Below are 72,089 nucleotides of genomic sequence, written 5' to 3' on the forward strand. Positions count from 1 at the left end.
CCCATTGTCCAAACATAGTTCATTAACAGCAATGTAAGCAGATTACACACTGATATCTCTGTGAGTTCATCTTCACAAACAAGTCAAGCTTTATTTTTCTGCAAGATAATATTTGGACATTTGGGTATATAACTATGCTCAAATTTACCATTACCTCATCTCCACCCGTCTCTAACTTCACAAGTTCAGACAGTCTGTAGATTTCACCATCCTTCCAGCATGCATTCTCTTCGAACTTTGTTTGGTAGATCTGTAAATCATTGATTGGTCTGTAAATCATTTACCTCTCTGATGTGCTTTGTGGAGGACATTCTTTCTAAACCCAATAGTCAATCCATTTCATTTCCTGGAAGACTCTTAATCTCATGAATTTCCTTTGCAGAAAAATACAATTTTGCTTACTCAGATAGTTTCTTCAGAACAGCATCTGGAGGACCTTTAACCTTATGAATGTCCACCAAGAAGGAAGAAACAGTAAAACTTGTGAATGATGTGTACTGGTCAGACTTGTTTCAGATATTTCAGAACAGTGCTCCAGTATAACCAGCACACTGATTTCCAAGTGGTTATGAAAAGACTGCATTAATTCATTCAAATAAGTTTCTAAAATCTGCTAAATAACATCGCTGTATCTCTGTATTACTTGCAGGTGTTCTGCCTTTGTGTAGTAAAAATTGTGGTTTCTCATCTTCTGAGGATAAAATCAAGGTTTTCCACCTTTTGCAGGCAAACTGATTTTTTTTTTGCATTTCTGTCATCAAAATGGACACTAACCAACTTTTCATGGCTTAACAATGCATTTCCCTTTCCGCATTCTCCACAAAGCCATATGGCAGTGGCCTTAATAAATCTTCCAGCCAAAATTGCAGTTTAAGTTATTGATCTCCAATTTTTACCACAGTCTTAGAAGGAAAATTATTGATCGCCCATTTCTATCACTGTCTTACAAATCTTCTATTTGCCTGTTAGTTACTCTGTTCTTTATCTTCAAACTGCCATTTTACCTAATTAAATCTGCCCCACAATGTTCAAGATGCTGTGACCATTTTATAAAGTAAAGCCACAGTCCATTACCGTAACAATAGCTCATGGTAGTAATGCTTGTTGTGAACGTGAACTAGCAGGGATTTTTCACCTTACTCTGAATTTGAGACCACTCCTAAAGGGCCGCCTTCTTTAAGGACTCTGTAGGTGCCAAATGTGACCAGTTCTTTACAGCTCTTGCCAGCTCACACTGTTTTCCTTCTTCTTACCACCCCCAACCCCACCCTGATCTGAAACATTGTTTTTGCTTTTTTGTTTCTTCCACGTGTTTTGCTGACAGCTTGTTTGGTTACAGGGTCTTGTAGTTGCTGACTGACGTGTTTTTTTCTGGCTCAGCCAGCATTTATTGCCCATTCCTAATTGCCCAAAAGGCAGTTAAGTGCCGAGCACATTGCTATGGGTCTGGAGTCACATGTAGACCAGATAAGGTAATGATAGCATACTTCCTTCCCTGAAGACCATTTATTTTTAGTACAATTGACTGGGGTTACACGGTCGCCATTAGACTGGCCTTCTAATGCAGAATTTTATTCAAATTTAGCCAACTGCCGTGGTGGGATTCAAACTTACGTCCCCAAAACATTAGTCTTGTAATTCTGGATTACTAGACCAGTGACTCATATCCAGAAGGGATCTTACACACAACTGAACCTTTATTTTTCAAACCATCACCCAAGACCACCAGTGAGTCTTACCCCTCTGCCATCACCTGCTGCAGCTGAGCACTCTTCAAGATGGAATTTAAAAAAAAAATAATTAATTCACTTGTCTCCTGAATTTTTTTTCCTCGGTCCACTCGATTTTTTCCACCATTGTTAGCTTTGGTGTTTAATGTATATGTTGCAGAACCCACCAGCTAATGATGGTAGTGCTGCACTATACTGAATATAGCGTCTGTTTGATTAACAGTGCTAAAGGGTGAACCACTCATGAATCTTAACGACAGGACAAACAAATCATATTTTATTGCATGATAAAAAGAAGTACAAGTTACATTGGCTGGTTAGATAAGATAAGTGAGATTATCACGAGGCACTGATGATACATCTATCTCCATGGAGAACTCAAGCTGGATTAATTATTTTCCCCCACTTAATACTGTATGATATCATCACATTGGGTGGAACTTAATGTAGTCTCCATTATTAATCCTTTCATAACTATTAGTTTATATAGTACCCACTGTGAACATATTATAATGGAGTAAAGTGAAAATTAGTTGGATCCAAAGTCTCAAGACCTTTGTTGATTGAATTGATATTCACCAACTGAAATATTCCAGCTGGTCACAAGCCCTGGGCTGGTGATAAAATTCAAACAATGTTATTGTGATGAATCAGTAGCCTGCAATCTTTCTAGTTCTGCATCACTTTTAATGTTCCTTCCATTAAAGGCACCACATTAATTGAGTCTGTTTTTTGCACAATATCTGCCTTCATTGTTGATATGCTTTCGCCAAGTACATTCTTCCTTTTTAAGGTTCCACTATTTGAAGCACACTATGACAATTAAGAATTGTATTAATTTGTCATATGAAACAAAAATAAATTGTATAGCTATTGTTGATGTCTAAAGAATGCAGCAATGTTTGGCAAGGTGCATCAGATGAGAAGGTTGCGGCTCTAAGAAGCAGGATTGCTCATCTATAGATGTGACAGATGCCTAACAGAGACATGGTGCAGATATTGGTGGAGCTGATAGCCTAATTGGATTAACAGCACAGCGATAATACCGAGAGCAGGGTAAGGTTCCAGGGGCCTGGATTCAAATCTCAATGCAGCAGATAGTAGAATTTGAATTCAATAGGGGAAAAAAAAACCTAGATTTAAGAGTTGAATGATGAATCCATCATCAATTGTTGGAAAAATCCATCTGGTTCACTACTGCCCTTTAGGGAAGGAAGCTGCCATCTCTACCTGGTCTGGCCTACATGTGACTGCAGACCCACAGCAATGTGGTTGACTCTTAACTGCCCTTTGGGCAATAAATGCTAGCCTAGTCAGCGATGCCCTCATCCTGTGAATGAAGATAAAAAAAGTCTGCAATAGACTGAAGCAATAGGTTCAGGTAGACAGTTGTTGGTAGAAATGGGACAAACAGTATTGATTAGGTGAATAAGATAGCATTTTTTGCTATCCACATGAAAACAGCTAACTTAATGGGTATTGCATTGACTTCCTTAAACATTTACTCCAACCAGGAGTGCCAACATGGTACACTGCAGTACCTTGCCCAAGCTTCTTTAGTAGCACCTGGCAAATCTACAACCTCCACAAAATCAGGGGCAACAGGCACATAGGAATACTACTAGCTGCAAGTACTCATCAAATTTACACATCATCCTTCCTTCATCATGGCTGGATCAAACTCTTGCAACTCCTTATCTGAGGGTTCTAGGTGTTTCTTTGCCAAATAGACTGCAATGGTTCAAGAAGGCAACTCATGATCACCTTTTCTAGAAAAACTGGTACTGGGTAATAATTGCTGACCTTGCCAGCAATGCCACATCCCAGGAACAAATAAAAGGATTGATTGACACCATTGTATAGAGCAAATATCTGGATTGAATGTTAGTAGCTTTTGCAATGCTTTGTGTTAATGAAGTTTGTTGTGACTTGATGGCTAATCAAAGTCAGGCATACAGAGCCAAATCTCACCCTGGGTGTATACGTCAACATCTTGTCATGGAAACCTGGCTCCACGCCACAGTTTTACTTGTTTACTTCCTCGAGTTCGTTATTGTCTTAGAGTTTGAATAAAGCAACTTATGAGCAGTGTACATGCCAAATTTATAAATGCGCATTTACGATATATGTGGGTTTTCAATCATACTGTGTAAGACTAAGAGTCACTGGTATGGTGTCTTTTTATGTGTAAATGTTCAATTTTTTCTTCCTACACCAGAGCTTCACAAACTTTTTCCTCACTGTGAACTCATGTCAAGGTTTGAGCATTGTTGCAAGTGCGTTGTGAGAGTGGAGCAAAGGGGCTGTGATAGGAAAGGCCTGGCAGAGTGAAAGCACAGCTGTTCTTTCTTGGTCACAGCTCAGGCCCCAAAGATTCAGCTTGCAAGCCCAGTTAGGATCCAGACCCCTATTATGAAAAGCCTGATTTAATACCAGGAATTATTACAGTGCAATGACTGTTTTTCCATTATAAAACATGCACAAGGAAGTTGAACAGTTCATCAACTTCAACTTCATCTACACCTTCCACCCTGACCTCAAGTTCACCTGGACTAAGTCAGATTCCTCCCTAGACCTCTCCATTTCCAGCGACCGACTCAACACGGAAATCCACTACAAATCCACCTACTCCCACAGCTATCCAGATTACACCTCCTCCCACCCTACCTGCTGTAAAAATGCTATCTCTTATTCCCAATTCCTCTGCCGCATCTGCTCCCAGGAGGACCTGTTCCACCATAGAATATCCCAGATGGCCTCCTTCTTCAAAGACCTCAATTTCCCCTCCCACATAGTCAACGATGCCCTTCAGCACATCTCCTCCACTTCCCACACCTCTGCTCTTAAACCCCACCCCTCCAATTGCAACAAGGACAGAACCCTCCGGGTCCTCACCTTCAACTCTTAGTCTGCCATTGCAAGGAGTGCAAAACCTGTGCCCATACCTCCCCCCTCACCTCTGTCCAAGGCCGCAAAAGGATCCTTCCACATCAGACAGAGATTTACCTGTACTTCCACAAATGTCATCTACTTGCATCTGTTGCACCCAATGTGGTCTCCTCCCCATCAGGGAGACAGGACGCCAACTTACAGATCGTTTTCAGAGAACATTTCAGACACCCGCATTGTCTAACCCCACCACCCAGTGGCTGAACAACTCCCCCTCCCACTCTGCCAAGAACATGTAGGTCCTGGGCCGCCTCCGTCGCCAAACCCTTACCACCTGGAGGAAGAATGCCTCACTTTTCGCCTTGGGACCCTCCAACTACACGGGATCAATGTGGATTTCACCAGTTGCCCATTTCCCCTCCTCCCACCTTTTCCAGGTTCCCAACCTTTCAACTCAGCACCGCCCTCTTTAACCTGTCCATCATCCTTCCCCCCCAATCTGCTCCACCCTATCACTTTCACTCCACCTTCCTCTACCTATCCCATTCTCAGCTACCTTCCCCCTTATCTCTCAGCCCCCTTGGCCCACAAGCTTCATTCCTGATGAAGGACTTATGCCTGAAACTTCAATGCTCCGTGTGTGGGTGTGTGGGTGTGTACACATACATATATATGGCCATTATTGTTAGTGGATATATATATACACATACCAGAAACAATTATATTTATGTTTTTTCCCTACAATTTAAGAACTCAACAATCACATACTCTTGTGAAGTAATAAATAATATTTATTCAACAATGGCTGGATGATGCCACAAAAACTTGGAGGACCTATGGAATAACTATAAGCTATTTTTTTATATATAGATTTTACACTTTAAATAAAAAGAAACAAAAAACTTTGTATACTGGAAATTAAAAAAAAATACAGAAAAGGCTAAAAAAACACTGTTACCTGTAAAAAGCCAGACAGATTAGTCTTTTGGATACCAACTTTCCAGCATGACATTTAGGATTCTGATAAAGACCCAAAAATCTGAACCAATCTTTTCCATTTACAGATACTAATGGAACTTCTGTCCATTGGCAGTTTGTATTCTATTACTTTACAAATTTATTCTTTTAAAGAAACCTTCATTAATCACCAGTTATGGAAAAAAGCATTGACCACCTTGAGCTCCATGCAGCCTGTCATGAAGCTGGTAGATTTAGTATTACACTGTGTAAAATAAACGATTTTATATCTGTTCATGTCTTGACAACCCATTCACCTCCTCTTGATTTTTTTGTTTGTCTGCAGAATCTTGCAACATTGACATCTCGTCCTTTGCCTTTCTATGTTTTAATTGATTTTTAAAAAATCAACTTTTTTCAAACTAATTCCGCATCCAGTAGTCTACGTCTCTGGCTTCAGGCTTTTTCTTGATCAATACATGAAATTCAGTGGCATTTTCAATAGAAGACTTTTGGAGATTGTCTGTGTCCCTGGAGGTTTGATACACTCTGTAGAATAATTTCCCGGCCTATCAGCCACACGGTTTGTAAGCGTTTAGAAAAGGCTGATGAATATTGTAGAGAGGAAAGGAGTTGGAGGCAACCACTGCTCACCTCTTAAACAATGAGAGGAAGCCTTTTCCTTCGGGAATCTGATTTCTATGGAGAAAGGAGTAGCGACGTTTGGAATCCCTGTACTGGCTGTCATTTTGGGAGGAAGCATTCAAGGCCTGTTCGGACTTCTGCTGGGTTTTGAGTTGTTGACTTATCACAAATTGCATGTCATCCTTTCAATAATACAACAGAAATTGAAACAGTAAATTATTTTGCTGATTAACTATTCGAACATAAGAACTAGGAGCAGGAGTAGGCCATCTGGTCCTTCGAGCCCACTCCACCATTCAATAAGATCATGCCTGATCTCTTCATGGCCTCAGCTCCACTTACACACCCTCTTACCATAATCCTTAGTTACTTCATTGCTTGTTATCATAGCTTTAAAAATATTGACTGAACTAAAGGCAACTACTTCACTGGGCAGGGAATTCCATAGGTTTACAACCCTCTGGGTGAAGAAGTCCCTTCAATTCAGTCCAAAATCTACCCCCCTAATTTTGAGGCTATGCCCTCTTGTCCTAGTTTCACCTGCCAGTAGAAACATCCTCTCTACATCTATCTCATCTATTCCCTTCATCATTTTATATGTTTCTATAAGTTCTCCCGTTATTTTTCCAAATTCCAACGAATATAACCCTAGTCTACTCAGTGTCTCCTCATAAGCCAACCCCCTCAACTCTGGAATCAACTGAGTGAACCTCCTCTGCACCCCCTCTAGTGTCAGTACATCCTTTCTCAAGTAAAGAGACCAAAACTGCACACAGTACTCCAGGTGTGGCCTCACCAGCACCCTGTACAGCTGCAGCATAACCTCTCCGCATTTAAACTCAATCCCTTTAGCAATGAAGGACAAAATTCTATTTGACGTCCTAATTACCTGTTGCACCTGCAGACCAACCTTCTGTGATTCATGCACAAGGACACCCAGGTCCCTCTGCATAGCAGCATGCTGCAACCTTTTTAACCATTCAAGTAATACTCCTTTTTACTGTTACTCCTATCAAAATGGATGACGTCACATTTATTAACATTGTATTCCATCTGCCAGACCTTTGCCTAAAGTATCCCTGTTCCTCTGCAAAGTTTCACAGTCCTCTACACACTTTGCTCTGCCATTCATCTTAGTGATATCTACAAACTTTGACATACTACACCTGGTCCCTAACTCCAAATATTTATATAAATTGTGAATAATTGTGGTCCCACTGATCCCTGAGGCATACCACTGGCACTCATTTATCTCCACTCATTGCTTCCTGTTAGTCAACCAATCCTCTATCCATGATAATAATTTACCCATAGCATCATGCATCTTTATCTTATGCAGCACCCTTTCGTGCTGTCAGTTCAAAAGATCAGTGAAGCTATATTTAATCACCCCATCTACCTACTTATTTCTCAATTCATCTGTCAACTGTTGCTTGATCAACTCATTCAGTTAATCACCAAATTATTTATTCAATCTATTAAAGCGATCTTCCCATCAAGTTCCAATTCCCATTTATCATTACACATTACATTCTGCTGTTCATATATTTAATCGCATTCCACTCAGCTCTTTAGTCATCTCCCCATTTAAGTAACACAATCAAATATAGTCATCCATATACAACCACTGAAAACCTTCCTAACAATAATTAGAGCTACACTTACAGTCAACATATCTTTCCTTTTGAGGAGTAGTTCTGGAACAGGCATGACAAGAACTACATCTGTACATTGAGGCAGAGGTTGTAGCCTGATGATTTATGGAGCTATGTAGTACAATTGGTACTAGTTACATCAAAATAGTGCCAGTTATATAACCAGTCACGTTGTTTATGTAACATGTGACTAGAACCACATATTCTGTTTCTCCATGATCTGAATAGCTATAATTAATGGTAAACCACAAATTCTTGGTGCATTCTCTGCGAACACAATATATATTACAGATAATTGGCAGTTTATTAATTATTTAGTTATACTTTCCTTTTTTTATTTGTTCTTAATGCCGAGTGATCTAGACAAAGTCAAGTGGTGTTCTTTCTTCAAGGTCTGGATTGTTTGAAACTAAACCTTGGAGACTGAAGTTATAGTGCAGTTACAAAGGAAATAAAGATACCTGCATTTTACTAGCATTTAGTAGGGATTTGTCCTTGGTTGAACTTTCACTGTTGAAACCTGCTTTCCCTCTCGTCTCATTTTGTTTCATTGTCACTGTCCTAAAAGGTGCTGCCTTTGTTCTCTGTGACTGTCTTGCACTGTGTTGCTTTGCTTAGTTTACATGCCTCTCATAACACTGCCTGCAATCCTCTCCCAACATCATATGTGTCTAAGTTTTGTTCTTCCCACTCCCATTTTCCTTGTTGCTGGCCTTAATTTACCCATCCTCTCCAACTCCGTGCACTGAAATACAGTCTCCCTCTCTTATTTTCAACTCAACTCATCAGTTGCCAAAATATATCTCAGTTGTTATTCATACAATGTACTGCTCGATATGATTTGTATAATGTCCCCATGACATATTAAATATTTAAGATGGAATCATAACACGTTACAGCAAGAAACAGGCTATTCAGTCTACCAGTCTGAGTTGACATTTCTCTCCATGAGACATTGACGTCAATCGGTTGTGGGAATGTTCGCTGAGCTGGGAAGTTGATTTGTTGACATTTCACCCCCTGTCTAGGTGACATCTTCAGTGGTTTGGAGCCTCCTGTGAAGCGCTGCTGTATTGTCTCTTCTGGAAATTATTTGGTTCCATTCCTGCTGGTTCCAGTTGTTCATTGTAGTGGCCAGTATATTGGGTCGTGGTCAATGCGCTTGCTGATGGAGCCTCTGGCTGAGTGTCATGCTTTTAGAAATTCTCTGGCTGTCCTCTGTTTAGCTTGTCCAACGATCGTTATGTTGTCCCAGTCCTATTAGTGGTCCTTGTCATCTGTGTGTGGGGCTACTAAGGATTCCAGTATCCGCAGTAATTTGCTTTTATGGGTATTGGGACGTTTGTTCTGGTGAGTTGCTGTGTAAGCGTGGATGCAGGTTTATGGGCTGTCATGATTCAGAGTGGTTGGAGAAGTCTGGCTGTCAGTTGAAACATTTTTATGTAAGGTAGCACGGCCAATGAGTTAGGTCATCGCGAGTCCTCATTGTGATATTTGTCTAAAGGTTTTCTTCTTCTTTCAGTCATAGGTCAGGGGTGCTGCAGTGTGTTGTAGCCCTTTTCAACAGGGTCCCAATGTCAGCTTCTCATGTGTGTGTTTGTGTGGTTGATGTTGTAATTCAGGACCTGGTTGGCTTTCCTGAACACTTTTGTGGTGCACTTACCATTCTGTGTTCTTTGTTACATCACATCCAGGAATGGGAGTTGTTGAGTACCATGCTTCTAGAAACTCTTTGGCTGTCCTATATTTAGCTTGTCACATGATTATTGTGTTGTCCCAGCCAAATTTGTGGTCCTTGAAATCTGTGTGTATGGCTACGAGGAATAGCTGATCGTGGCATTTAGGGGCTTGTTGGCGTTTGTGGATGCGGATTGCTTGTTGTCTGTCTGTTTGCCCTATATTGTGTTTTGTGCAGTCTTTGCATGAAATCCTGTATATTACTTTAATCTTGCATATGATGGGTATAGGGTTTTTGTCCTGGTGAGTTGTTGTCTGCACAAACACATTTAGAACAAACAGGCAGACAACTAGCAATCCACATCCATGAACACCAATTAGCCACTAAAAGCCACAACCAGCTGTCCCTAGTAGCCATACACAGATTTCAAGGATCATAGATTCGACTGGGACAACACAATCATCATAGCACAAGCTAAACATAGGGCAGCCAGAGATAGCCTGGCACTCAGCCATCAACTCCATCAACAAGACCCAATATACCGGCCACTACAACAAACATCTGGAACTGGGAACTGGAAGCAGCAGGAACAGAACCAAATAAATTCCAGAAGAGACAGTACAGCAGCGCTTCACAGGAGGTTCCAATGCACTGAAGATATCACCTAGACAGGGGTCGAAACATTTGCAAATCAACTTCCCAGCTCAGCGAACATACCCACAACCACAACAAACGGCACCCAAGATACAAATCTTTACACAAACCTTGAACTTAGATTGCTCTCCTGCTGACTTATCACAACTTTTAATGTTCTTTCTTTTTAAGCAATTATTTTTAAAAGCATTCATAAACAGTCTTACATCAAAGTTTGTGGCATAGAATACCACATCAAAACTGTCTTCTGTGTGGGAGAAAAAAAGAATTTTCTAAACGCCCCTTTGAATTCCCTAATTATCTGACCTTGAATCTACTCCACTAACTCCTGGAAATTAACAATCAGTAGTTGCTTCATCACAATCCTATATGTCCTTGAAGATTTCATTTAAGTCATCCATTCCATTAGCTGCAGACGTACCTGCCAAGCTTCTAATTCCTGTGACAGACCCACTTTCTGTTGAATGGTCTCCAGAAGCTGGGAGTTCAATGATTTCATATCCAGTTGACAGTTGAGGAGCTCTGCTTCCACTGCATTTTTTCTGTAAAAACATCAACTATTATTTACCACTTTTTCCAGATTAACTGTTACACGTGCATTCATTTGGTGTTCAATTAAACAGGCTTTTCCGTCTTTTCCCTTCCTATGTCAGGTGTGGTCAAAAATCACACAACACCAGGTTATAGTGCAACAGGTTGCACTCCAACCTGGTGTCGTGAGATTTTTTTTAATCTTGCCCAACCCAGTCCAACACTGACAACTCCACGTTATGTCAGATGTGGCTCAGTTGGTAACAGTCTTAACTGACAGCAATAAGGTTTACATATTCAAGTCCCATTGGACTTGAGCACTTAGAACAAGGTTGACATTTGAATGCATTACTGGATCAGTGCTCCTCTTTTTTTTGAAGCGAAAGATGTTAAACCAAGATTTCAAACACATAGTACTATTCCAGACAGGCGCAGGTGAGTTAGTCCTGATTTCATTGGCTGATATTTATCACTCCATCAAAATGACTAGAACAGATTGAACCATTATCATGGTACTGTTTCTCATTGCTTGCTGTGTGTAAATTATCTGTTGTGTTTCCTCTGATGTAACAATGAATACACTTCACATTTAGGTAATTAGTGTCACGTGATCGTGAGAAGGGATATATAGATACAGTAAAAGCCTTTCTTTTCATGTAGGACTTGGTGCCACACCCAAACTCATTGGGTCAATATCAGCACAATGACTTAAAAATAGCACTAACAGACAAGGAAAACCAAATAAATGTTAGTGCCAGAGCAGGGAAGGGCAAAGGCTGAATTAATCTCAGTTAACAACAGTAACATTTTAGGTTTATATAGTGCTGGCTGAGCTCACTGAGCTGGAAGATTCAAGCAAATCTACATCCAGAACCTCAACCTGAGCTATATATCTTCTCAAAACTCACTGATTTATATAGTCCCTTTCAAATAGTAAAATATTCAGAGTTATTTTACTTGAGCATTACTAAATACAATTTGACACCAAGCCATATGATGTCAGGTCTCCAAAAGCTTAACTGAAGAAGTTGTAAGTAGTATCCTAGAGGAAGAAAGAGGGGAAGCAAAGTGGAGAGATTTAGGGAGGGGTTGCCAGACCTTGGCCTCTTGGTAACTAAAGACATGGGGATAAACAGTAAAGTGACCAAATCAGGATTTCGCAGCAGGCACAGATAATTCGGGCAGTGCTGGACTGGAGAATTTTACAGAGACATGGAAGTATTTTTTAAAAAAAACAAGAATTTTAAAATTGAGGCATTGCTTGAATATCAGCCAGTAAGTATAGAAGTGATAAGTGAATGGGAGTTGATGCACTTTAGGACACAAGCAGTCAAGATTTCAATGATCTCAAGTTCACAGAGGGTGGAAGGCCAGCCAGGAGTGTTTGGAATAGTCAAGTCCAGAGGTTAAAAAAAAAGCATGAAAGAAGCTTTCAGCAACTAATGAGTTGAGATGAGAAGTGTTGTGCATTGGGAAGTAAGCAGTGTTAGTGGTGACACAGGTGTGGTCAAAAGCACATCTGTGTCAAATGCAACATATGTTTAAGAACCATTCCCACTAATACCAAAGGTCATATAACAGCTAGAGACTAAACTAGTGGGGATAAGCAAATCAAAACAGGCCAATCACTTACTTCGTTATCGCAATGTCTCTCTCATGGATTGCTTGCAGAAAATGCCGATGACCAGAGTCATTCTCCAGGCTGCACCGCATACTATCATTTTCCTTCTGGAGATTCACCAGATCTGTGTTTAGCACCTCCAGCTAGAGGATTCAATCATACACACTGAGTGAATGCACAACCTGTAGTCTATCTGCATCAAGTCTCACCACATCCACCCCAAACCAAATCAAATAAGCTATGACCTGAAGTGTACACTGTGCCATCGATTAATGCAATGTCAATGCCACTCAGCTCAGCAGAAATGGAGATTGCTATTGAATACCAAAAAGGAACAAGCAGTTAGCTGGATGGATACGTTAAATGGCTTTGTGGATAGGTAGTTCGCCTATTACATGTTCTAATGAAATCTTGCTTAATAGAACAGCACTTAATAGAAGTAATGGGGCCTATGGGAAAAGTGAGGTTGGGGCAGACTAGCAAAAAAAAAAAAAAAATCACTCATGGTCACTCAAAAATCACCCAAGAGTCTAACACAAAGTATAACACTTGCCTGAATGAAGATTGAAATCATATTTATTCGTGAAACAAAAGTAAAAATAGAAGGATGTTAGGAGATTACAGGGTGACCTGCACAGGCAATGTGAATGGACAGATGTATGGCAGATAAATGTGTGGTTATCCACATTGGTGGCAAGAACAGGAAGGCAGATTACTATCTAAATGGAGTCAAGTTAGGTAAAGGGACAGTACAACGAAATCTAGGTGTCCTTGTACACCAGTCAATGAAAGCAAGCATGCAGGTACAGCAGGCAGTGAAAAAAGCTAATAGCATGCTGGCCTTCATAACAAGAGGAATTGAGTATAGAAACAAAGAGGTTCTTCTGCAGCTGTACAGGGCCCTGGTGAGACCGCACCTGGAATATTGTGTGCAGTTTTTGTCTCCAAATTTGAGGAAAGACATTCTGGCTATTGAGGGAGTGCAGCGTAGGTTCACGAGGTCAATTCCTGGAATGGCGGGACTATCTTATGTTGAAAGATTGGAACGACTGGGCTTGTATACCCTTGAGTTTAGAAGGCTGAGAGGGGATCTGATTGAGATGTATAAGATTATTAAAGGATTGGTCCCTCTGGAGGTAGGAAGCATGTTTCCGTTGATGGGTGAGTCCCGAACCAGAGGGCCCAGTTTAAAACTAAGGGGTAGGCCATTTAGAACGGAGTTGAGGAGAAACTTCTTCACCCAGAGAATGGTAGGTATGTGGAATGCTCTGCCCCAGAAGGCTGTGGAGGCCAGGTCTCTGGATACTTTCAAGAAAGAGTTGGATAGAGCTCTTAAGGATAGTGGAATCAAGGGTTATGGTGATAAGGCAGGAACAGGATACTGATTGAGGATGATCAGCCATGATCATAATGAATGGTGATGCTGGGTCGAAAGGCAGAATGGCCTACTCCTGCACCTATTGCCTATAAATTTAACTCAGTGCGCTTAACAATGTAAGAAAGCTGCTGTCAGTACAGCACCACTCACTGAAAGCTGCTGTGTTGGCAGCTGACATCGCACATGCGCAGAACGGCACAAAGTCCACTGCGGGCACCATGCATGCGCAGGACAGGGTAGAGATTTCCGTGCAGATATTGGCACATGTGCAGAATGAAGTGTGCGAACCGATCCCAACTGGAATCAGGCTATTGTGAACAGAGGTAAGCGTTCTCAAAAATACCCTTCCCGAATGCTTCAGCGAAGTTATAGCCAAACCATACTACCAAAACATGGGTTATCCCAAAACTCCCCTGTACTCTCAATCCAGTCCATGTCCAAGGCACAAAACTAACACAATGACAAAATTAGCAATCGAATGTGGATAGATTGGTGTGGATGATGATAACTAGTGACAACAATACAAAAGTCCTTTTGTTTACCCACACTCTGGATGTGGGCCTCTGGCTGGGCCAGCATTTATTGCCCATCCCAAATTGCTCAGAGGGTAATTAACAATCAATCACATTGCTGTGGATCTGATCACATGTAGGCCAAACCAGTTAAACTGACAGATTCCCTTCCCTAAAAGACATTAGTGAAGTTTTCCCAACAATCGACAATGGTTTTATGGTCAGCATTAGACACCTAATTCCAGATTCTTTATTGGAATTCAAATTCCACCATCTACCATGGCGGGATTTGAACCCAGGTCCCCAGAACATTATTGGGGTTACTGGATTAATAGTCCAGCGATAATAGTCTTCTGATGTTAAACCATACTAATGAGCAATGTAATTGGAGGATGCATCTTTGTGCAATTTAGTGAAAAATTTGGGGTTTCAGGTAAAAAAAAATCAATTCTTTTACTGCAGAGTTCCAATTTCTTCAGAAGCAACCAGAGATATCCCAAGCAGTATCATTGGAGTTCAGATTTTCAACAGAGTAGTGAAATGAGATCAGAAAGCCTGGATGAGTTTCCCTTTCCCATCTATAAGTAGCTATAAATTCTGTGAGCATGATCCTAACCCCCACAATCACCTGATGAAGAAGTGGTGCTCTGAAAGCTAGTCCTTCCAAATAAACCTGTCGGACTATAACATGGTGTTGTGTGATTTTCAACTTCATTCACCCCAGTCCAACACCAGCTCCTCCAAGTCATGGCTTTCCCTTCTAAACTGTCCAGGCATTGACCCTTGGACTTTGCCAATTTTCGAACTACGTGAGCTGGTTCAGTTACACATTGAACAAGCAGCGAGCGTGTCTGTGATGCATGATGACCTCATGAAGCATTACCTGTCTCTGAAGGTCCTCAATCATCTGCTGCTTCTCTTCATTCATTGCCTGTTCCTGCCGGTTTAGCTGCCGTTCCCTCCTTAGCTCCTCCTCCAATTCTTTCTGATTGCTTTCTGTGAGAACCTTATGCAAAAGATTGAAAATGGTGAAAGATGCATCTATCAGAAATAGCCCAAGGGTATCTGAGAATATTAGCCAACATGTACCCTGACATTAATTTCATATTTGCTACATTTATGCAAGCATTAGGTTTATAATCTCTGATATGAAAACTGTTGGATTGTCAACTACAATGGAGGCTGGTAAGCAAATCATCTGTACACTGACCAATCCTATTAGATTCATTTCAGCTACTCAACTGAATGACCAGCATTTTGTTTTCTGACTCGCTGTTCTCCACACACTTAATCTTGACCTCAAGGATGCTGCTGGATGTGTGTAATTTTTAATGGTTATTTGACCTCCTTTAGCAAGTTTAGCTGTTGTTGGTTGAGCATATTCTCTGCTATTTTTGTTGCCCACGTGTCCCTAAAAAGGAAGCATGCATGGTCCACCAACATCCTTCAGGCAGAGAGAGAGAGTTGGGCACCAAAGGCCTGCAGGGTGTTATTATCCCCTCCAACTCCAGTTCAATTTAGTCTCCTCCCTCTTTCCCTAACTTGTTTTATTTTTAAAAACAAAGGTAAGAATTGCTGAACTTGTCAAACGGGTGATTTGGTGATGGATGTCAATAAAAAGAAGCTTTTCCTGGATAGTGGGGGTGGAACTAGGAATAATTCTGTCTTGAAGAAAGCATAATGTGAGAGAAAGGGGGCAGAGGGCACTTATATGACAATGAAGAGAACTCTAAATCTAAATGCATCACATGTTCCCTTTCTTTCTACTAGGGCATCACTGAAACCAGTATTTAGCTCTTTCACTGATACAGGCCAGTTATCATTTCACTCCCCTTTCTGAAACATCAGGGTAAAGGGTGAGCAACTTACAAATCTATCTGGTAGAGCTGTGGCTGAGACAATAGGACTTGCCATTTTTAAATGTAAATACCTCCCTCACAGGCACAACTGTAGGAGAGGAGGAGGACTGGGAGGTTTTTAATGAAATAGTTTCCATTGCAGGCATCTAGTGTCATCATGAAATCCTAAATCCTATTTGGAACAATAAGGTCTGGATGTAAAGCTCCTTTTCCAATTCTCAACATTACGCCTCAAGTCTTCAGAAGAGTGACTGTGGTGTCAGCTGTGACTCAGCTGGTACGGAGGCAGAATGTTGCTGTTTCAAACCCCAGGCAGCACTGACTGAGTAGCTTCGGGTTGAAGGAACTATCATTTTGAATATAATGCTTAGCTGGAAGCTTGCAGTGCACAGATTGGCTGCTGTATTTCATACATTACAATAGTGACTACATTTCAAAATTACTTAATTAGCTGTAAAGTACTTTGGGACATTGAGGTTTTAAAAGATGCTCTATCAAAGAACAAAGAATGATGCAGCACAGGAACAGACTCTTCAGCCTTCCAAGCCTTTGCCAACACATTTTGCCCTTCATACTAAAACTATCTTCACTTACAGGATCGTATCCCTCTATTCTCTTCTTATTCATGCATTTGTCTAGGTGCTTCTTGAATGCGGCTATTGTGTCTGCTTCCGTCCCCTCCTCTGGCAGCACGTTCCAGGCACTCACCACCCTGTGTGAAAAACTTGCCTCGCACATCTCTTAAACTTCCACCCGCCCCGCATCTTGAACCTTTGTTCCCTAATAATTGACCCTTCCACCATGGGAAAAAACTTCAAACTTTCCACTCCATCCATGCCGTTCACAATATTATAAACTTCTATTAGGTTCTAGTGAAAACAAACCCATCTATCCAACCTTTCTTCATAGCTAAAGTCCCTCATACCAGGCAACATCCTGGTAAACCTTTTCTGTACCCTTTACAAAGCAGCCACGTCCTTCTAGTAGTGTGGTGACCAGAACTGTATGCAATATTCCAAGTGTGGCCTAACTAAAGCTCTATAAAGCTGCAGCATAATTTGTCTATTGTTATACTCAATGCCCCTTCCAAATTAGGCAAGGTAGTTAAAAAGGCCTATGACATGCTTATCTACCTGCACTGCCACCTTTCGTGATCTATGCACCTCCACACCCAGATTCCTCTGCATAGCAATACTCCTAAGGGTTCTATCAAAAATGTTTTTGCTGTAGAGAGACTGTTAATAGTTTCCTCTTCAAAAATCAAGATTTCTAAAAATTCTCTTCCATTCAGGAAACAAAGAAATCCTTCATTCCCTCAGTAGCGCTTCAATTTAAAGTCCCATCCCAAAGGAAATATCAGTGTTCCACTTAGTTTGAAGCCTGCCCAACTTTTCCATTGTTCCATTCAGCTCTCCAGTGAAACTGATGGCTGTATGAGTGTAAGAGTCTCCTTACCTGTGGAGCTGGGCCATGTGTTAGGCTGTGGACCTGCTCCTTGAGATGCGAAAGGGCTGCCTGCAGACTATGAAACTGACATCCAGTCAAACTGTCAGAGCACTTCACACCACTCAAGCTGAGTAATTGCTGATGGATTTTCACAATATCATTCTTTACCTAGAGTAAGTCACAGAAAAATACACCAGACAATCATTTAGAAACAGCAAGTTCAGCCAATCCCCTCCTGAGAGAAAGGGTCCTGTAAACTACAAAATTTAAAATACTACAATCTGTGACTGCAAATAGCCAATGTAGTAGTTCCCTATACCTGATCTTTCTCAGCCTCCCAAGCCTGAGCCTCAGTCTCCAGATTGTGCTCAATTTCAGAGAGAAGAGAATCGTTGTGATTGGTGGATTCCTGCATTGTCAGCTGCTCATGCAGCTCCTGCACTTGGTTCTGTAGTTGGTGATTCAGGCCTTGGACTTGTCTGACATTCTCCTGTGCCAGGGTTAACTATTGGATGAAGAGAACAGCTACAATTAGAGAAAAATCACACTCTCAATAATATCTTACTGTTGTGAATGTATCCACATAACCCATAGGATTAAAGAGAAGAGATTGGAACAAGAGGTGGTTATCTGGTTAGTTAAGATAACTCTTCAGCAAAGCAACCAAAATATTCTTCTCTTCCCCATCGTCTTCCAAACGAACCACCTTCCTCCCGAAGTTACTGACTCTCTCTGGCAAACATTGTATGGATGACATCTTGGCCAAATGGCCATTCCTGATATTCAAGGCTAATAAGTATCACCATCCATTGCACAACGAAATAGAATATAGGAACACAATTAGGCATTTGGCCCTTTGAGCATGTTCTGACATTCACTATGGTAATGGCTGATCATCCAACATTGTGGCCCCGCTTTCCCCCATTCTCCTTTGATCTCTTTAGTCCTAAAATCTTTATCTGCATCTTTTTTGAAAGCCTTATGTTTTCACTCAACAGTCTCCTGTGGCTGTTAATTCCAGAGTCTCCAGGCCCTGAATAAATTCCTCATCATCTCTGTCCTAAAAGGCCTACTCATTATCCTTAGACTATGACCCCTTGTTCTGGACTCCTGGGTCATCGAGATCATCTTTCTGCATTTGCCCTGTTTAATCCTGTTAGAATTTTATAGATTTCTATGAGATCCTCACACCTCCACATTCTTTTAAACTCGAGTGAATACAGTCCTAACTGACTCAGTATCTCCGTACATGTCAGTCCTTCCATCTCAGGACTCAGTCTGGCAAACCTTTGTGGCACTCCCTCAATATCCAGACCACCCTCCCTCAGACAGGGAGACCAAATGTGTACACAATATTCTAGACGTGGTCTTACCAATGCCCTGTAGAGATGCGGTAAGCCATCCTTTCTCCTGTACTCAAATCCTCTCAGTACAAAGACCAACATTTGTGTTTTCCAATGTCTGCTGCACCTTCCAGCCACTGGTGTATAAGGACACCCAGGTCTCATAGCACCTCCCATGCTCTTAACCTCTCTATTCAGATTTAAACATGTGCCTTGCTACCAAAATGGATGGCCCCATATTATAGTCTATCAGCCATGAATTTCCCCATTTACATAAGAATTAGGAGCAGGAGTAAGGCCATCTGGTGCTTCGAGCCTGCTCCACCATTCAATGGGATCATGGCTGATCTCTGTGGCCTCAGCTCCACTTACCCGCCCTCTCACCATAACCCTTAATTCCTTCATTGTTCAAAAAAAAAAAGAAAATCTATCATAGCTTTAAAAACATTGACTGAACTAGTGTCAACCACTTCACGGGCAGGGAATTCCACAGATTTCCAACCCTTTAGGCGAAGAAGTTCCTTCTCAACTCAGTCCTAAACCTGCTCCCCCTAATTCTGAGGCTATGCCCTCTTGTCCTAGTTTCACCTGCCAGTGGAAATATCCTCTCTATGCCTATCTTACCTATTCCCTTCATAATGTTACGTGTTTCTATAAGATCTCCCCTCATTCTTCCAAATCCCAACGAATATAATCCCAGGCTACTCAGTGTCAGCTCATAAAGCCAACCCCCTCAATTCTGGAACCAACTGAGTGAACCTCCTCTGCACCCCCTCCAGTGCCAGTACATCCTTCCTCAAGTAAGGAGACCAAAACTGCACACAGTACTCCAGGTGAAACACCCTCTGTTTTTAAACTCAATCCCTTTAGCAATAAAGGACAAAATTCCATTTGACTTCCTAATTATCTGTTGGGAGAATGTGAGGACTGCAGATGCTGGAGATCAGAGTTGAAAAATATGGCGCTGGAAAAGCACAGCTGGTCAGGTAGCATCCGAGGAGCAGGAGAGTTGTTTATGCTCAAACGTCCATTCATCAGGAATGAGGAGGGATTACCCATTGTACCTGCAGACCAACCTTCTGTGATTCATGCACAAGGACACCCAGGTCCCTCTGCATAGCAGCATACTTCAACTTTTTAACCATTCAAGTAATAGCCCTTTTTACTGTTATTCCTACCAAAATGGATGACTCTACATTTATTAACATTGTATTCCACTTGCCAGACCTTTGCCCACTCACTTAAATTATCTCCATTCCTCTGCAAAGTTTCACAGTCCTCTGTACACTTTGCTCCGCCACTCATCTTAGTCTCATTTGCAAACTTTGACACACTACACGTGGCCCCCAACTCCAAATCATCTCTGTAAATTGTGAATAATTGCCGTCCCAACACTGCTCACTGAGGCACACCACTAGTTACTGTTTGCCAATCACAATAGCACTCATTTATCCCCACTCTTTGCTTCCTGTTAGTCAATAATCCTTGATCCATGTTAATACTTTACCCGTAACGCCATGCATCTTTATCTTATGCAGCAGCCTCTTGTGCAGCACCTTGTCGAAGAAAATCTTTTGGAAATCTAGGTACACCACATCTTCTTGGTCCCTATTGTCCACCATGTTCATAATGTCTTCAAAGCATTCCAAAAGATTAATTAAGCATGGCCTATCCTCATGAACTCATGCTGCATCTGTCCAATGGGACAATTTCTATTTAGATATTTTGCTATTTCTTCCTTGATAATAGACTTGAGCATCTTCCCCGCTACAGAAATTAAGCTAACTGGTCTGTAATTCCCCGTCTTTTGTGTACCACCCTTTTTAAGCAGAGCCATCACATTTGCTGTTTTCTAATCTGGCAGGAGACATAAGTCTAAGGGTAGAAAAGTCTCCCACTATTTCTGTTACTACCCTGGGATGCATTCCATCAGGGCCAGGAGACTTTTCTAACCTTAGTTCCATTATCTTGCCCAACACTATCTCTTCCATGATAATGATTGTTTTCAGGTCCTTGCCTATGTTTGTCTCTTTGTCAATTACTGGCATGTTATTCCTGTCCTCCACTGTGAAGACCCACACAAAATTCCTATTCAATGCCTCGGCCACTTCATCATATCCTATGACTAGATGCACATTCTCATCCTCTAAATGACTTTACTTTAGCCACTTTTGTTTAAACTCAACATGTCCAAATCACACTTAACTATAGATGAGATCATGCAAAGCCCAAACATTTATTCAACATCACATTTCAGTCGGCTGAATCCTCTTGCAAGGATGCCTGCCTTGAAGAAGTTTTCCTCCTCTCTCTACAAGAATCTCAAGGAGTCCCTCTCCCACTGCAACTCCCAGGTCATTTCCTCTGCCCTGCTACTCTCTCCCCACCCCCACCCTCCCCTAGCTTATCTCTCCACGCTTCAGGCTAGCTGCCTTTATTCCTGATGAAGGGCTTTTGCCCGAAACGTCGATTTCGCTGCTCGTTGGATGCTGCCTGAATTGCTGTGCTCTTCCAGCACTACTGATCCAGAATCTGGTTTCCAGCATCTGCAGTTATTGTTTTTACCACCTAGATAATTACTAAGATCAGTCCAAATTAATTGTCTCTTCCTCAAGCCCAGGGGAACAAAAGTAAAGTATGGAGTTCAGTTGTCAGTACAAAGTGACACCAAACTTGGGGTTTTAGTATTACATTAGAATCTTTGCTCACAAACGAGCAAAGGTGAAGTTTATGATAAGTAACCTTATTGATCATGGACTCTACCCCCTACTTAGTCTCTCCCTGATACCTAAGTGACTAAGCATTTTCCAGGACAAGAACTGTTGGGCCTGTGGAGCTTTTTAATATGTCATTTTAGCCCAATAATTTCCAGTCTAGTACTTCACTAGGAATTTACCCAGCTTTTATTTTGATTGCATTTATCGGCAGAGACAAAAACACACATATACACAGACAGACACACACACACAGGCAGACTGACGTGCACGCACACACAGACACACACAGAGGCAGACTGACGTGCGCGCACACACACACAGACACACACACACACACAGATACACACACACAGATACACACACACAGATACACACACACAGATACACACACACACAGAGGCTGACACAGTATTGTTGGCTACTATTAAATGAAAGAGAAAACCATGAGAGCTGGAAATTTGACATAAACAACAGAAAATAACCATTCACCTGTCAATTAAGTAGCAGCTTCATATCGTCACAAATAGCTGAACTGTTTCCTCACTTTTGAGTTCTACGTGGCTGACTATTCCTGCTCACAGAAGCACTATGAAAAGCTGCCTAGAATGTGAATGAAAGCACTCAATACAACAAAACCATCCCAAGAGCGGAAACTCTTGAAAAGTGCTATTTCCTCTCTTGAGAATAAGCTGGATCTTACTGACTTTCAGCACCAGTGGAAAGCTGCCTGTGTTTGTTTGTAAAGTTCTATATCTCTACGTGTGTGTGCGTACATGTGTGAGTGTGTGAGTGTGTGAGTGTACATGTATGTTTGAGAGAGAGAAATTTGAGGTTTAGCTGTCTCCATGTGGCAGGCTTGCACTTGCTTTTGTAAACTTGGCTATGATTGTATGTAAATTGTAAAACAAGCACAGTTGATCTTAATTCATTCATTCTGAAAACTGTCTCCCAGAACATGTCTCTCATCACTACATACAATTATTTCTTCATTTTTCATCTTTTTGCATTGTAAGACAAATCCTCAGCACAGTTTATCATGGTGTAAGATCCATCTGGGAGATTTCCTGCCACCACCCTCTTCCCCATAAGGCCTGCTTCCTCTAGTAAGTAAAACATCTTGTGAAACGATGAGAGGAGGCTCTTGTCTTAAACAAAATGTAATTTAGACTCAAGGTCATAGTGTTGTACAACATGGAAATAATCCCTTCTGTCCAACTTGTCAAAGAACAATAAATCTGCACCCCAAGGTCTCTTTGTCCAGCAACACTCCCCAGGACCTTACCATTTAGTCCTACCCTGATTTGCCTTCCCAAAATTCATCACCTTACATTTATCTAGATTAAACTCCATCTGCCACTACTCAGCCTATTGAGGCATCTGATCAAGGTTCCATTGTACTCGGAGATAACCTTCATTGTCCACTACGCCACCAATTTTGGTGTCATCTGCAAACTTAATAGCCAACCTTCTGTCTTCTGACACCTCACCTGTGGCTACTGATGACACATATCTCAGTAATGGGCACTACAATCACTTCCTTAGCTACCCACAAAGTTCTGGGATACACATGATCAGGTCCTGAGGATTTATCCACCTATACGCTTTATCATCCAACTGTACAATTATGGACACTTTTCAAGATATCACTATCTATTTCTCCAAGCTCTCTAGCTTTCATATCCTTCTCCACAGTAAATACTGACATGAAATACTCATTTGGTATCTCAGCCACGTCCTGCAGTTCCACACAGACAGTCTTGTCGATCTTTCCCTGGTTAATCTTTTACATTTAATATATTTGTAGAATCTCTTTGCCAAAGCTATCTCATGTGCCCTTTTTGCCCTCCTGATTTCCCTCTTGATATGCTCCTACTGCTCTTAAACTCCTCTATGGATTCACTTGATCCCAGCTGTTCATACCTGCCATATGCTTTCTTCTTTTCTTTTTGACCAGAGTTTCAATTTCTCTAATTATCCAGCATTCCTTACACCTACCAGCCTTGCCCTTTACACTAACAGGAACATACTGCCTCTGGACTCTCCTAATCACATTCCTTTAATCTCATTTTATTACATGATAGCAAATAGGTACAAGTTCCATTGGTGTAATAAGTATTGAGGCACACCTCAGTGTGTGATCTTACTCCTTTGTGATTCAAAGCTGTCCCTCTGCCTGTGTCTGTGTGACATCATCATACTGTGCAATGCTTAGCTTACTCCTCAGGATTAACTCTGGCAGACTCTTACACCTTTATACAATCTTGATCATCCACACTCCAAGTGTGAAGAATTTCCTGCTATCAGAATCAAATGGTAAAGATAGAACAAGGAACCTTTATCTTAAAGTAACATTTAATTTGAAGAAAGAAACAGAAATTGCTGGTAAAATTCAGTAGGTCTGGCAGCATCTGTGGAAAGAAAGCGGAATTAATGTTTCGAGTCCAGTAACTCTTCATCAGGCCAGTTCAAATGAAGTCTAACATTAGATCTAACCTGCAGGAGCTGTTCAGTGTTCTTCTGTTGTAACTGTGAGAATTCTTCCTGCATGGAGTCAATGATGTTCTTTAGTGCCAAGTTCTCCTTCTGCACTGTGACTATCTGCTGCTCCAAGTTATATTTCTGCTCAGCCAACAGCTCTAGCTATTAAAAGACGAGAAATTCGTTAACACTCCAATGTGTCCATCTTAAAAACATCTCCTTAAGGAGATAAATCCTGGCCAGTATGTGTGGCAAGATCATAAAAATGTTTATGGAAATTTCCTCTGGTCTGCATCTCCAAAGTCAGAAACATCTCTAAAAATGAAAATCAGTAAAAAAGTGACCAAGGAATTGACTGCAGCTGGATTTTTGTTATCACCCCAAGTAGCCAATATTTGGAACTAGAGTTGACAGTCAGGCAAACACCAAATACTTGCAAAATCTGTACCTGTTGTTAAAAAAAATGCTTTCAGCACTGTATGCAAGTACAGTTTCTCAGGCAGCACTCTTCTCAGTCCCCATATTTTAGGCAATAACCGTACCCAATTCCCAGGTCCCAAAAAAAAATATCTTAATGTGAAGGGACCCAGTCAATATTACAGTAGAAGACAGTCCAGGCCCCAGACCTCTATCTGTTGTATAAGACAGTTAGTACATGAAAGGGTTAACTAACCTCAAAACAAAACCACCCATCAGGATATAAAGGACTGTTTCTAGAAGGTGATAACTGGTTGTTCAGTTATCTTGAAATTGTACCAGAAAATTTCAGTGGCAGCAATGTGTGCTTACTCTGAAGTATTGCAAAGATCACATCTTTTTATTTTTTGTAGTTTTGTCTGTGGTCCAAAATGGAAAAGACTACATAGCTATCTCAGGCCTTAACTTCTCATCCATCTGGACTACAGGCCCAGCATTAATCTTTGGCGCAGATTCAAATTCAAGTATCTTACCCACCTCAACATGAAGGCTCTGTGTCCTTGTTGCATTCTCATTCGCCAGAAAATCTTTGCCCATAAACCTCTCCCTTAGTGTTTTGATCTCATGGGCGAGGGCCTGCTCCACCTTTGCTGCCTGGAAGAAAGAAGACAGGTAAATCAAATACTTCAGTTTGTACATTTATCACATCCATTCCTCCCTGACTAATTTTCCAAAAACAACAAAATTTAATTTGCACACACAATTTTTTGAAAAGAGACGGAAATATATGATGAATGATATTCATTGCAGGTTTAGCCTTGGGTAGATGCTCCCGGCTCACATGTTCCACAATATACTCTTTGCTGTCTGTATTTATCAATAAATACTATTAAAAGATAAAGGAATAGTGGCAAGGTTGAAGACTGAGAATTGCATAAAGCTGGGCAATTGGCTTTTTATGAAGCAGTTAACAAATGTAGTTTCACAGCTGTCAGATTGAGAAATTGCTCAGGGGCTCTGAAATTGGGGTTTCACTGAAATAACAAACAAACAGTTTCATAGCTGACTTGGGAGGTCTAATATCAGGTTTCAGTGTAGCTGCAGAGGTATCCAGAGGTAGCAGTGATTGAAAAAAAAAATCACCTGCCTGAAACTCCAGCAGAAGAGGACAACCTTTGGTTTTACAGCCTGATCAGTTAAATGTTTGATTTTAAGACTTTTATAAATCTTTTAAATCTTAATCTGGTAACTTTTTTCTGTAAATCTATAACAGTGAATAAGGTGAGGACTTTTTAACATTCTGTTTATGCTGAGATCTAACTCTTGGTTGACATTTAAGATTAAGGATTGGTATTAAGTTATCCCAGAGCAGTGTTTTTGAGCTGTAAGACTGCTAACACTGCGTTGTTGAGAAAAGTAATTTCTGGATCTGCAGATTCTTAAAGGGGCAGAAATGGCTTTTAGTAGGGTAATGGGCTCTTCCTGTCAGATGTGGAGATCAGGGAGAATTTGAATGTTCCTGGACACTATGTTTGATTGAGAATCCTATTGTATTGCATGAATTGGTTGGAGTGGCAGTTGGAGGAGTTTACAAAAGCAAGGAGGTGTGATGAATGGCAGTTTCAGGAAGGTGTAGAAACTGCATATACAGTTAGGTAAATGGTTGACCAATAGGAATTGTAGGCAAGTTAACCAGGTAGTGCAGGACTCTCCTATATGCAGTTTTGGATACTATGGAAGTGGGGGTTGGGGAAGGGGGGGGGGGGGGGGAAATCAGCCTCTCAGAGGTATGTAGCACTGAGAGCCAGGTTTCTGGTACTGAGACTGGCTCTAATTTAATGAGGGATATGTCAGACTCCAAGCCATCAACTGTGATAGAGGACTCTCTAATCTGGGGTACAGGCAGATGTTTCTGAGGCCATCAGCGAGGCATCAGGATGGTGTTTTGTCTCCCTGGTACCAGGGTTAAGGAAATCTCGGAGAGGGCAGAGAATATTCTGAAAGAGGAGAGTGACCACCAAGAGATCCTTGTGCATGTTGGTATCAATGACATAAGAGAAAGGGATGAGGTCCTGAAAAGAAATTATAGAAAATTAGGCAGGAGGTTAAAAAGCAAATCCTCGAGGATTGTAATATCTGGATTACTCCCAGTGCCTAGTGTTAGTGAGAGTAGGTATAGGAGGATACAGGAGATGAATGTGTGGCTAAGGGACTAGTGCAAGGGGTTTGGATTCACATTTTTAGACCGTTGGGATTTCTTCAGAGATACAAATGACATGTACACGAAGGACATCTTCCACTTGAATTGGAAGGGGACATTATCCTTACAGGGAAATTTGCTCGTGCTACTTGGGAGCCTTTAAACTAGTTGGAGGGTGGAGGGGAACCAAAGTGATAGTGAGAAAAGGCCAGGCTGGTACTATAAATAAGGGGAGCAAGTCAAATAGTCAAGGCAGGCAAGAGCTTGGTAACAAGGTAAGACTGATAAATTAAACTGCATTTACTTCAATGCAAGTGGTCTGACAGGTAAGGCAATTGAAAACATGGGACTGGGATATCATAGCTATGACAGAAATGTCACTCAGGGATAGACAGGACTGGTCGCTTAATGTTCCGGGGTATACATGTCATTGGAAGGATAAAAGGGGAGGCAGGAGCGGAGGGGGAATAGCAGTTTTGGTTAGGGATTACAGTAGGGTTGTACTTAGGGAGGATATTCCTAGGAGATTGTCCAGTGAAATTATACGGGTGGAATTGAGAAGTACGAAAGGGATGGTCACATTGTCGGGATTGAAATATAGGCCTTCCAATAGTCAGTGGGAAATTGAGAAGCAAATATAAAAGAAAATCTCAGATATCTTTAAGAATAATAGGGTTGTAATGATAGGGAATTTTAACTTTCAAAACATAGACTGGGTCTGCCATGGTGTTAAGGGCTTGGATGGGGTGGAATTTGTTAAGTGTGAACAAGAAAACTTTCCTCATTCAACATGCAGAGATACCTGCTAGAGAAGAAGCAAAACTTGACCTTCTGTTGGGAAATAAGGCATGACAAGTGTCAGTGAGGGAGCACTATGGGGCAATTGATGATAATGCTATTAGTTTTAAAATAGTTATGGAAACATTTAGAAATGATCACAAAGTTAAAAAGTTCTAAATTGGAGTAAGGCAAGTTTTGATCGCATAAGACAGGAACATTCAACAGTTAATTAGGGGAGGCTATATGCAGGTAAAGGGACGATTGGGTAGTGGGAGGCTTTTAAAGGTAAAATAACGAGAGTTCAGAGACAATAGGTTCCTGTTAAAGTGCAAGGCTGATAGGTGTAGGGAATGCTGAATGACTGGAAAACTTGAGCTTCTGGTCAAGAAAAGGAAGGAAGCATATGTCAGGTACAGACAGCTGGGAACGAATGAATCCCAAGGAGTATAAAGGCAGGTGGAGCATACTTAAGACGGAAATCAGGAGGGCAAAAAGGAGACATGAGATAGCTTTGACAAATAGAGTTAAGGATAATCCAAAGTCATTCCAGAAGTACATTAAGGGCAAAAGAGTAACTTGGGAGAGCATAGGGCCCCTTAAAAATCAACATGGCTGTTGATGTGTGGAATGACAAAAGATGGGAAAGATATTAAATAATATTTCACGTTAGTATTTACTGTGGAGAAGGACTTGGAAGCTAGAGGACTTGGGAAAATAAATAATGATGTTTTGAAAAAGAGTTTAGATTACAGGAGAGGAGTTGCTGGAAGCCTGAAAATGCATAAGGGTAGATAAATCTCCAGGACCTGATCAGGTATTTCCCAGAATTTTGTGGGTGGCTAGAAATGTGATTACTCAGTCCCTCGCTGAGATATTTATATTATTGACAGTCATGTTTGAGGGGTTGGAAGACGAGAGGTTGGCCAATGTGATGCCATTATTTAAAAAAACGGCTGTAAGGAAAAGACAGGGAAATATAGTTCACCTGACATCAGTGGTAGGTAAGTTGTTGGAGGGAATCTTGACGGACAGGATTTCCACACATTTGGAAAGGGAAGGACTGATTATGGATGAGCAACATTAAATTTGTGTGTGGGAAATCATGTCTCACTCACTTAGAGTCATAGAGATGTACAGCATGGAAACAGACCTCTCAGTCCAACTCATCCTTATCGACCAGATATCCTAAATTAATCTAGTCCCATTTGCCAGCATTTGGCCCATATCCCTCTAAACCTTCCTATTCATATACCCATCCAGGTGCCTTTTAAATGTTGTAATTGTACTAGCCTCCACCACTTCCTCTGGCAGCTCATTCCATACACGCACCACCATTTGTGTGATAAAAGTTGCCCCTTAGGTCTCTTTGAAATCTTTACCTTTTCACCCTAAATTTATACTCTCTAGTTCTGGACTCCCCACCCCAGGGAAATTGACTGAACTTTTTGAACAGGGACAAAGAAAACCGATGAAAGGCAGAATGGTAGATGTTTTCTATATGGACTTCGGCAAGGCACTCGACATGGATCAGCATGGTAGAGTGGTTAGTAAAGTTAGAGCATGGGATCTAGGGGGAGCCAGCCAATTGGATACAAAATTGGCTCAAAAGTTGGAGACAGAGTGGTGGTAGAGGGTCGCTTTTCAGACTGGAGGCCTGTGACCAGCGGTGTGCCACAAGGATCAGTGCTGGGTCCACTGTTTTTTGTCATTTGTATAAATGATTTGGATGTGAATATAGGAGGCATGGTTAGTAAGTTTGCAGATGACACCAAGGTAGTTAGTGTTGTGGACAGTGAAAAAGATTATCTCAGAGTACAATGGGACCTTGATCAGATGAGCCAATGGGCCAAGGAGTGGCAGATGTTGTTTAATTTAAATTTTAAAAAATTCATTGGTAGGATGAAGTCGTTGCTGGCTAAGCCAACATTTATTGGTCATCCCTAATTGGCCAAAGGGCAGTTAAGAGACAATCACATTGCTGTGCGTCTGGAGTCTCATGTAGGCCAGACAACCTAAGGATGGCAGTTTCCTTCCCGAAAGGACATTAGTGAACCAGATGGGCTTTTCTGGCAATTAACAATGGTTTCATGGTCATCATTGGATTAGACTCAATTGCAGATTTGTTTTAAAATTGAATTCAAATTCCACAAATTGCTGTAGTGGGATTTGAACTCAGGTCCCCAGAACATTACCTGGGTCTCTGAATTAATAATTCAGCAATAATACCACTAAGTGATTGCCTCTATTTAAATGTGATAAATGTGAGGTGTTGCATTTTGGTAAGGCAAACAAGGGCAGGACTAACATAGTTAATTTTAGGATTCTGGGGAGTGCTGCCAAACAAAGAGACCTCGGGTTGAAAGTGGAGTCACAGGTAGATAGGGCAGTGAAGGTGGCATTTGGCACACTTGGCTCCATTGGTCAGAAATTGAGTATAGGAGATGGGAGGTCATGTTGAGGTTGTACCATTTTTGGAATACTGCATTCAATTCTGGTCACCCTGCCACAGGAAAAGTGTTGTTTAAACTTGAGAGGCTGCAGAAAAGATTTACAAGGATATTGCTGGGACTGGAGGATTTGAGCTACAGGGAGAGGCTGAATAGGCTGGGGCTGTTTTCCCTGAAGCGTCAGAGGCTGAGGGATGACCTTATAGAGGTTTATAAAATCATGGGGGCATGGATAGGGTAAATAAACAAAATATTTTCCCTGGGGTGGGGGAGTCCAAAAGTAGAGGGCATAGGTTTAGAGTGAGGGGAGAAAGATTTGAAGAGGACCTGAAGGGCAACTTCTTTGTCCAGAGTGTCGTGCGTGTATGGAATGAACTGCCACAAGTAGTGGAGGAGCTTGGCACAATTACATATTTAAAAGGCATCTGGATGGGTATATGAACAGGAAGGGTTTAAGAGGGATTTGGACCAAATGCTGCAAATGGGACTAGGTCAGATCGGGATGCCTGATTGACAAGGATGAGTTGGACTGAAGGATCTGTTTCCATGCTGTATGACTCTAATAGAGTTGCTTGCTGACTGGGTATGTAACAGCATTGCCTTGTGTAACATTAGGACATGAAGATTGTTGATGCCATGGCCAACTTCTAACCTGCACTGAGTTAAATGATTTCAGTTGGAGCAGTAAATGAAGTACCTCAGCTAAGCTCAGTATTCCTGGGGTAGGAAATATTAAAACTCAACCAGCATGTTTGCACTGCAATACCAAGTCAATTTTTTTTTTTACTGGGAATAGGGCCTTTGGTTCAGTCAGATATGGACTAGAATTGAGTGTGGTGCTGGAAAAACACAGCGGGTCATGCAGCATCCAAGAAGCAGGAGAATCAACATTTCGGGCAAAAGCCCTTCATCAGGAAGCCCTTCTTGATGAAGGGCTTTTGCCCAAAACATTGATTCCTCTGCTCCTCGGATGCTGTCTGACCTGCTGTGCTTTTCCAGCATCAGACTCTCGACTCTGATCTCCAGCATCTCCAGTGCTCACTTGGTTTCAGATATGGACTCAGTATATTTCAGCTGTGCATTCTGGCCTGTTGACTCTTGCGATGAAGAAACTCAAATGGATAAGGCCCTGGGGATGCACCAGCAGAACCAAATCTCAGCATGAATCAGCACATTCTAGAAGATTAAAAAGACAATTGGAATAAAAAGAAGCAACCAAACAGACATCATGTACAGTGACCAAACAGGTTATGAATGCAATTACAAAACAAAACACAATATAGTGGCTGAACAGAGAACAACACTCTTCCTATGCTGCTGGATAATATTCTCACAATATCTCAAGTACCCCACATTATTTATCACCCCAGGGAGTATCCCCATTTCATGACCTGCCACAAACGTTTCTGCTGTTCTTACATTCTTTTTTAATTCTGTGTATATCCCAGTACAGAAACAAAACACCCAACATCACCAATTTTATCTTGGTATAAGAACATTGATGTTATCTCAGTCATTCTGTCCGGTACTGAGCAGATGCAAAAATGACGTGGTTTTGTGTAAACAGGACAGAAAAACCTTATGATTTGTGTGAATGGACAGCCACAGTGTCTGCTTAAAACTGGCTGAGCCAGTGTCAATGAAAACACACCCAACAAGATCAGCACCAAGAAAATAAGTAAACTCCAAAATTTTTCATTATAATCCAGTCTATCCTGATTAGCAATTTTCCTTCAACATATGACATTATTGTCATTCAGCCCATCTTCTGTATCTGCAGCAAGGATCATCAGCTGTGTCTATATTGATATGATAAGCACATACAAAGCAATGCCCATATCACTCTCTACCAGTACCTGACCTAACCCCACAACCCTAAACATATCTACCCCTACATCACACTTCTACAGGTATCTGTCCTTAAACTACACCTCTACAGCTATCTGTCCCCAAAACCTCATCTTGACATGAAACTGTTCCTACATTATATCTCCACAGATACCTGCCCCCATGCCATATCTCCAGATGTACCTTTGACTGGTACATGCTGTTTAATACGATCTACTAGTCATAGGAATGTCTAACCCACACACTCAACATCACATCAGCAATGAAATTCATAAACTACATTACTCATGTGTGGTAGACAGAACATCTTTCTGAATTGGCGGCAACATTCTGTTTGTGAAGATAACATTCACGTAGTTATTGAACTCTAATAATGTGACCTGTCCAGTTTCACCTGTTGCTCAAAATTTCAAGATGCCTTATTCTGGGGTAAACAAAAGTAAACTAGGCACTTTTCAAAACTGAAAGTGGTGGGCATGGAGCCATTCATGAGCATACATGATACACAGTAAGCAATGGCCTGGTCACAGTAACCATTATCCCACAGGACATGATCACATCAAACAGGATGTCCCTTTGATTGTTCACACTCGGCAGATTGCTGCTAATACTCAATGGCTGGTGTTTGTAAAGCTTAGAACCTAACATCTAACATCAGATGAGATTCTGCAACCTGGAGTTGTCAAGAATTACACTAACAAAGAATAAGATCATTAGTTGGCCTTGTAATGTGGCTCACACATACTTGCTCAAAACTACATACAAAGGCACCTATCTCTGCACATTGAAAGAACATGTTCATGTTTGCACCTTTTTTGAATTATACAACAATAATTGTTCCCTGGTTCACTCCTATGGCAATAACTTGACCAATCGAAGCCAACATGCCAACCAGTCATCACCATTTTTTCATGTGGTATAAATTGTTGCTCCCATAGAACCATGGCATTCTTGTGGCTGCCCTGATGAGACCAAGATGAATAGCTTTGACCCCATGTCACTTTTTTGCCAGTAGTAAAGGAATTAGACATTGTGCAAGGTGAGCACCTTTGTTTTGCATTAAAAAGTCCTATACAATATTTAAAGAGTAGCAAACTCTCTTACAATCCTCAACCATAACTACAATAACAAATTAACTGGAATTAATCTCATTTTCTAGTTGGAAGGTTGGCGTTGGTGAGGATGCTCACAATTCATTGTTATGCTTGGATAAGTATTTGCATTAATTTTATGTATTAAAACACCTTTAACCATTTCACTGCAAGAAGATTCAAATTCCTTAAAATAAAATCCCCAGGAAGGCACTGATCAGAAAGACTGACCTCACATTTCGAGGCATCCGCCACTCTAACTGTTGAATTTGATTCAACTATTCAGGCCAGAAGTATTCAACCATGAAAGCTTTGAAAACGGAGAATCAATTCTCAGGAACAGCATTGGGAACAGCCTGATGAAGTAACAATTAGCTGGTGCTCCTTTACCATCACTATCACGCTCTCGTGTCATTCAAGGGTGTGCAGCTCAGGAAATGTCAGTGACTCCATTAAATGTGAGGCCAGGGGTTAGCAAAAACAGAGGCATTCAAAGGTGTGCCAACATGACTAGTGAAAAAAAACACTGATTAGCTACGTATAGTAGATGTAACACACTCATTAAATAGTGTACAGCAAATATGGTACACACAGCATTGAGTACAGCAAACACAAGATGTACTGAGTACAGCAGATACGACACACACTGGAGAGACAGCCCACACTGGGAGCAGCAGGCAAAGCATACACTAGGTATAGTATACCATGGATACAACAGGATCAGCACACAAGTTGTGTATGGTGGGCATTGAGTATAATACACACTAGATACAGCCTTCATGAGTACAGCAGGAACAGTCCATACTGGGTACAAGGTATGCAGCACAACAGATGTAGTTTCATCTGTTGCTTTGAATTCAATGTCTGAATGTCTGTGTTATGTACAAGATGTATACTTGAAATCATCACACACACACACACGGTTTTGCTGAGGTTTAATTTCAGGCATAAATGAAAAAGCAATTGATGAGATTATAAGGGGAAAAGTGTACGTCCCTCATATTGCAAATCAGATTAAATTAATGGCTCATGATTAAACAGCAGTTGTGATAATTGGGTAATCTTTTGCAAACATTAATTATCTATCCTTTAATATACTAATAGAAGACTTCTTGGAACATGCAAAACTCCCCCAGGAACCACACCTACACTATTTTAAACTTACCATATAAAAAAGGTCAGAAAATTGCCTGAGGAAAGTTTACATTACACCATTGGGTGGGGGAATGTAGTGCTAGCAGCTTTGTGAGATGACGCTCACAGAATTAATCAAGGCCAAAACGCATTCAACACGATGACGGTACTGAAGGTTTTTCCAGTACAATAACATATTGTGCAACCCACGCACAGTGGACTTGACATAATAAAAACTCATGATTAAAGCCAACATAGAAACTTGTGGGAGACTGGTTAGTCAGACAGGGCTGCCAGGAAGATGCCAGCATGAGAGCAAAATTACTCTCTTCAAAGTGTCCATTCCCTAATGGGAGTTAATGATGGAATCTCTACTGGAATGCACTTAATTAAAACTCATTTCCTTATGTTCCTGTTACTCCGCATGCACGATTGCACCCATTCAGACTGTTTAGGATCAAACTGTACTTTAAAGCAGGAGGAACTGTTACCCTTTTCTGCATGTGTAACCTACATTTCTCCTTTAGCTTACTAGATAAACCCGTTTGTCCTTTTACAGGTGAATGAGAATTTCTGGAGCCAGCACTGAGCAACAAATTACACTCTATCATCAGAACAAGTACACCTCTTCTTTCTGTGAGCAATAACAACACAATTAAAAATCAAACATATCGATTAAGACTACTTTTCCAAACCTGTATACATTTAATGATATGTGGAACTGGCTGAACTGAGGAGTGAAGGGTTATTTTTACTTGCACCAAAGAAAATGGAGATTGTGCAGATATAGAAGGATTATGCCATGAAGGAGAGTTAAACACAAAGATGAGAATTTTAAATTTAAATATTTAGGAACCAGGAAATGTAGGCTAAGGTGAATAGCTTGTGTAAGGTAGTGGATAGTCAGCACAGTTTTAAGATAGCTGAAGTTTACAGAAGATGAAGATGGGAAGTCAAGCAGAAAACTTTGGGATAGTGAGTCCATAGGTTACAAAGACCTGAGTAACATTTGATTATTTCAGTTAGGTGATACAACTGAGAGAAACCAGGAAATAATATTTTAAAACGTCAACTTAAAGAAGCTGCATTGTTGTTTTTTGAGCTATTTCAAGTACTTGAAAATCTAAATAATAAATTCAAAAAAAGTGATTGGCAACTTTATTAAATGAAAGGTAATAGAAATCTCCAACAAAATGGGGTGAGCATTGGGTCAATTAAAATTTTCAGTGATGAAATGGGTACATGTTTGTTCAATAAGAATATTAGGGGTTATATTTTAAGAGGAGCTAAAGTGCTTTAAAAGGTACAGATCAGACTTAAACAGCAGAATATCATTAACAGGCTGAATGCCCAAGCTATACCTGTTCATATACTTTAATTACTCTTTGAACTGTTCTTTAAAATAATAGTTCTTGAAAACCTATTTAACCCTGAATATCTGTATGCAGGTTGACTTACAACTAGCTCCTCTGCTTTGGCCTCAGATACAATGAGATTACCTACTGGGTTTCACTCAGATCTTGGACATAAACATTTAATGAAAATGCAGTTCACAGAAGAATGACTAAAATTTAACTATTTTGTGCATGCCTTGAAACAAAACTAACAGTCTTTTGCTCAGAGGCAAATGGATCTCATTATTTAAAGATTAGCTCTGTATTCAGTATCCTCTGTTGTGTATTCTCTGTTTAGCCCAGAGGCTTATTCCTCGGAATTTGACCATAGATTGCAGTGTTGATACTGCCCTGTAGCTATTTGCTACTCGCTAACATTATAACAGATGCCCTCCATTTGTGATGAACTTTCCAGTCCTTCCTGATTTGTGCCCAGCAACTATGCATGGTTTGACACAGTCATAGACACACAGTAAGTTTATTAGTAAATTACTCCATGCTCAGGGATTGAGCAGAAAGCATGGGGTCTTCCCAAGTCTGCCTTAGTACTACAGAGCATCCACAGTAGTGGAACCAAGTTATTTTAGGAGGAATTGAAAAAGATAAAGAGTAACAAAGATCCCTCCTCAAGAGATACATATAGCGCAACCAAGCAATTGATGTAATTTACTGGAAGATTGTTTGGTCAAAATTACAATAGTTAACTAGGCTCCTGTTTAATATATCCAAGTCTTACTTTGTTCAGTTGCTCCACCAGCCTCTGGTTTTGTTCACTTAGATCACATTCCATGTCTATTTTAGCTTTCTCAACCTCTTGTAGATATTGCTGCTGTTTCTGCAGCTCTAGCTGTAACTGTTGTAGATCACTTTCTAGGTCTGCTACTTGAGCCTCCCATTCACTCCTCCTCCCCTCATGTTTCAGATGTGATGAATATTTCTCCTGTTCCAGTTCCTGAAGGAAAAAAAATTGAAAATGTAGAGGTTCAAGCAAATGGCAATGTTAAACTATTATTATCATCATCATGCATATGATGCAAGAATTGATATGCAGAAGAATGGATCGTATCCATATGTGTTACTGGGAACTACTTTCACCAGAACAACTTGTGATCATGCAGCAAACTGTGAACATGAACTTACTGATAATTAATAATTATGAGATAATTAAGGACAAGAGAAGTAACTTGACCTATCATAACCCATCATCCAGAAAACCTTTTGCTCTCCTATTTCAGCATTTAGTTATTGCAGTGGGGAGGCTGCAGAAGGATCTAGACAGTTTGGAAGAGTGGTCCAGGAAATGGCTGATGGAATTCAATGTGAGCAAATGCGAGGTCTTGCACTTTGGAAAAAAGAATACAAGCATGGACTACTTTCTAAACGGTGAGAAAATTTGTAAAGCCAAAGTACAGAGGGATCTGGGAGTGCTAGTTGAGGATTCTCTAAAGGTAAACATGCAGGTTGAGTCTGTGATTAAGAAAGCAAATGCAATGTTGTCAATTATCTCAAGAGGGTTGGAATATAAAAGCACCGTTGTGCTACTGAGACTTTATAAAGCTCTGGTTAGGCCCCATTTGGAGTACTGTGTCCAGTTTTGGTCCCCACACCTCAGGAAGGACATACTGGCACTGGAGCGTGTCCAGCGGAGATTCACAAGGATGATCCCTGGAATGGTAGGTCTAACATATGAGGAACGGCTGAGGATCCTGGGATTGTATTCATTGGATTTTAGAAGATTAAGGGGAGATCTAATAGGAACTTACAAAATAATACATGGCTTGGAGAGGGTGGATGCTAGGAAATTGTTTCCGTTAGGCGAGGAGACTAGGACCAGTGGGCACAGCCTTAGAATTACAGGGAGTAAATTCAGAACAGAAATGTGGAGACATTTCTTCAGCCAGAGAGTGGTGGGCCTGTGGAATTCATTGCCGCAGAGTGCAGTGGAGGCTGGGATGCTAAATATCTTCAAGGCAGAAATTGATAAATTCTTGATGTCACAAGGAATTAAGGGCTACGGGGAGAATGCGAGTAAGTGGAGTTGAAATGCCCATCAGCCATGATTGAATGGTGGAGTGGACTCGATGGGCCGAATGGCCTTACTTCCACTCCTATGTCTTATGGTCTTATTTAAGAATGAACACCTTCATATTGTACCTGGGGGTCTATTCTGGACGGTAATTGTTCTCTGTGTGAAGAAATTCCTTCTATTTGTCTTTAAAATTCCTTCTTGTCGATATGAACCTTGTCCTACTCTTTAATTCTGGATTTACCTTTTCCATTCCTTTAGTGATGTCATATTCCAGTAAGATTATCTATCAGGTGCCTCATATCCAAACTCAATTAAACAAATTGGACCACTCTGTCATTATCATACAAACATTTGACATTCCTTGAGCACTACACACACAACTCCAGTTGGTAAGTAATCGATATTTTTAAAACTCTTTGGTTTTTTTGCTCTATTCATTTGTGCATTTTAAATTGTAAATTAATTCAGCCATTTATTGATTAAAACATCAAACATCCAATCCAAACAATATGGCACGTGTTAATAATGTAACAATAATTACTAGCTTAGTATGATTGGACTTATTCAATTCTTGATAAATTGATGGATTAGTCGTGAGGATCAAATTTGAAGATTATTTGTAAAATAATAAATCAGTGGCTTTGGAGTGGCAAGATTACAAATGACAAACCTCAAATATTTTGATGAAGCTGCAACTCGACTGAACGAAGGGCAACTTATGATATGGCTCAGGGACAAGAATAAACCAAAGCACCTTCAAGTCTTTTCCACCATTCAGTGAAGTCAGGGCAATTTGTATCTTAACTTGTTCCATTACCTTAGCTCCATAACCTTCAATTCTCTTGGCCAGCCAAAATGTATCATCAGAGAGTTTAAACCACTATTGAGTTAGGATCTATTGCTTTTGGTGAGAGCAAATTTGATACTTTCCATAATTTATGGCAAAGCTTATTTTCTGAATGGTCTGACTCAGTGTTTGAAGCTATTATTTTGTACTAGACTACCCCACCAGCAGAAAGATTTCCTGCTGTCTACCCTAAACAAATCATCCCAAAATCCAGTCAATACAATCCTCTCTTATGTATGTGCCTCACATGATCTGAATTTTGGAACTCAGGTAATACTCTGGCCTTTTTACGCTTCCAAATCAACTTTTATAAAAACACGATTTAAAGGAATTCCAGGAAAAGATGAAGAAAATTAGCATTTTTTTTGGTAAACTAATTTACATTTGCCAGATTATGAAGGGGGCCAATGAATTTAATCTAGAGAAATGAGAAATTGTTCCTATCTCAGCAGAATAGAACAAGTTAGGAATAAGAAGTTGGAATAAATTGAGGGTAAGATTTATATAAGACATTAGAAGGGGAGTATTACAAAGTTTTTGTCTGAGATGTTCTCTTGGGTGCAGTATGTGTTGTGGTCTGAGCATCAACAGTGTACTCAAACTCCCCAATATCTGACTACAAAAGGATGTATTCATAGTATCACTTCCTTCTATATTTATGTCTTTTGATATAACTTTTTGGAGGTGTGCCAAAGAACTATTTGATAGAAAGACGTCACATACAAAAGGCTAAAGGTATATTTGTTTCAGAACCATAGTAATGATCAGATTCATTTGGCTCATACAGAGCAATTCATCATTGCATAATAATACTAAAAGAATATATGCTGCCCTTCCTGTACCAGTACGTCATCTAACCTCTCTGAACAAAAACAATTTTAAACTGAATTCTCCACTTTCCTTCTCAGCTTGGTCAAAATTTGTCCGTAGTTTTCTGTTTAAAACCTGACTGACATTACCTCATTTACATCTGCGTTCTTTTCCTCTCTTTTCACTATTGGAAAGTACCAAATGAATCTGGGTGATATGCTTATCATTCGTTACTATATTTTCCCAAGAGGGAAACATCAAAGGCTAGCTCATTAGTTACATCGCTGTCACATTTTATAAAACTTATCTGAACAATTTTACTTTAAAATAAAGTTTCAAAGTAACTGGCTTTCTCCAAATGCTTTATGAAATAGATGTTAAAACAAAGAGAGCCAAATCGATGTAAAACTGATTGTTGCCTTTAAAAGAGATGAATGGGGTGATAGGATTGATGGAAATGTTGGTTAAAAAAAATGGGCGGCTTTTTGGTCTTAATGCCCTTCAGACTCCAAAACATTTGTATGTTTCAATATCTGCGAATTAGGCAACTAAAGTGTTATTTTCTCTGTTCTGAAGAAGGGTTTCTGGATCTGTAACGTTAATCATTTTCTCTCCACAGATGCTGCCAGACCTGCTGAGCTTTTCCAGCAATTTCTGTTTTTGTTTCAGATTTCCAGCAGTTCTTTCCAGTTTTCTCTTTTTATTTCGTGTTATTTTCTTCGATTCTTCTCGTCTGCATTGAGGCTGCTCGCAGACGCCAGTGAATTGGATCGGATTTCACTATGACTCGACATGCCAACCAGCAATAAAAAAAAATTGTGTTTGGGGGGCTGAAGGAGGAGAATGACACCTAGTCATGATGCTCATTTGAAGAGCCTGGGCAGGCATGATGAGCCGATGGCCGCTTTCTGCGCTGTAAGATGTCTGTGATCCTTGGGAATGGTGGCATAGTCTGAACATGTCCATCCCGGACTATTCCCCATCCCAGGAAGAGAAGCACAGTCCAACCTCATCGTACCAGTGAGGAACTTGAAACCAGAACTATCGCATCCGTCAACCTCCTGGCTCTGGTACAGAGGTGGATAAAGTTAACTGAGCCACATCAGTACCAAAGCTGTTCCATAAGAAAAAAGTTCACTCTAGTAGCGATATGGACACGGGCTTATCACTTATTTACTACCACTGAACACCACTCGCCCTGGTTGAAATATCGTTGGTGAAGCTGCCAAAGTTTGGAAAGTCGATTGTGGATTTGCAGTATACGCTAGGGGAGAATACTCTCTCTCAGTAGAATCACTCTCCCATATTTCCTGCTTCCAAGAACTGAGCAGCTTTACTAGTTACACCGAGGCTCGCGTTTGCTATGTCTCTTTTCATGGTTGAAACATTTTGTTTTAAAAACTACAAACATTTGTTGCAAGAGCCCGCAGAAACTAGCCGCGAAGAGACCGACAGCGACTGGAATATTGCCTGGAATTTATTCACAGCTGCTCGTTTGTCTCCACAGATCAATACAACGAATATTACAATCTGCACCCCCAAGTTGTGTTGATAAATTACTTGCGGTATTTTTGTTGATAGCTGTGGGACATCTGGCCATTAATATAACGCAACAGAAAATCTCAAGTAGGGCTAGATCTGACAGGGCTAACCAAGACAAATAAGGGACAAACGGCAGTTCTGAACCACCCGCACGGCGGCACAGTCTCACACAATGTCAACTTTAAGTGTTTGAACCTGCACTTTTTAAAAAAGCGAAAGTTTAGAACTGCCTAAAGAAATTGGATTTTAGAATTGCCAACTATTCCGAACTCATCTAATTTTTTTTAAAATGCAGATAACTTGCTAATGCCTTTCGTCAAATCAAACCACAGTGCCCAGAGCTCCCAGTTCCCGTTAGAAATCTGGAACCCTCCATGTAGGATAGGAAAAAAAACGTTCTTTTTTCCCCTCTATTTTCTAACCAATTTAAGTCTCAGAGATGGTTAAAAAAAACACTGAAGATTTGAAATTAAAATGGCAAATATGGGGCAGGCTGGTCAACCTCTGGAGTTAATTCTTGCTCGGATGAATGGGAGATACCTGGAGCGGTGGGATGGTTAAGTGCAGACCCAGGAGTCAGGCGAGTGACGGGATGCACTCAGACAAATCCGTACACTCCAAGCAAGATCCCAACCACGCTAACATGCCCCCTATAGCAGCTGCCCCCCGTTTTCTCTGGGAGATTCTCTGTGGGTTTTCTGCAGCCCATTCGCTAGCCCCAGGCCTCTGTCACCGTCCCATTAGCCAGACATTGGAATGTTCACTCGCTTCAACCCTTGGTGTTCAAACGGATCAACAGAGCAGATGTTAATTTGGTTAATGAAAAGTTCCCAAAAAAAAACTTCAAGTCAGTAGCAGGACGTTTATCTAATACTGTACAATCATTCCAAAATAACCTGAAACAGCCATTGCTGGAAACAGAGGGCGGCTGGTGTAGCTCAATTCGAACATAGTTAAAAAAAATCACACAACACCAGGTTATAATCCATCTGATGAAGAAACAGCGCTCCAAAAGCTAGTGTTTCCAAATAAACCTATTGCACTATAACCTGGTGTTGTGTGATTTTTAACTCTGTCCAAATCAATTCGAACATCTCCTTCGATTTACTTTCGCCTGCCCCAAGACGCGGTGGGCAAACTGGCCCGAGGATTTGCAGGGACTGTGGGATAGTGAGGATGGGTGGAGTGGGTTTCCCTTGTCCCCTTCCCCCTCTGGGGATGGGGGTAACACTCACCTCTAGCTTCTGGCTGAAGTGCTGGTGGATTTGCTCGTTCGTCCTCCTCAGCTCCTGGTTCTCCGAGAGCAGAGCCTTGCCCAACTCGGCCGCCAGCTGCACTTCCTTTTCCCTCTGCCTGATCAAGGACAGCAGCTCGGCCGGGACATCTCCCAGCCGCTCCCGAGCGAACGGAAACAAATCCTCCTCCCGCGGGCTTTTCATCTCCAGGAGTCCTCCGTCAGACATACAGGAAAAAGGAGGCGGATGGAGGGGGCGAGGGTCCTGAGGCCAGAAACAGCTCCTGCCTGCCCGACCTCCCTCAGCAAACACACTCCGAGGTACTAGGGAAAAAAAAAGCCTGTGCCCACCAGGATCCAATAGTGACTGTTCCCCCGATAAGTTGGTAGGAGAGTGTGGGCTGTTGGTACAGACTGTTCCCCTCAGCTTCTGTGCTGTTTGGGTTTATATAGAGGGGAGCCCGGTGGAAATGAGCGTCTTCCCCTGAGGAGCCAGATGGTGAAATGAGAGATAAGAGAGAATGAGAGGGGACCAGATCAATTCAGGAGCTGCACCCAATCCCCGCGCCTTTCAATGGGAGGGCCGCGTTAGGAGACAGTGACTGAAAGATCCAATGAGGCACTCGGCGTCCCAGGCAAGCCGCCAGTCAGTCACCTGCACTGACACCAACACATACAACCTTTGAAAGGAACCGAGTGCACAGGGCACGCCCTGATAGCGTCTCAAATCAAATAACCGAGTCCCACAGCGGAGAGGCATTCATGTCCCAGCTCAAACCAGGCGTCAAAAAGAAAAACTCATTATCAACTCCACGAGACAGCATCGACATCTCGAACAAAGGAATTTGATTATTTGTCCCCTCCAGACCAACTCACAGCTCGTCAACATTTCCAGCCTCCGCGCTATCTGCTGCTGGAACGCGCAGCTCTCTGTCCATTTGACACCGAAAGGTGTTGAAGGAGATGCAGAGATTGGTCAGAGTGGTCCCGGGGTTGAGGGACCCCGCTACGAGGTTAAATTGGACAAGGGCTTGTTTTCCTTGGAATAAAGTGGAGACCTGTTCCAAGTGCACAAGAATATGATAAGATTTAGATGAAATTGACAAAGACAATACCTCCCCTCCACTTTCATCCGTTAAAACCACTTTTAACGCAATCTTATTGGGTTTATCTCATCCTTGGTTCTGCATCACTGCAGCAATGGCTGGGACTTTCTTTAGGCTTAAAGGTCTTGGGCTGAATTTTATTATCATTAGTGAAGCAACAGCACTGTCTGGTCGCTTCAAAGAAAGCTGCTCACAAAGATCTTATGATATTTGTAGAATGAACTTTCCTTTACTAATGTCAGTTGGCGCCATGTCGAGTGGATCTCCATGTAGAAGCAGCAATATCATCAAACAAGGACAGTAAAAGAAAAAGCTGGGAAAATTCATTAAGCAGAATCACTGGAACTGGAGAAGCTCCAGTTCTGAAGGGTAACTGGTCCCTCAACTTAAACTCTGTTTTCTCTCCACAGAAGCTGCCAGACTTGCCGAGTTTCTCCAACCATTTCTGTCTGTATTACAGATTTCCAGCATTTGCAGATCTTCATTTATTTGGTTAGTATGTCATCAAGCAGCCAATCAAATTGAAGTATTCTCATAATTAGCAATCCTGTAAGTAAAAACACATTGTCCTTCACTATTAATTTAATTTTTCAGATGACAAAATAAATGACTTCACTTTGTTCGCTGTCTTTACCTCAATGTAACTGACAGCAATTTTGGGGATTTGGACATGAATTGAACAATTTGTTTGATTTTATGGTTGCAAATTGGGCAGGCCACCTTCTGATGCTTTATTTAAGATATAGCTTATAATTTATGTAAGATATAGCTCAATGATGTCTTGTTGACAATTCAATGTCAACTCACAAGACTCTAATAATACAGTACTGTAAGCAGGTAATATCAGGAGCCTGCTGCCAATTTGAAATAAAACAATTAACAGGCAGAATTTGTTAAAGAGGCATTGATTGCAAAACCCAATTCATCTTTTGGTAGTCTCACAGCATAAACATTGGGACTGACTGACATCTGGTGGAAAAGGGTGGATTAAAATGGTCTCTCAGTCGGAAATAGCTGCATGTAGCAGCTGAAGCTGCTGTTGATAGTTGCAGCGTGAGGCTGATGTGAACTTTAGTCCTTTGCTATTGTTACATCACATTCCAATTAAGGGGAGATTGAGAAAGGAGGGGGCACCAAGACAGGGCTTTTTTGGAGAGTCAGGATTCTGACAGACACCAGAGATTGCTGTTTCCATGGAGATTGTGCACTCTGGAGGAGGCTTCCACATTGAGGAGGAAATGAAGAAGAAGAGATAGAGGAAGCCAACTGTCCAGGTACAGGGACACCATCTGATTCAGGCAGGTGAAAGACCTCTTTCAGTATCTGCTATGCAGTCTGCTTTTTTACAGGAGTCTGTCACCAAGCATGGATTCTCCTAATGTTGCCACTAACCTGAAGATAGCATGCCCTTAAATGGGTGTCCATGACTGAAGGAGAAAGTGAGGACTGTAGATGCTGGAAAAGCATAGCAGGTCAGGCAGCATCCGAGGAGGAGAATTGACGTTTCAGGCATAAACCCTTCAGCAGGAATTCCTGAAAATTCAATTCTCCTGCTCCTCTGATGCTGCTTGACCTGCTGTCCATGACTGAATCCCAGTTTATGACCTCAGCCGTCTCCCAACCAGACATCCCATTCCACTTGTCTGATTGGGTGTCAAGCTCTCCTTCAGCCTGCAATGCGAATTCACTGGCTTCCTGCCAGGCCAGCTGACACTTGCTTTGCAGTGGTGCAACAAAGGGGAGATCCTGGCTTCTTGTTTAGTCTCTCACCCCACCGGGAAACAAAACAATCCAACTCATGGCATCTGTCTTTTTTCAAATACTACCTTCATTGTAGAGCTTGCCACAAATGGCTAGGTCCATTGCGATAGTGAAGCGATGAGCACTTCCACTCCAATATAATAGTCTCACTATCAGTGAATCAAGGGCCAGAAGGGCTAGCTGGGAAAGTAGAGTTGCAGCAGAAAATCAGCCATAAATATACTGAATGGCAGAAAAGACTCAATAGGCCTCACTGAAACAAGAATAGACTATTTTTAATCCTCTTAAAAACCTTGGGGAAAGTTACATGTTATTGAAGAAGGCTAGATTTTTCCACAGTATGTTAATACTATAGTTCACACTTAACAATTTGTTGTCCTTGAAACAAGTTTATATTTGTGAATTGTTTTGTAGTGTTTTTTCTTTCTTTTTAAAGTCTATTTAATTTTGCTTCTATATTTACTTTTCTATCTGAAAAGTTAAATTAGAAATGAAGGACGTTTTGTGCTTTAACTTGCTGATTTGTTGTGACTATTTCGTTTTGATTGGTTACTTTGTTGAAATCACTGCTGCTGTATTGCAAGGCTCTTTGCAGCAGATTGAAACTGCCATGGAGAAAGGAGAAATTCCCATCCCAGAGACTGCTCATTCTTTGTGAGCAGTTTTCTTCCAAGGTCACTACTGAGTGCCCTTTGTACCCTTGCTGGCCATTCAATCCTGACCAATGATTGTTACCAAAGTGAGAGATACGTATGGATGGTTTCCCCCTTTTTTCCCCTCATCTTTTAAATAATGACAGTAGTTTGAGAAAATGAATGCTTTAACCATTTGAGTGCTACCACTCTCAAGAGCAGACACAGGATTGATCTTCCTCTAAGTTTCAAAAACAAAGAATAAAGGTTTCTTTCTCAACAGTTGGATGTAATCAAGACAACATCTCACACACACACACAAGAAAAGGTGATGACAAAGAAAGATCGCATGAACTTTGGTCTTTAAGAATCTAACAAGTCACAATACAACTGATATTTAAAAAGGAAATTGGTAGAGATAGGGAGGGTATTGAGGACTGAAGTCAAAGTAGACCTGATATCTCTCCTTTTAGGTCTACCGAACTTACCATCTTTAGATGGGCATGGGAAGAAACTATTTAATATTCTTGCATACTGTGCACGGAAGAATATTCTGATGAACTGGGCATCTGAGAACCCGCCGGGCTTACTGGGATGGCAGATATTAATTATGGAGCACATTCCCTTGGACCTTTTTACAAACAACAGACCATTTTTTTAAGACATGGCAGCCCTATTTGAGTTATTTGGATATAGTTATCTTAAGGAGAAAGTGAGGTCTGCAGATGCTGGCGATCAGAGCTGAAAATGTGTTGCTGGAAAAGCACAGCGGGTCAGGCAGCATCCAGGGAACAGGAGAATCGACGTTTCGGGCATAAGCCTGAAGAAGGGCTTATGCCCGAAACGTCGATTCTCCTGTTCCCTGGATGCTGCCTGACCTGCTGCGCTTTTCCAGCAACACATTTTCAGCTATAGTAATCTTAACTAGGGCATTTGTGTAACCAGGTTGGTTAGATTTGTCAAGCCATGGGCCCTGGAGGGGGTCTCCTGAGTTAATACGGGGTATATATACAATGCTCCCGTTCCTTTGTTTGGGAGCTTTGCAGCGAACATAGCTGTTCAGTATTTTGTGGGGTTTTTTTATTTGTTTTTTTTTGCTTTTTTTTGGTATTGCTTTGCACAGTGTTAGGGTTTGTTTTGTATATAGGGTAGGTTAGTAGTTGGTAGACAGTGGTTGTATGATAATTTGTTTTTTTTTGTTTTTATTATACTGATATTTGTTATTGATTGTATTTTTCAAAAGTTCTATATGTTTGTAAAGTTAAGAAAAATGCAAATAAATATATTTACATAAAAAAACGGAAATTGGAAACATTAAAGGCCTAATAGTTTATTTTTTGATGTAGAGGAGCCAGTGTTTAGACTGGGGGGGACAAAGTTAAAAACCACACAACACCAGGTTATAGTCCAACAGGTTCATTTGGAAGCACTAGCTTTCGGAGCACTGCTCTTTCAGCACGTGGTTGTGGAGCATCAGGAGCAGCACTCCGAAAGCTAGTGCTTCCAAATAAACCTGTTGGACTATAACCTGGTGTTGTGCAGTTTTTAACTAGGTTTGTTTTTTGTTCACTAAAGAAAATGGATGGTGGAAGTTTCAACCAATGAACTCATCAAAGCTTGCTCCTTGAAACAGTAAGTTTCTGGCCAGCTGGAGTTGTTGAACTATACAGATAGTTGTGTAAATCTGGGTTAGCTCCACTTCTCTGTCCATTATTGCATTTCTATGCAGAATTCTCCCTTTGCTGGGAAATCTCTTTCTTTTGAGTCTTTTTGTCTCCCGGACTGGCAACAGGGAGGCAACATACCCATTCTGATTTCTGACTGTCAGCCACAGAAATGTCTGTCTGTGCCTCTGACTATAGAATCCCCTATTGCATTCAATCACTTGGAACCTGATGTACCCCTCAGTGCCAGAAACATGACTGTTTGTGCTACCTTCCCCTGAGAATTCATCATCTCCTACGTTATACAAAAAAGCATACTTGTTTGAGACGGAGATGGTCACAGGAGACTCCTGCACTACCTGCCCCTCTCTCCTACCTTTCCTGGAGGTAACCTGACTGTATTTGTAGTTTTTTCCTGTTCTGAGAACTGTTATCCATCACACCCCCTAACTCCTGTAAATTTCTCATTGCCTCTAACTGCCACTCCAACCAATCTACATGATCTGATAGGATTCACAACCAAACACACATACTGCAGACATAATCATCAGTCCATGGAAACTCTCACTAATCCCCCACATCTGACAGGAAGAGCACATCACTCTAATAAAGGCCATCTTTGTACCTTAACAATCTACAGACCCAGAAAATAGCACCGCCTTACTGCTCTAAGAAAACACTTCTCCATACTAATTTAGTACCTAAGTTTTATATTTTTAAAATTTAACTCAAGAAACAGATCTCAATAAAACATATAATCAAAAAAGAACCCACTCTACTCACTATTGTAGATTTTCAAGGAAAACGAACAATTACACTTAAAAACTATGTACTAGCTTCTCCTGTGCTGTGAGCTCTCCCACACAGGTTCCTCCAAGATCAGCTGTGAATTTCACTGTTTGTTCATTTTTCTTAGATGCACTCCAATGTCCAGAGATACTTGAACTCAAACAGCAAAGGCAGCAGCTGTGCAGATTCACTGCTGTGTCAGACAGCAGCGTAGGTATCTTTCTTGTTTGATTCACTGACGATGCAGTCTCTACCTTTGTTATTCTTCCTCATTTGTTAAAAATAAGTGCGGTTGTTTTGATCCTTTTCTCCAAAGTTCAAAAACAATGCAACAGCTTATAAAGCAGTAAGTTTGCTCCTGGAATTCAAGGAAATCAGCTCCAACACCTAAAATATCTCAAAAAAGGAGGAGGTCTTACAGCCACAATTTTTTCCCAACCTCTAGAGATGGAAAAGATACTAAATGAATATTTTGCATCAGTGTTTACTGTGGAGAGGGACATGGAAAATCTCTACTGTGGGGAAATAGATGGTGACATCTTGAAAAATGTGCATTTATGGAGGAAGTGGTGCTGGATGTCTAAAAACACATTAAGGTGGATAAATCCCCAGGACAAGGTCAGGTGTACCCTAGAATTCTATAGGAAGCTAGGGAAGTGATTGTTGGACCCCTTGTTGAGATATTTGTATCATCAATAGTTACAGGTGAGGTGCAGGAAGACCGGAGATTGGTTAACGTGGTGCCACTATTTAAGAAAGGTAGCAAGGAAAAGCCAGGGAACTACAGACTAGCGTGCCTGACATCAGTCATGGGCAAGTTGTTGGAGGGGATCCTGAGGGACAGGATTTACATATATTTGGAAAGACAAGGACTGATTAGAGATGGTCAACATGGCTTTGTGCATGGGAAATCACATCTCACTAACTTGATTGAGTTTTTTGAAGAAGTAATGAAGAGGATTGATGAGGGCAGAGCAGTGGATGTGACCTATAAGAACTTCAATAAAGCATTTGACAAGGTTTGTCATGGTAGACTGGTCAGCAAGGTTAGATCACATGGAATACAGGGAGAACTAGCCACCTGGATACAGAACTGGCTTGAATGTAGAGGGTGGTGGAGGTTGCTTTTCAGACTGGAGGCCTGTGACCAGAGGTGTGCCTCAAGAATCGGTGCTGGGTCTACTACTTTTCGTCATTTATATAAATGATTTGGATGTGAACATAGGAGGTATACTTAGTAAGTTTGCAGATGACACCAAATTGGAGGTGTCGTGGACAGTAAAAGTTACCTCAAAGTACAATGGGATCTTGATCAGATGGGCCAATGGACTGAGGAGTGGCAGATGGAGTTTAATTTAGAGAAATGTGAGATGCTGCATTTTGGAAAGGTACATCAGGGCAGGACATATAATTAATGGTAAAGTCCTGGGGTGTGCTGCTGACTAGAGACCTTGGAGTGCAGATTCATAGTTCCTTAAAAGTGGAGTCACAGGTACATAGGATAGTGAAGGTGGCATTTATTATGCTTTCTTCCATTGACTAAAGGAGTTAGGAGGTCATGTTGCAGCTGTACAGGACATTGTTTAGGTCATTTTTGGAATATTATGTGCAATTCTGGTCTCCCTCCTATTGGAAGGATGTTGTGAAACTTGAAAGGATTCAGAAAACATTTACAAGGATGCTGGTGGGGTGTAGGGTTTGAGCTACAGGGAGAGGCTGAATAGGCTGGGGCTGTTTTCACTGGAGGCTAAGGGGTGACCTTGTAGAGGTATATAAAATCATGAGGGGCATGGATAGGATAAATAGGCAAAATAATTTTCCCCTGGGGTGTGGGAACTAGAGGACATAGGTTTAAGGTGAGAGGGGAAAGATTTAAAAGGACCTAAGGGACAATGTTTTCACATAGAGGGTGGTGCATTTATGGAATGAACAGCCAGAGGAAGTAGTGGCAGCTAGTACATTACAATATTTAAAAGGCATCTGGCTGGGTATATGAATAGGAAAGGTTTTCGTGCTGGCAAATGGGACTAGACTCATTTTGGATATCTGGTCAGTATGGATGAGTTGGACTGAAGGGTCTGTTTTCATGCTGTACATCTCTATGACTGACTGACTGTCTGTGTACTATATGTTACACGTTGGGTATTGTATGTCAAGCTGGTTTCCATAAGGTGACCATGTTCCCATTGTTCACACAGATGTACCCAGAGAATGATAGCACTGACACACATGAGATTTGAACCTCAGCCATTTGCACTTTCTTGTGATACAGCAATTTTTCTTCACTTTTTCTGTAGAATTTAATTCTATGAACATACAAACAAATGAACTAGGAGCAGGAGAAAATCATTTTATTCATCATTCAATAAAATCACGACTAATCAGATTGTGGCTTCAAGTCACTCATTTCCCACAGTCACTAGGTCTTTGTGACTGTTGTACCTCAGTTTCTGTAGACACTGTAGTAGCTGTGAACGCTACAGTAGAAATCTATTGCATTCTTAGGAGTATTCAAAAATGTAATTTATACTTAACTGTTTTGTCAAGACAAGCAGGCTTCTTCCAGTTTTAAGCAGTTCCATGTATATTTGTAGACAAGTAGGAAAGTCAACTATTTCTCTTCCATTCCATCATGTTTCAAGATAAATTGTCTACTTTCCATTCCATTTTTAAAAGTTGTGTCCATTTTTTATATAAATTCATGGGGATAATTATGTGGGTGTAACATTGTTATGATCAGATTTGAATAGAAGCTAAAATATCAATCTGAATAAACTTTAAAACCATTTAAAACATCTGTGAACATCTATTATAATAATATTAAGCTTGCATTCCACAAATGCAAGTTCCAGCACTAGTGAGATATTTCACAGTAATTATGACATTTGTACTACATTACAAACCAAATTACACCTCATAAACTGTAACCTTTTCATGGATTTTACTAAATAAAAATGGAAGTTTATGTTGATTCATTGATTGCTTACACCAGTGGTGCAGAAGGGGTTTGTTCCTCACTAGTGCAAGAGGAATAGGGAATCACTGGCTGTAACTTCTGTGGTTTTCGTTCTGTATTCTGTATCTCCTTGGATTTTTACTCATGGTGTACTTATAAAGGGATACACTTTTCCAATCCCAATGGACTCTAAAAGCTTTTGAAGTTGAATTTCTTCATGTAATACATTGTTTACCCCTTGCTAATTTTGAACTATCAACATTTGATCTCTATTGCGTAAATGGGTGACTGCTTTGCAAGGTGTGGTCTGGTTGTTGTGACTGCCTGATATTATCCTAAACATGTATGGAGGCTGGGAGGGAACAAGCATAGTTTCAACTTGTTACTATCGTCTCATGGCTATTGAACGGTTGCGTATGTAGCTTTTAAGAATCTAGGAATCGTGACTGGCTTTTTTTTTTAAACAATCTAAACTCACTGCCCATAGAAATATATCCCAGTGAGGAAAGAAGGGGAGCAGAACTAGAAGAAAAACATCTGCAGAGCATATCTGAAACTATATACTGACAATATTAGGTTTCTGCTTCGCTTTGTCCATAGTAAATAATACTTATTTCCTGAGTTGGTTAGTCCTGAAAGCTTTGTCATAGAGTCAAAGAGATGTACAGCATGGAAACAGACCCTTCGGTCCAACCCGTCCATGCCGACCAGTTATCCTAATCCAATCTAATCCCTCCTGCCAGCACCCGGCCCATATCCCTCCAAACCCTTCCTACTCATATACCCATCCAAATGCCTCTTAAATGTTGCAATTGTACCAGCCTCTACCACATCCTCTGGCAGCTCATTCAATACACGTACCACCCTCTGCGTGAAAAAGTTGCCCCTTAGGTCTCTTTTATATCTTTCCCCTCTCACACTAAACCTATGCCCTCTAGTTCTGGACTTTGCTGTTGATGTTTCTTTATTCTTACTGCTGTCACCAAAATATACCTATACAAATGTTAAAGTTAATGCAGAAATCTCACCATTTCTGGCCATTGCCAATCTCCCGGTTCAACAGAAGTTGTTGGAAAATCTCAGTAGGCTTGGCTGCATCTGTGAAGAGAAATCAGAGTTAACGTTTCAGGTCCAGTGACCCTTCCTCAGGAGGGACGTAGCTAAGAAATGTTGGTTAATATGCAGAAGATAGGGTGATGGGACGGGGGGGAGAGACGAGGAGTAAATCTTAGCTGGGGATGGAGCCCAAAGAGAGAGAAGAACAGTTGGACAGACAAAGAAGTGGATAATAACCTGGCTAGGAGGGAGAATAGCTATTAATGGAGATTGTTAGTGGCTAATAATGGATAGTGTGTAATGCAGAGTATATAATAATAAGGCCTGTGTGTGGAGTAGGAGACTAGGACATGGGACAGTTCAGGCCCTGAAATTATTGAAGTCGATATTGAGACCAGAAGGCTGCAGGATTCCCAAGTGGAAAAGGAGGTGCAGTTCTTCCAGCTTGCGCTGAGCTGCGCTGGAACACTACAGCAAACCGGAGAGAGATGTTGGCCAGGGAACAGGGTAGTGTACTAAAGTGGTAGGCACCTGATGAAGGAGCAGCGCTCTGAAAGCTAGTGTGCTTCCAAGTAAACCTGGTGGACTATAACCTGGTGTTGTGTGATTTTTAACTCTGCTGTTACAGCTCTGCTAGGATGCAATATTAAACCATCCATTACAAAGAGGCGACACCATCACTGTTGCACTTCCTTTGAATCTGGCTCAATATAATATAGATGGCCAGTCAAAATAAATCATTTACATTTATTAGTGATTTGCTTTGTACTGAGTAGATTAAACAATATGCTGTGGTGCAGAAAGATTCAAGTGAATTGATAATACAATGCATGACCAACCTGATGCAGCCAGGTATGTACTGCATCTTGAAAATGCTGCAGCAGTCCCTGGAAAGATTCACATGATGCAAAACTTTTGTCCCTAACCTTTGGGCACAAATTAGGTCTCCAAAACTTCAATAACCTTGAAATATCACCAAGAGAATCTGAGAACAGTTAAAAGAAGAATTAAAGAATAAATCATATATTGGAAAGCGATCATAGTGGACGTATTCTGTTACCAATGTAATAAAAGCTGCATGCAATATGTCCATTAAAGTAACGTGCAAATGTTGCACTGTGCTCTACTTATCAGTCGTGTCACCCAATGTGTTTATGAAGAAACCATGCACTAACTCAAAGGTCATTCTGAGAAACTGCTTTATATCAGGGTGTTGCATGTGTGTCTACTGCCATTCACATTCTATGTTTGAATGACTGGGTATGTATGACTATGCACAGGCAGGCACAATGGCACATGCTGTCCTCTAAATCTGAAGTGTTACCCCTGACTCATCAGCACATATAAAGCAGCTCCATCTGTTTACTGTTCCTCATCATCAACATTTTACTTCTCGGCCAATTTATCATGCATCAAGGGAAATGAGAATTGTACAATGATATTCTCCATTCTTTGAAATTTAGGAAAGGTAGGGAATGGGAAACGGATGACAGTATTAATCATAAGACTAAAGAACACTCAAAAGAGATGATGGGAATTAAAAAGTCAGACACAGAATCGATTTAGTTAGGACTAAGAAGTAGTTACACTACTGAGTGTATATTGCAGCCCGCCAAATTAAGTGAAGAGTAAGAAACAAATACACTATGAAATTACAGAAAGATACAAGAGCTCTATAGCGGTGACAATGGAAGACTGCAATTACCTTAATAAAAACAAAATACAGCAGATGCTGGAAATCTGAAATGAGAAAAAAACTCCTGGAGAAATTCAGCAGGTTTGAAGCATCTGTGGAGAGAGAAATAGAGTTAATGTTTCAAGTCCAGTACAACACTTATTTTATTTAGATTTCCAGAAGGTAGTCCATAAGGTGCAACTTCTGCTCAGCTTCTGTTTCTCTCTCCATAGATGCTGCCAAACCTGCTAAAGTTTGATTACTCTAAGTTGAACTGGGATAGTAACAACGTTGAGGGCAGGCTATTTGGGAGAATTGCTGAAATGTATACGAATGCTTCTTTGATCAAGTGTAGATCCAGCCCAGTGAAAATGGTGTAGGATCTAACTCTGGGAAATGAAATGGGGCAAGTGGGAAACATAAATTTTGAGGAGGTGCGAATAGGCTACAAGGTGGACTTGGTTAAGCCAGTAGATATAATATGACAGATGGAATATAATGTGAATAAGTGTGAGGTAGAAATTATGGAAACACGGGATATTTCTTAAATGGTGAGAGATTGTGAAGTATAGGTATCTAAAGTCTCCTTGTTGATGAGTAACTATAAATTCAGGATTATATTTATGTCAATCAAGTTACCTCTTAATCTTCTGAACTCCAGCAGATACAAGATTAACCTGTCCAACGTTTCCTCTGGAGAAAAATGGCTCATTCCAATTATTTCACCAAATTTCCGATTATTTGACAATTGAGCAACACAACCACTCTTGACATGATCAGTGCAATTTTAATTTTATTTAGTATTTCTCAAGGGTAGTGTCTGAGAATTCACTGGCAAACTATTTCAAGATATGTACTTAATGGGCAATGACCTATTTCACATCGCCATCTGACTATCCATGTTCAGACTGTCCAGCAGAAAATGTGAAATACACTATCCAATTGCTGCACTTTGTACAATAGCAATGGAGAAAGGATTCCCATCTCCACCACAACTTATGTTTGGAAGCAAGTATTAAAGATCTTGCCCAGCAACCAATTGCTTACTCATTGTTGAGACACATGACATTCACCCTCAAAGGCAGAGAATGAAAGATGCTGAATGATGACTGAGCAGGGAAAGAACTATCAAAACTGTACTGGGTGGACTATAAATGGAAATACAAATTCAAATACTTGGACACCAGCAAAGGTTTCCAGAGTATGCAACCAGCCCTGACTATATGGAACCAACACTGATTATGGTTCTACATTGCAAAAGAATAGAAACCAGTTCAGACCAAAGAACAACATACCAATCATGCATTGAGACAGTGACGAAGAACACCCTGATAATGAATCTGTTGTAATATTCAGTGTGAACAACCAAAAGGAAGACAACTAAGTTTTCAAACAAGTGCAGCAGTAAACAAAGTATACCTGTCCATGTGAGTACACAATCACCAGATCAGGACTGGTTATCAAACTTTGAAAGTGTTACATTGGAATTTGAAATGCTAGTCTTGCAAATTCTGCTTTAACTGTGCAAGTTTAGAAATGTGTTATTTGAAATATAAACTAGAAAATGAAAATTTGGATGCCATTTTGCAGAGAATAAACAAGATGGGAATGTGTAATTCAAAACACAAACAAATCAGTTGTGATTTGACTAAATGATGGAGCAGGCTTAAGAGTCTGAATGGTCTACTTCTGCTCCTATTTTATATAGGATTCCCTCAATGCCACACTGTTCAGCTTGGAAATAAAAAGCTGTTCACTCGTTGACACTGGTCAAAATCTTGGAACTCTATCTAAAAGTACCACCATCTTATGAACTCTAACAGCTCTTCAGTATCTTTCTAAGAGACACACATAACCCATGAATGAGTAAAGGAAAATTAGAGGAAAAAAACAAGTGGTGAGGACATTTTTGGAAACAATGATCAAGAACAAATTGGGACTTCAAAACCTCCTAGTGGTTGACTCAAATGTGGCATTATGACTTGGGCCAGGCAGACTTGAATAGAGGAGAAAATCTGCAGAGGTAAAGAAGTTAGAAAAAGATAGCCGAGAAAAGAATGAATTTTTTTCATTAAAGGGTGGCTTAGGGGAAAAAGATACAAAAATGCTTGCAATTGACGTTTGGATCCTGTAAATAATTTAAGAATAATAGGGTGGTTTTGGTAGGGGATTTTAACTTTCCAAACATAGACTGGAACTGCCATAGTGTTAAGGGTTTAGATGGAGAGGAATGTGTTAAGCATGTACAAGAAAATTTTCTGTTTCAGTATGTGGATGTACCTACTGGAGAAGGTGCAGAATTTGACCTACTCTTGGGAAATAAGACAGGGAAGGTGATTGGGGTGTCAGTGGGGGAGCACTTTGGGGCCAACGACCATAATTCGATTAGTTTTAAAATAGTGATGGAAAAGGATAGACCAGATCTAAAAGTTGGAGTTCTAAATTTGAGAAGGGCAGGTTTTGCTGGTATTAGGCAAGAATTTTCAAAAGCCGACTGAGGGCAGATGTTCGCAGGTAAAGGGACAGTTGGAAAATGGGAAACCTTCAGAAATGAGATAACGAGAGTCCAGAGACAATATATTCTTGTTAGGGTGAAAGGAAAGGCTGGTCGGTATCGGAAATGCTGGATGACTAAAGAAATTGAGGGTTTGGTTAAGAAAAAGGAAGCATATGTCAGGTACAGACAGGATAGATCGAGTGACTCCTTAGAAGAGTATAAAGGCAGTAGGGGTTTCCTCAAGAGAGAAATTGGGAGGGCAAAAAGGGTATATGAGATAGTTTTGGCAAATAGAGTTAAGGAGAAAGGTGGTAAGGACAAGCCAGCAAACTATAGACCGGTGAGCCTGAGTGGTGGGCAAATTGTTGGAGGGAATCCTGAGGGACAGGATGTACATGTATTTGGAAAGGCAAGGACTGATTAGGGATAGTCAACATAGCTTTGGGCATGGGAAATCACATCTCACTAACTTGATTGAGTTTTTTAAGTAGTAACAAAGAGGATTGAGGAGGGCAAAGCAGTGGATGTGATCTATATGGACTTCAGTAAGACATTCAACAAGGTTCCCCATGTGAGACTGGTGAGCAAGGTTAGATCTAATGGAATACATAGAGAACTAGCCATTTGGATACAGAACTGGCTCAAAGGTAGAAGACAGAGACTGGAGGTGGAGCATTGTTTTTCAGACTGGAGGTCTGTAACTAGTGGAGTGCCACTAAGATCTGTGCTGGGTCCACTACTTATCATCATTTATATAAATGATTTGGATGTGAGCATAAGAGGTATAGTTAGTAAGTTTGCAGATGACACCAAAATTGGAGGTGTAGTTGTCAGCGAAGAAGTTTACCTCTGATTACAATGGGATCTTGATCAGATGGGCCAATGGGTTGAGGATGTCAGGTGGAGTTTATTTTAAATAAATGCGAGGTGCTGCATTTTGGAAAGGCAAATCAGAGCAGGACTTATACGCTTAATGGTCAGGTCCTGGGGAGTGTTGCTGAACAAAGAGACCTTAGAGTGCAAGTTCATAGCTCCTTGAAAATAGAGTAGCAGGTAAATAGGGTAGTGAAGAAGGCATTTGGTATGCTTTCCTTTATTGGTCAGAGTATTGAGTACAGCAGTTGGGAGGTCATGTTGTGGCTATACAGGACATTGGTTAAGCCACTTTTGGAATATTGTGTGCAATTCTGGTGACTTTCCTATCGGAAGGATGTTGTGAATCTTGAAAGGATTCAGAAAAGACTTACAAGGATGTTGCCAGGGTTGGAGGATTTGAGTTGTAGGGAGAGGGTGAATAGGCAAGGGCTGTTTTCCCTGGAGCATCGGAGATTATTAGATTAGATTACTTACAGTGTGGAAACAGGCCTTTCGGCCCAACAAGTCCACACCGCCCCGCCGAAGCGCAACCCACCCATACCCCTACATCTACCCCTTAACTAACACTACGGGAAATTTAGCATGGCCAATTCACCTGACCTGCACATCTTTAGGACTGTGGGAGGAAACCGGAGCACCCGGAGGAAACCCACGCAGACACGGGGAGAACGTGCAAACTCCACACAGTCAGTCGCCTGAGGCGGGAATTGAACCCGGGTCTCTGGCGCTGTGAGGCAGCAGTGCTAACCACTGTGCCACCCCCTAATGGGGTGAACTTATAAAGGATTATAAAATCATAAGGGGCATGGATAGGATAAATAGACAAAGTCTCTTCCCTGGGGTTAGGGAGTCCAAAACTAGAGGGCATAGGTTTAGGGTGAGAGTGGAAAGATATAAAAGGGACCTCAGGGGCAACCTTTTCACGCATAGAGTGGTGCATGTGTGTAATGGGATGCCAGAGATAGTGGATAAAGCTAGTACAACTGCAACATTTAAAAGGCATCTGGTTGGATATATGAATAGGAAGGGTTTGGAGGGACATGGGCTGGGTGCTGGCAGGTGGGACTAGATTAGGTTGAGATATCTGGTCGGCATATATGAGTTCCTTGCTGTACATCTCTATGACTGTAAGTATTAGATAGGAAATGAAGGTCAAAACAGATCTGTTAAACACATGGTGTCTTTGAGCATTTAGATGGTGCATTGGAGAGGAATAATAACAATAGTACAGTTGAGGTTTACATTGACGAATTTGCCAAAAGCTGTTTGACAAGTGGCCCAGAAGCAAATGCAAGGCTCATGGGAAAAAAAGGTCAGTAGCAGTCTGGATGTAAAGTTGACTACTAAGGAATAGAGAGGAAGAAAACAGATCAGAGATGATGAAATTTTCTTCAGACTGGGTAGTGGTTTTCTCACAATATTAAGGCCACTGCTGTTTTTAATATACTTTAATATCTGACTTTGACACATGCAGCATCATTTCAAAGTTTGAAGATGATACAAAATGCAGCAAACGGTGAAAAGGATAGTAGCAGATGTCAGAGGGGTATAAACAAACTAGTGAAATGGGTAGACATATGGCAGATGCAATTTAATGCAGAGAGGGTGAAGTGATATATTTTGGTAGGACAAGTGAAGAGAGGCAATATAAATGGACTTGTACAATCTTAAGAGGGAAACTAGAGAGGTGGGAAGGTCAAATCGGGGGTAGGCACACTTAGTTATCCTAATAGGCTAAGGGGGTTCATGTCCACAAATCTTTGGTAGGATAAATTGAGAAGGCTGTTGAGAAAGCATCTGGGAATCCGTGGCTTTAATAATAGGTGAATCACATTCAAAAGTTAGTTAGTTATATTCAAACTTCACATAATATTGCAGTATTGTGTTCAATATCCTGGGGGTTACCATTGACCAGAAATTCAACTGGACTCGCTTTTCAATACATTGGTTAGAAGAGCAGGTCAGAGGCTAGGAATCCTGTAGTGAGCAAATAACCTCCTGACTGACCAACAGCAGTCTACCATCTACAAGGCACAAGTCAGGAGTATTATGGAATACTGCTCACTTGCTTGGATGAGTGCAACACCAACAAAACTCAAAACATCTTGATGCGATCCAGGACAAAGCAGCCTGCTTAACTGTTACCACATCTACAAACATTCAGTTACCCAACCACCAAAGCTGCGTAGCAGCATACTATCTGCAAGAACTTCTCCAGAGCACTTAAAAACAGCACTTTTCAAACCAAAAATTACAATTATCTGGAAGGACAGCAGATGCATGGGAACACCACTACCTGCAGGTTCCCCTCCAAGCTACTCGCCATCCTGTCATGGAAAAATGTCGCCGGGTCAAATTCCTGAAACTTTTTCCCGAATAGTATTGTGGATCCATATACACCAAATGCACTGCAGCCATTCAAGACGACCGCTCACGGCCTTCTCAAGGACATCTAGGCTTAGCAGTAAGTTCTGGCCCAGCCAACAGCAACCACATCCCACAAATTAAAAAAAAATTCTAGCCACCAAACTTTAGAAAAGATGTCAAATCTTAGATAGAGTCCAAACAATTTTATAAAGTATAGTAAAAAGAATAAAAGCTTTAACGTACATGGAAAGATAACAGAAGTTCTTTTTCTTAAAGTTCAGAAAGTTATGAGAAGATTCATGAGATTCCAAATCATGAATAGTTTTGTAGAGTAAATAAGGAGAAATTGTTTCCATTGACAGAGGGCTTGGTAACCAGAGAACACAAGTTTAAATTGATTAAAAAAAAACAATCAGAGACAATATGAGGATTGTTTTCTTTAACTGGAGCAAGTTGTGATCTGAAACGCACTGACCAAAAGAATGTTGGAAGCAGAATCACTTTCCAAAAGGAATTGGACAAATATTTGAAATGAAAGAAATTATAAATCTATATGAATTGGAATTTATGGATTATTTTCAAATAACCTGGACAGGCTTGATAGGACAAATAGCCTCACCCTGTTCCATATCATTCTGTGGTTCTCGAAGTGGACACAGTGTGAGAGACAGTAATTTAAAATATTGCTCAAGCAATCCACCTAAATGAGCTATTTCACCTCATTTGCATTTCATGTGATATTACGGTGTATAAAATGACTGGCATTTACTTACACAACAGGCAATTGCACGTCACAAATAATCCATTTGCTGTAAGAACTTCAAGAGATTATAAACATTGCAAAGAATGTCAGTTCTTTAAGCACATTGTTAGAGATTGTGGTGCAATTATATAATCTCTCATGAAATTGAATATTTTCACTCATATTAATCTCTTGTTGGGTATAGTTTCGTAATTGTGGAAAAGCTGTCAGTTTGATTTATTTAAACCTTCCACGATGTTGTAATACTGTGAATTCCTTGTGTGATTAAATAACACTGTGAAATTAGGCTGAGATTAAGAGAACTGTAAAACATTAGAGAATATCATATACAGGTGAGCACTCAAATAGAATTGGAGAGCTGGAGATGTGTGTTTATTAATTATTCTTAAAAAATACAAAATTGTAAGCTGCTTTGAGCCTGTAAACATCTAAGTGACAACTTTGTTAAACTGATTTGGCCAATCATTGTTTACTGATGTCTTAATCAATCTGTTCAGCTGTGAAAGAAACATAGAACAGAAAATATGTGCAGGAGTAGACCATTCGGCCCTTTAAGCCTGGACCACCATTTAATATGATCATGGCTGATCACATAATTTCAGTATCCCATTGCCGCTTTCTCTCCATACCCCTTGATCCGTTTCGCCACAAGGGCCACATCCAGCTCCCTTGTGGCTATATCTAATAAACTGGCCCCTACAGCTTCCTGTGGGAGAAAGAAATTTTTCCTCATCTCAGAACTAAATGGGTTACCCCACTATAGTGAAGCCTAGTTCTAGATTTCCCCAACATCAGGAACATTCTTCCCGCATCAAGCCTGTCTAGTCCCATCAGGATTTTATACGTTTCTACGAGATCCTCCTCTCATTCTTCCGAATTCCAGCAAGTACAAGCCCAGCTGATCCAGTCTTTCCCCCATATGTCAGTCCTGTCATCCCGGGAATCAGTCTGGTGAACCTTCACTGGAATCTCTCAATGCAAGAATGTCCTTCCTCAGACGAGAGACCAAAACTGCACACAATAGTCAAGGTATACCCTCACCAAGGCCCTGTGCAACTGCAGCAAGCCATCCTTTCTCTGAAACTCCAATCCTCTCGCTATGAAGAACAGCATGCCATTAGCTTTCCTCTGCACCTGCATGCCAACCTTCAGCAACTGGTCAACAATGACACTCAGGTCTCTTTGCACCTCACCTTTTCCTAAACGGTCATCATTCAGATAATAATCTGCCATCCTGTTTTTCCAACCTCACATTTATCCATATTATATTGTGTTTGCCAAGTATTTGCCCACTCAGCCAGTCTGTCCAGGTCACCCTGCTGTGATCTGTGCCCTCTTGTGGTGCAGAGGCTGTGTCCTCACTGCTTGACAAGGAGATCTGAGTTCAAGTCCTACCTGCCTCAAAAGTGTAATCACATTTCTGAACAGGTTAAATAGAAAACTAGGTTCACAAAATAAAGGGATACGATCTGTGAACTGATTGCCTCTGCCCAGTGGTTAACAACATTACAAACATTCAGCTAGAATGCACTGAAACATTCTTGGAGTTACAGTTACTCTTTATCCTGGTTTGGCTGCTCAGTTTCTGATAGCTATAAAATTGAAACAGTTTTGAAATTGCTACTCTAAGCAACTATTTGTTTTCTTAAATTGTGATTTAAAATTCTATTCATGCATTATGTAATACAATATTAAACCCGAACTCAAGAGATGAGGTGAAAATAAATCAAGTCTGCATTTGACCAAATGTGACATAAATGAGACCAGGGCAAAAGCTCTCACTGGTTGGAGTCATACCTAGCACAAAGGAAGATGGTAGTGATTGTTGGTGGTCAGGACATCTCTGCAGAGATTCCTCAGGTTCGATATTTTCTAATCAACCAGTTCAAATATGTCATTACACCTTCTGGAACAGGTAAGATATAGTACTTGTAATTAACCTGTTCAGACATGTTATGAGACATCTCTGAAGCGGGTAGAATGTAAATGCAAGCTTAGGGATAGTAACAACTGCACCATAACAGCCCCTAGTTCCTCAGTGTATTTTGTTTTAAATCAAATCTGTTCAGATATAATATGACACCTCCAGAACAGGTAGGACTTGAGCCCGGTGGCCCAGGTTCTGAGCTAGGGACACTACCACTGTGCCTCAAGAGCCCCTACAGGTATTTGGGATAGAGTCTTGGGTTTAACCATCTTCAGCTGCTTCAATGATCTTCTCTCCATCATAAGGTCAGAATGGGGATGTTTGCTGATGACTGCACAACTTCTCATCTACTGAAGTAGTCCATGTCTAAATGAAGGAGGACCTGGACAATATCCAGGCTTGATCTGACAATTGGGAAGTTACATTTGTGCCACACAAGTGCTAGACAAAGAAGAAAAGTCCAGTTCTGAAGACATATCAGACTCAAAACATTAACTCTGTCTTTCTCTCCACAGATGCTGCTAGACCTGCTGAGTTTCTCTGATACTTTGTTTTTCTGTCATCTCCAATGACAGTGTGAGAGAGAGTGAGAGAGAGTTTAACCATCATTGCTTGATTTTAAATGGCATTGACATTGCTGAGTCCCAACTACCAACATTACGTGTGCAATCATTAACTAGAAACTGAACTGGTCTCACAATATAAATACTGTCATTATAATAGCAGATCAGAGGCTAGGGATCCTGCAATGAGTAATTCAGCTGCTGACTCCCCAAAGCCTGCCCACCTGTACAAGCCACAAATCAGGACTGTGATGGAATACTCTACACTGGCCTGGGTGATTGCAGCTCCAACTACACACAATAGGTTTGACATCATCCAGGATAAATCGTTGGCTTGATTAGCACCACATCCAGAAACATTCACTTCCTTTGTCGCTAATGCAATGTAGCAGAGCTGTGTACCATTTCTAATCAGGTTGATTAAAAATTATCTTTAGCCACCTTTGTTATTCACTTATTGGTACTTGTTTCCGTGGTCTAGCACAGTATTGACACATTCATGATGTCATGATGATGTAAAATCCAGATTTTTAATATTTAAATCTCATCAACTAATCTAAAAGCTTTGGACTTTTGTTTGAGAGGAAACAGTTTAAAATGAACTTGGACATTTTACAATGCTCGCCAATCACCTGACCCGAAAACAGTCAAGCTCCATAAAAATTGTTAAGAATGTCTAAGTAACAAGGGATCTAATGTTGCATGTAGATTAACATTGCCTAATATACTCTGAAAAGACTATCTCAAAGGTTTTTAGCGGGACTTTAAAATCCATCATTTGGAATGTATGCCTCACAATGAGACCTTCAAATGTCTCTGTGGAGGCGATCCTCCCCAAAGACCACTTCAAAAGCCCATCATGCAAATAGAAGGATTGAAACCATCTATTCATATCAAAGAATAACTGGCAAATTCTGACAACGGATCATCAAAATTCATTGTTAGATATGGATTGTCCCCATTGTGGGCTAACAATCTGTATTCATACATCAAAATCCTCTTCCTGTGAGACGCTGTGATGATAGGGTTGTGGTTTTGCTTCAGAAAACAGTAACATGAGCCCTGAGATGTCCTTAACTCTGACACCAGGCAGATGACACAGCCTTGCAAACTCACGCTCACAGCTGCAGAGAGCAGTATCTGTCCCCCAATTATATTGGCCCTTCCAATGACCAGAGTCCTAGTTCCTCATCCCCAACTGAGTGGTTCCCTGTATTGCAGTGCCATGGTCAGTTTGTCATCCTTCCTGCAGTCACCACGCTTATCCATACAACTTGCTTAAATGTTGTAATTGCTGGATAATGAAGGCTAATGTGTATTGAGGATTATCCCCCAGGTCCACATTCCTGCCTGAAATGCAATTATACCCTCCTGTTCCTGTTCACAGACAAATTTGAATGACTTAGTCTGAGGTGTTTGATGCCTCCGAAAACAAAGTATCCAGGTAACATTGCCCTTCCCTGATGTTATGCAATGTCTGTAACTTGGACTCCAGCTCCTCAAGTCAGATCCAAAGTTCCTTGATCTACAAACAGTTATTACAGAGATGCTCAATCTGGACTGTCTTGATATCCAGCAGCTGCCACATACTGCAGAAACAATGTATCACCTGTCACCAAATCAAAGAATCCCTAACATGTGGTAAGAGACCATTCAGCCCACCAAGCATGCATCGTCCCTCCAAAGAGCATCCCATCCAGACCCGTAACCCCAATCTACCTAACCTGCGCATCTATCAACAGTGGGAGGAAAGTGGAGCACCTGGCAGAAACCCTCACAGTCCCAGGTGTGCAAGCTCCACACAGACAGTCACTCAAGGCTGGAATCAAACCTGGGTCCCTGGCGCTATGAGGCAACAGTGTTAACCACCGAGCCACTGTTGTATCTTTATTTGATTAATCAATTAATTAATTACTCTAGAATCTCTGCTCTTTATACTATCGCGATTACTTTTTCTTTCTGTAAAACAAAGCACCAGTATTAATCTTAAGCGTGACAAACTATTTTCAAGGAAAGGCTCGTTCCTGCTGAAGGGCTTATGCTGGCAACGTTGACTCTCCTGCACCTAGGATGCTGCCTGACCTGCTGTGCTTTTCCACCACCACACTCTCAATTCTGATCTCCAGCATCTCCAATCCTCACTTTCTCCTATTTTCAAGGAAAGCAAACACTAGACACCGAAACACAAATCGAAGACCATACTATTACTTTAAAGCTTATAAATATTTGCCAATTCCAGTTATTAAAAGCAAATCAGAGCAACACTTATACACTTAATGGTAAGATCCTGGGGCATATTGCTGAACAAAGAGACCTGCTGGAGTGCAGGTTCATAGTTCCTTGAAAGTGGAGTCTCAGATAGATAGAACGGTGAAGGCGGCTTTTGCTTTGCTTTCCTTTATTGGTGAGAGCACTGAGTATAGGAGTTGGGAGGTCACATTGTGGCTGGACAGGGCATTGATTAGACCACTTTTGGAATGTTACATGCAATTCTGGTCTCCTTCCTATCAAAAGGATTCAAAAGGATGTTGTGAAACTTGAAAGGGTTCAGAAAAGATTTACAAGAATGTTGCCAGGTTTGGAGAATTTGAGCTCCAGGGAGAGGTTGAATAGGCTGGGGCTGTTTTCCCTGGAGCGTCAGAGGCTGAGGGGTGACCTTATAGAAGTTTATAAAATCATGAGGGCATGGATAGGATAAATAGACAAAGTCTGGGTGGGGGAGTCCAGAACGAGAGGGCATAAGTTAGAGTGAGAGGGGCAAGATTTAAAAGGGACCCGAGGGGCAACTTTTTTTTTCACACAGAGGTGGTGCGTGTATGCAATGAGCTGCCAGAGGAAGTGGTGGAGGCTCGTAGAATTGCAACATTTAAAAGTCATCTGGATGAGTATATGAATAGGAAGGGTTTGGAGGGATATGAGCCAAGTGCTGACAAACGGAACTAGGTTAGATTGGGATATCTGGTCACTATGGATGAGTTTAACCGAAGGGTCTGTTTCCGTGCTGTACATCTCTATGACTCAATGATTGTGTGACAGGTGATACGTTGTTTCTGCAGTATGTGGCAGCTGCTGGACATCGAGGTAATCCATAATGAACATCGCTGTAGTAAATGTTTGCAGATCAAAGAATTTTTGATCTAACCGGAGGAGCTGCTGTCCAAGTTGCAGATATCAGGGAAGGGGAAAGCGACCCAGACACTTTGTTCTAGGAGGCATCAGACACCTCAGACTAAGTAATTCAAATTTGTCTATGAACAGGAGGGTTTAATTGCATTTCAGCCAGGAATTGAGGACAGTGCTGGGGGGAGGGAGAGGGAGAGAGGGAGAGAGAGAGAGAGAGAACCTGCACAGTTACTGCCTTTGCTGTTTGAATTCGTGTATCGCTGGACATCAGGGTGCATCTGGGAAAATTAACAAACGGTGAAATTCACAACTAATCTTGGAGGAACTGTTGGGTGAAGTTCACAGCACAGAATCAGATAAGTTAATTGTTGTTTTAAGTCTGTCCAAGAGAAAGGCTGCAGTAGTGAGTACAGTGGATTCTTTCTTGATTATATATTTTTGGAGATTAAACTTAAAATATAAGCCATAGCTATTAATTTAACCTGGGGCAGTGTTTGTACAGGAATAAGTCAGTGTTATTTTCTGGGTCTGTAGATTGTGAAGGAGCAAAAATGGCCTTTGTAGTGATATGTACTTCTTGTCAGATGTGGGAGTTTAAGGGCTACTGCGGATTATATCTGCCATAAATGCTGTTGGACGAGAATCTTATCAGATCGAGTGGATCGGTTGGAGAGACAGATAGAAGCGATGAGGAATTTGCAACAGCAACAGTATGTGATGGATGGCAGTTATAGGAAGGGGGGGGAAGTCTCAGATACAGTCACATAGATGGGTTAACTCCAGGAAGGGTAAGAGAGGTAGGCAGCTAGTGCTGGAGTCTTTTGTGGATATACCCATTTCAAACAGGTATGCTGTTTTGGAAAATGTAGGGGGTGATGGATTCTCAGGGGAAAGTAGCATGAACAGCCAAGTTTCTGGTATTGAGACTGGCTCTAATGCAACGAGGGGTATGTCGGCTTCCAAGAGATCAATTGTGTTTGGGGATTCTGTAGTGGCCAGCAGAGAAAAAGCAGAATGGTGTGTTCTTTCCCTGGCGCCAGAATCAAGGATGTCTCAGAGAGGTTGCAGAATGTTCTCACGGGGGAGAGGGGCCAGGAAGAGGTCATTGTCCACATTAGAACCAACGACATTGGAAGGGAAAAGGTTGAGATTCTGAAGGGAGATTACAGAGAGTTAGGCAGAAATTTAAAAAGGAGGTCCTCAAGCGTAGTAATATCTGGATTACTCCCAGTGCTACGAGCTAGTGAGGGCAGGAATCGGAGGATAGAGCAGATGAATGCATGGCTGAGGAGCTGGTGTATGGGAGAAGGATGCACATTTTTGGATCATTGGAATCTCTTTTGGGGTAGAAGTGACCTATACAAGAAAGACGTTATTGCACCTAAATTGGAAGGGGACTAATATACTTGCAGGGAAATTTGCTAGATCTGCTTGGGAGGATTTAAACTAGTAAGGTGGGGGTGGTGGGACCCAGGGAGGTAGTGAGGAAAGAGATCGATCTGAGACGGGTACAGCTGAGAACAGAAGCGAGTCAAACAGTCAGGGCAGGCACGGACAAGGTAGGACTAATAAATTAAACTGCATTTATTTCAATGCAAGGGGCCTAACAGGGAAGGCAGATGAACTCAGGGCATGGTTATGAACATGGGACTGGGATATCATAGCAATTACGGAAACATGGGCTGAGGGATGGGCAGGACTGGCAGCTTAATGTTCCAGGATACAAATGCTACAGGAAGGATAGAAAGGGAGGCAAGAGAGGAGGGGAGTGGCATTTTTGATAAGGGATAGCATTACAGCTGTGCTGAGGGAGGATATTCCCGGAAATACATCCAGGGAAGTTATTTGGGTGGAACTGAGAAATAAGAAAGGGATGATCACCTTATTGGGATTGTATTATAGACTCCCCCCAATAGTCAGACGGAAATTGAGAAACAAATTTGTAAGGAGATCTCAGCTATCTGTAAGAATAATAGGGTGGTTATGATAGGGGATTTTAACTTTCCAACCATCGACTGGGACTGCCATAGTGTTAAAGGTTTAGATGGAGAGGAATTTCTTAAAGGTGTACAAGACAATTTTCTGATTTAGTATGTGGGTGTACCTACTAGAGAAAGTGCAAAACTTTACCTACTCTTGGGAAAATAGGCAGGGCAAGTGACTGAGGTGTCAGTGGGGGAGCACTTTGGGGCCAGCGACCATAATTCTATGTATTTTAAAATCGTGATGGAAAAGGATAGACCAGATCTAAAAGGTGAAGTTCTAAATTGGAGAAAGGCCAATTTTGACGGTATTAGGCAAGAACTTTCGAAAGCTGATTGGAGGCAGATGTTCGCAGGTAAAGGGACGGCTGGAAAATGGGAAGCCTTCAGAAATGAGATAACAAGAAAGTATATTCCTGTCAGGGTAAAAGGGAAGGCTGGTAGGTATAGGGAATGCTGGATGACTAAAGAAATTGAGGGTTTGGTTAAGAAAAAGAAGGAAGCATAAGTCAGGTATAGGCAGGATAGATCGAGTGAATCCTTAGAAGAGTATAAAGAAAGTAGGAGTATACTTAAGAGGGAAATCAGGAGGGCAAAACGGGGACATGAGATCGCTTTGACAAATAGAATTAAGGAGAATCCAAAGGGTTTTTACAAATATATTAAGGACAAAAGGATAACTGGGTAGAGAATAGGGCCCCTCAAAGATCAGCAAGGCAGCCTTTGCGTGGAGCCACAGAAAATGGGGGAGATACTAAATGAATATTTTGCATCAGTATTTATTGTGGAAAAGAATATGGAAGATATAGACTGTAGGGAAATAGATGGTGACATCTTGCAAAATGTCCAGATTACAGAGGAAGTGCTGGATGTCTTGTAATGGTTAAAGGTGGATAAATCCCCAGGACCTGATCAGGTGTACCCGAGAACTCTGTGGGAAGCTAGAGAAGTGATTGCTGGGCCTCTTGCTGAGATATTTGTATCATCAACAGTCACAGGTGAGGTGCCGGAAGACTGGAGGTTGGCAAACGTGGTGCCACTGTTTAAGAAGGGCAGTAAAGACAAGCCAGGGAACTATAGACCGGTGAGCCTGACCTCGGTGGTGGGCAAGTTGTTGGAGGGAATCCTGAGGGACAGGATGTACATGTATTTGGAAAGGCAAGGACTGATACAGGATAGTCAACATGGCTTTGTGCATGGGAAATCGTGTCTCACAAACTTGATTGAGTTTTTTGAGGAAGTAACAAAGAAGATTGATGAGGGCAGAGCAGTAGATGTGATCTATATGGACTTCAGTAAGATGTTCGACAAGGTTCCCCATGGGAGACTGATTAGCAAGGTTAGATCTCATGGAATACAGGGAGAACTAGCCATTTGGATACAGAACTGGCTCAAAGGTAGAAGACAGAGGCTAGTGGTGGAAGGTTGTTTTTCAGACTGGAGGCCTGTGACCAGTGGAGTGCCAAAAGGATCGGTGCTGTGCCCTCTACTTTTTTGTCATTTACATAAATGATTTGGATGCAAGCATAAGAGGTACAGTTAGTAAGTTTGCAGATGACACCAAAATTGAAGGTGTAGTGGACAGCAAAGAGGGTTACCTCAGATTACAACAGGTTCTGGACTAGATGGACCAATGGGCTGAGAAGTGGCAGATGGAGTTTAATTCAGATAAATGCGAGGTGCCGCATTTTGGGAAAGCAAATCTTAGCAGGACTTATACACTTAATGGTAAGGTCCTAGGGAGTGTTGCTGAACAAAGAGACCTTGGAGTGCAGGTTCATAGCTCATTGAAAGTGGAGTCACAGGTAGATAGGATAGTGAAGAAGGCGTTTGGTATGCTTTCCTTTATTGGTCAGAGTATTGAGTACAGGAGTTGGCGGTCATGTTGCGGCTGTACAGGACATTGGTTAGGCCACTGTTGGAACATTGCGTGCAATTCTGGTCTCCTTCCTATCGGAAAGATGTTGTGAAACTTGAAAGGGTTCAGATAAGATTTACAAGGATGTTACCAGGGTTGGAGGATCTGAGCTACAGGGAGAGGCTGAACAGGCTAGGGCTGTTTTCCCTGGAGCGTCGGAGGCTGAGGGGTGACCTTATAGAGGTTTACAAAATTATGAGGGGCATGGAAAGGATAAATAGACAAAGTCTTTTCCCTGGGGTCGGGGAGTCCAGAACTGGAGGGCATAGGTTTAGGGTGAGAGGGGAAAGATATAAAAGAGACCTAAGGGGCAACTTTTTCACACAGAGGGTGGTACGTGTATGGAATGAGCTGCCAGAAGAAGTGGTGGAGGCTGGTACAATTGCAACATTTAAGAGGCATTTGGATGGGTATATGAATAGGAAGGGTTTGGAGGGATATGGGCCAGGTGCTGGCAGGTGGGACTAGATTGGGTTGGGATATCTGGTCGGCATGGACAGGTTGGACTGAAGGGTCTGTTTCCATGCTGTACATCTCTATGACTCTATAACTCTAAGCATTAGCCGTTATAATGCAGCAATTACAAGATTTTAGCAAGATGTAAGGATGAGTGGTGACTTCAGGTAGGATGAGCAAACTGACCATGGCACTGCAATACAGGGAGCCACTCAGATGGGGATGAGAAACTAAGACTGTGGTAGTGGGAAGGGCCAATATAATTAGGGGGGATTGATATTGTTCTCTGCAGCTGTGAGCATGAGTTCGCAAGGACGTGTTGACTGCCTGGTATCAGAGTTAAGGACATCTCCTCAGTCCTGGAGAGGAACTTGGAGGGGGAAGGCAGGATCTCAGTTGCCATTCATATTTGCTCCAACATTGGTAGCACTAGGAAAGAGGTAGTGCTGAAAGAATCTGAATTATTAGGGAATCATCTCGAAATCAAACTCCAAGGCAATAATTTTGGGATTGTCATTTGAGCGAAGGGCAAATAGGTATCGGGTAAACAAAGTGAAAGAGTTAACTGTGTGGTTCAAACATTGGTGCGGTGAAATGAGTTTCAGTTCATGTGGCACTGGCGCCAATACTAAGGCAAAAAGGAGCTGCTCTGGTGGATCAGGCTTCACTTAAACTGTGCAAGGGTCAGTATCTTAGTGAATCAAATAACTAGGGCTATACAGAATGATTTAAACTAATTTGATGCGGGGCAAGTTTTGAATAGGGGAAACATAGCTTTATAAAGCAAAATGACAGGGCAGCAACTTTGACAACAATACCCAGAGTCGATCAGGAAGCAGAATGTACAGCAGTAGAAAAAGGGCAATAAATAAGATCAAACAGGATAAAAGGGCAAAATTAATCGTTCTTTACTGAAATGCACATAGTATTCAGGAGAAAATAAATAAATTAATGACACAAATTGAAGTCACTAGGTCTAAGCTTATAGCTGTAACAGAGATACAAGAAAGTCAAATCTGGGAACTAAGTACTCAAAAGCACAGACAGAAAGCAAAAGGTGATGGGGTAGCTTTGTTAGTAAGAGATGGAATAAGTACGACAGCAAGAAATCATCTTTACTTGGAAAATGCTGAATCCATACAGGCGGAGGGAAAACAAACAAAGGAAGACGACATTGGGAGTAGTGGTTCATGTGCTTACTAGCACCAGCTATACTATAAGATAGAGAACAAATCAGGAAACAATGACGTGAAAAAGGAAGTACGTTAATCATGGGTGACTTAAATATTCTGGTAGATCAGGAAAATCAAATCAGCAGAGGATACCGCGAGCAAAAGACAAAAATTTTCCTAGAACAGTATGTTGTGGATTCAACCAGGGACCAGGCTATTTTGTATCTGGTTACATGCAATGAGGCAGATTTACTAAGTGATCTTTGAGTAGAAAATCCCCTAGGAAATAGTGACCGTAACATGTCAGAATTTAGTATTCCATTTATGAGTGAGGAACATGAGTCAGAAACAACTGTGCTAAATGTAAATAAAAGAAATTACAAAGGAAAAAAATCAGAATACTGGGCAGAGTTTAGCCAAAAAGTTTATTGAGAAACAATGGCAGCCACTTCAGAAAATAATTAATGGCTCACAAGAAAGATCGCTCCTTCACTATAAGAGGTGAGGAAGAAAAAGAATTAACACAGGACATGAAGGATGGAATGGAATTGAAAGAAAAGCTAGAGGATTAGGAGAGTTTCAAAAACCAACAAGAGATAACCAAAGAAGGGGAAATAATTTTTGAGGGTAAACTGGCAAGTAAAATAGACAGTAAAGTATATACGTTCAACTCCTCTGCCACTTACAGTTTGTATATATACAAAGAAAGAGGACACCGTGTACATTAGCCCCTTAGAAAATAAGGCTTGGGAAAAAAAATGGGAAACTCGAAATGGTAGAGAAGTTGAATAGATACTTTGCCTCAGTTTTCACAGTAAAATCATTAATAATATACCAACAATATTTAATAAGGGCCAAAAGAGAGAGAAGAAATAAATATAATTACCACTAGAGAAAAATACTCGGGAAACTAATGGCATTAAAGGCCAAGGGAACAATA

At 41.1% G+C, this 72,089-nt stretch overlaps 1 protein-coding gene across 1 annotated transcript; it reads right to left on the minus strand.

The window, feature by feature from the left end:
• Window positions 1-5,238: 5,238 nt before the first annotated feature.
• LOC122564103 (BICD family-like cargo adapter 1) lies at window positions 5,239-42,505 on the minus strand. Its single transcript, XM_043718667.2, has 10 exons — window positions 41,868-42,505; window positions 36,141-36,356; window positions 25,048-25,164; window positions 24,109-24,255; window positions 17,875-18,060; window positions 17,565-17,723; window positions 15,134-15,256; window positions 12,373-12,503; window positions 10,630-10,750; window positions 5,239-6,403 (listed from the first exon to the last, which is right to left on the minus strand). Exons 1-10 carry the CDS (start codon window positions 42,093-42,095, stop codon window positions 6,227-6,229), a joined length of 1,605 nt encoding a protein of 534 aa, XP_043574602.1. The 5' UTR covers window positions 42,096-42,505; the 3' UTR covers window positions 5,239-6,226.
• Window positions 42,506-72,089: the final 29,584 nt, after the last annotated feature.

The sequence above is a fragment of the Chiloscyllium plagiosum genome, unplaced genomic scaffold (assembly GCF_037043375.1).
Source record: "Chiloscyllium plagiosum isolate Xiang-an unplaced genomic scaffold, Cpla_swu_hap1 HiC_scaffold_31, whole genome shotgun sequence".
Taxonomy (NCBI): Eukaryota; Metazoa; Chordata; class Chondrichthyes; order Orectolobiformes; family Hemiscylliidae; genus Chiloscyllium; species Chiloscyllium plagiosum.

Coding starts and splice junctions, on each gene's coding strand:
- LOC122564103 (XM_043718667.2), bottom strand. CDS start 42,095: ATGTCTGACGGAGGACTCCTGGAGATGAAAAGCCCGCGGGAGGAGGAT. Junction 36,357..41,867: donor ACTTCAGCCAGAAGCTAGAG/GTGAGTGTTACC, acceptor TTTTTCCTTCAG/GAACTGGAACAGGAGAAATA. Junction 24,256..25,047: donor CACAGAGCCTTCATGTTGAG/GTGGGTAAGATA, acceptor GTCTTTTAATAG/CTAGAGCTGTTGGCTGAGCA.